At 39.8% G+C, this 72,089-nt stretch overlaps 1 protein-coding gene across 1 annotated transcript; it reads right to left on the bottom strand.

Annotated features, from left to right (window-relative positions):
• Positions 1-28,918: 28,918 nt before the first annotated feature.
• LOC105060973 (COP9 signalosome complex subunit 4) lies at positions 28,919-58,842 on the bottom strand. Its single transcript, XM_010944882.3, has 14 exons — positions 58,556-58,842; positions 58,306-58,457; positions 54,289-54,392; positions 54,133-54,193; positions 53,947-54,039; positions 53,747-53,847; positions 53,025-53,133; positions 48,857-48,901; positions 48,674-48,742; positions 48,483-48,574; positions 48,348-48,390; positions 31,925-31,984; positions 29,930-29,989; positions 28,919-29,197 (listed from the first exon to the last, which is right to left on the bottom strand). Exons 1-14 carry the CDS (start codon positions 58,689-58,691, stop codon positions 29,123-29,125), a joined length of 1,200 nt encoding a protein of 399 aa, XP_010943184.1. The 5' UTR covers positions 58,692-58,842; the 3' UTR covers positions 28,919-29,122.
• Positions 58,843-72,089: the final 13,247 nt, after the last annotated feature.

A 72,089-nucleotide genomic window follows, 5' to 3' on the forward strand; every position in this document is an offset into this window, starting at 1 on the left:
TGCCGAAGTACCTAGGATGGTGGTCGTCGTGGAGCACACGATGGTGGTGCATGCCTCCGACGCCATCGCAGCCTCCGGCGCCATCGCAGCCTCCGGGGTACTTCTGGTTCTTCCCGATGCAGGTCGTCGTCGCTGCCGCCGTCGCTGCCCCTTGAATTCTATCCCCCCCTTTTCCCCCTAGGGTTGGGGTTTCAGTGATGGAGCAGAACGAGGTGGGGGGCGAGAGCCGAGGGGTTTATCACACGCACTGAAAAATGCTGCGGAGAAGGACGGAATCAGAAGGAGAAGTCGAAAGCTTGAAGTGGTCCCTAATGTGTTCCTTCCAAGTCTTGTAGTAATGTTTTTTTTTTTTTCGGCCCTCAGGGTCTTGTAACGTACATCTTGTTAATCGAGAATGAGAAGGAGATTTTGTTACCTTGTCCGCACTTTGCATCAAATCGTCGCCTGCTGAGCTTCTTTCATTCGCTATTGTTATTGTTGTATTCCCCTCCTCTTTTTCTTTTCTTCTTCAGCCTTAAGGGCTCTGTAATGCATATTTAGTAAATAACATGAGAAGGGGATTTTTGCTACCTCTTTTACTCACGTGTTGAATTATCGTTTGCCGATCTTCCTTCGGCTTTTGCCTTGCTCGATATCGATGCCATTTGGAGGTACCCGATCGCTGTCGCATTGACCCGTCTCTCTGTTTGTGGCCGCTGATTTGTCTGGGACCGCTCGAGTTTGATGCCTCCTTTCAGAGTTCGAGCTCGGAGGTCTAAGCTTCTCATCATCCTGAGGAAGCCGTCTTATCCTTGGCCCGTGTTGAGAGCTCTTTTGGAGACCAGAGATTTTGATGAGAACCTCCATCCTCATCGAGATGAGGTTCTCTGTATTTTTAATGTAAATTATTTTTCAATTATCGCTGATGTAGTTCATCGCTTTCCTTTTTAACCCCTCCCCCTTTCTTTTTTTTTTCGAGTGAGGGTTTTCCCCCTGCTCTTAGTTCCCCCTGCTCTTAATGGGGTCGCGAGAGCACGGAGGGGTTGCTGGGAAGGTTCCCTTTTTCCCATCCGATCGTGAATGATCAGACCTTAATTGGTGTCAGGACGAGGTTCTTCCCCTATTTCTGACGTAATCAATTTCAGCTCTGGTTAGGACGAGGTCCTCCTCTTGTCTCTAATAGGGCTATGGGGGCACATATGGGTGTTGTAGGGCCTCTCCCTCCATCCGGTCTAAGTGTAACCGGGCCTTTCACTTTGCTCAAGTTAGGATGAGGTTCTCTTCCTGTCCCTAACGTGGCTGTGGGGGCACATATGGGCGTTGCAGGGCCTCTCCCCCCATCTGGTCTAAATGTAATCGGACCTTCGATTTTACTCAAGTTAGGGCGAGGTTCTCCTCCTATCCCTAACATGGCTGTGGGGGCACATATGGGCATTGCAGGGCCTCTCCCCCCATCCGATCTAAATGTAACCGGGCCTTCGACTTTACTCATGTTAGGACGAGGTTCTCCACCTATTCCTAACATGGCTATGGGGGCACATATGGGCGTTGCAGGACCTCTCCCTCCATCTGGTCTAAATGTAACCGGGCCTTCTACTTTGCTTATGTTAGGACGAGGTTCTCCTCCTGTTCCTAACATGGCTGTGGGGGCACATATGGGTGTTGCAGGGCCTCTCCCCCCATCCGGTCTAAATGTAACCGGGCCTTCGACTTTGCTCATGTTAGAATGAGGTTCTCCTCCTGTTCCTAACATGGCTGTGGGGGCACATATGGGCGTTGCAGGGTCTCTCCCCCCATACGGTCTAAATGTAACCGAGCCTTCGACTTTGCTCATGTTAGGACGAGGTTCTCCTCCTGTTCCTAACATGGCTCTGGGGGCACATATGGGCGTTGCAGGGCCTCTCCCCCCATCCGGTTTAAATGTAACCGGGCCTTCGACTTTGTCAAGGTGAAGTTCTCCTCCTACTCTCGACACGGTTTGTTTCGATCGTCCTGTCGATATAGGCTCGTGCCAAGAGAGAAGACATGTGGATATAAGACTTTTATTTAAAATAAAGTTACCGGTAATATATTCGTCAATATTCTGAGCTCCATGGTTGCGGGAGGTCTGCTCCTCCGAGCTCCTTGAGGTAATAAGTTTCAGACCGGATTACTTCCTTGACTTCGTATGGGCCTTCCCAATTTGGGGCAAGCTTCCCTCGATCCTGAGGTTGCGAGACAGCGGCTCGTCGAAGCACTAGGTCTCCTGCTCTAAAGACTTTATTTTTGACCCAGGAATTGTAATAGCGGGCGACTTTCTGTCTGTAGGCTGCCATCCGAATTTGAGCTACCTCCCGTTTTTCTTCCAGCAAGTCGAGGTTGGCTTTAAGACCTTGCGAATTGTGATGTTCGTCGAATACCACGACTCATGCCGATGGGAGCTTGAGCTCAATTGGGATAACAGCCTCCGTGCCGAAGGCTAGAGCGAAGGGGGTCTCCCCTGTGGGCAGTCTTTGGGTAGTTCGGTATGTCCACAGCACATGGTAAAGTTCGTCTGCCCAAGTTCCCTTCGCCTTTTCGAGCCTTGTCTTGATCCCTTGCAGCAGAGTTCTATTGGTCACTTCAGCTTCGCCGTTTGCCTGAGGATGGGCTACCGATGTGAAGTTGTGGGAGATGTTTAGGTCTTCACAAAATTCGATGAATCTCGCTCCTGCAAATTGCCGTCCGTTATCAGTAATTAGGGTTCTCGGCAGGTCGAACCTGCAAACGATTGACTTCCAGACGAAGTCTTGCACTTTAGCTTCTGTGATTTTCGCCAGCGGCTCAGCTTCGACCCACTTGGTGAAATAGTCAATTGCTACCAGGAGAAACTTTCTCTGCCCCGATGCCACGGAAAAGGGTCCAAGGATATCCATTCCCCATTGCGCAAACGGCCATGGGGCACTCAAGGGTGTAAGCTCAGCGGCGGGCTGTCTCTGGATGTTGGCATACCTCTGACATCGATCACACTTTCTGACATATTCAATGGAGTCACATACATTGTCGACCAGTAATACCCTTGGCGGAGTAACTTGTGGGATAAGGATCTAGCCCCTAGATGGCTTCCACAGATTCCCTCATGCACCTCCCACAAGGCATAGTCAGCTTCCGAAGACCGGAGACATTTTAAAAGGGGCAAAGAGTATGATCTCTTGTACAGCTTGTCCTCATAAAGGATGTACCGGGAGGCTTGATTTCTGAGCTTTCGAGCTTCTTTTACATCATGAGGGAGAACTTCGTCTCTGAGATATGCTACCAGTGGGTCGATCCAACTGGGCACATGATCAATTTCAATCATGGGCCACGATTCTTCTGTACTTGGATACTTTAGAACTTCAAAGAGAACATCCTTGGGCAATTCAGCCGGAGCCAGCGTAGCCAGCTTGGAGAGAAGATCGGCCCTGACATTTTCCATTCTTGGAATCTGCCTGAGGTGGAAGCTACTAAAGGAGGGGACGAGCTCCTTTACCTTTTCAAGATACTTAGCCATGCTGTCCTCCCGTGCTTCATAGTTTTCGTTGACTTGTCCCACTACCAATTGGGAGTCACTGTGAACTTGGAGCCGATCTACTCTCAATTCTTTGGCGATCCTCAATCCTGTGATCAGAGCTTCGTATTCCGCTCCATTGTTAGTTGTGGAGAACTCGAAGCGCAGAGCGTACTCCGCGATGATTCCCTCCGGACTGATCAAGATCAGGCCCGCGCCTGCACCCGACATGTTGGAGGATCCATCCACGTAGAGGGCCCAAAAATAATTGGGGGGACTGCTTCTTCTTCGGAGGAGTTCGGTCGGGGCTCCATGCCATCAATTTTACCCTATTCAGGTTCGGCTTCATCTGAGATAGTGCATTCTGCGATAAAATCTGTCAATATCTGGGCTTTCACTGTCGGTCTGGGTCGATAGTTGATATCAAATTCTGTGAGCTCGATCGCCCATTTCACTATCCTCCCGGAGGCATCTGTCCGGTGCAGGATCACCTTGATCGGCTGGTCGGTGAGCAACATTACGGTGTGTTCTTAAAAGTAGGGTCGGAGCCTCCGGACTGCAATCAACAGGGCATAAGTTAGCATCTCTAATTTAGTATACCTGGTTTCGGCATCTCTCAATGCACGACTGATGTAGTAGATCGGCCGTTGAATTTTTGCTTCTTCCTTGACGAGAACTGCTGCGAGAGCCATAGGGGAGACCACCAGGTATAAGAATAGCTCTTCTCCAAGCTCGGGCTTCACCAACAGTGGAGGTGAGCCGAGGTAGCTCCTTAGTTCTTCGAACGCCTGTTGGCACTCAGTGGTCCAACAGAAGTCCTTCGATCGCTTGAGGATTTAGAAGAAGGGTAAGCACCATTCGGCCAACCTCGCAATGAAGTGATTCAGGGTTGCCACCCTCCCTGTAAGGCGCTGAACCACTTTTATCAACTACGAGGCGGCCATCTCCTGGATGGTACGAATTTTCTCTGGATTGGCCTCAATTCCATGCCACAATACCATGAAGCCCAAGAACTTCCCCGAGGTCACTCCGAAAGCACACTTAGTCGGATTCAGCTTCATCTTATATTTTTGGAGGGCACCGAAGGTCTCCTCGAGGTCGGTGACGTGGTTCATGAAAGATTTGCTTTTCACGAGCATGTCGTCCACGTAGACCTCCATGTTGCGGTCGATCTGCTCCTTGAAGATTTTATTCACCAGCCGCTGATAGGTCGCACCTGCATTTTTGAGGCCGAAAGGCATGACCCTGTAACAGTAAAGACCATGGTTAGTAATGAAAGCAGTCTTTTCTTCATTTTCTAGCGCCATCCTGATTTGATTATAACCGGAGAATCTGTCAATAAAGGTGAGAAGCTTATGGCCCGAGGTTGCATCCACCAGTTGATCAATTTTAGGTAGAAGGTAGCTATCCTTCGGGCAGACTTTATTCAGCTTTTTAAAGTCTATACACATCCTCCACTTGCCGTTTGCCTTTTTGACTAGGACGATATTGAAAATCCAGTCAGGATAATTGACTTCTCAAATGAATCCAGCTTTCAGGAGTTTGTCCACTTCCTCGGCTATCGCTTTCTGCCTCTCCGATGCATGACCTCGAATTTTTTCTTTCATCGGTCGATGCTTTGGATCGACGGCCAGATGGTGTTCCATGACTTCTGCGTCAATCCCTGGCATGTCTGCTGGGACCCAAGCGAAAACATCTACATTCTTTCGTAGGAAATCAATGAGCTGCATCCGCACCTCTTCCCCCAGGTTGGAGCCGATCTTCACCACATGCTCCGTATCCCCATCGTTCAAAGGGATCGAAACCAGGTCTTCGATTAGGCCGCCCTTTTCCTCAGCGAGATCGTCGCGGGCGTCCAATCCATCAACCAGACAGAGGTCAGATTGGTCACTTCTTTGCAAGGCTATGTTGTAGCAGTGTCTGGCCAGGGCCTGGTCTCCCCTGACTTCTTCGACCCCCTGGTTAGTAGAGAATTTCAATTTCAAATGATAGGTTGACACCACGGCCCAGAGAGTGTTGAGATCAGGTCGGCCGAGGATAGCGTTGTAGGCTGACGGCGCCTTCACCACCAGGAAATTCACCAAAGCCCTGGATTGTCTTGGATATCGACCAGCAACCACAGTCAAAGTTATTAACCCCTCCACCGGGACAGCATCGTCGGTAAACCCTACCAAGGGGGAGCTAATCGGCCCCAAATGACCGTCAAGGATGGACATTTTTGAGAAGGCGTCGTAGAACAAAATATTGGCCAAATTTTCATTGTCAACAAGAATACGGCAGACATCGTAATTAGCTATATTTAAAGAAACTACAACTGCATCGTCATGAGGAAATTGAACTCCCCAAGCATCTTCTTCAGTAAAGGTTATGGATTCCCCAATCCTTTGTCGCTTAAGAGGTCCGACCAATACATCGGTTGTTCCCTGCCGGGATTCTCCTGAGATGGTGTTGGCAAAATCTGTCGAAGGTCAATCATCAGACTGCTCCATGTCGATTGCTGTTGCCGGAGGAGGAGGAGCCTGGGAGGCTGGAGATGGGGGTGGGGCTTGCGGAGCTCGCTGAGACCTGGCCGCAGAGGCCGTTGACCGCCCGGAGGATGCCCTTCGGAGAGGCATCAGGTGGAGGCCAGACAAGAAACTGGAGGAGAAGATATCAGGGAAGATGACCGGAGGTGGTCCCGTTGAGCGCTCCTTTAAGAACAAAGGTACTGTGAAGACACAGACCCTTCCTCTAGTACCAATCCTGTTGGTGCAAAAATCCGCCTGCATCGGAGAAGCTGGAGTCGAGAGAGTCGCGGTCACCGTCGGGACCTACAAAAGAAGTCTAAACCGGAGTTGGGGTTGCTCCGGCAAGACCCTCTGATGCTCAAGTCAGTTCTCTGCCTCAACAAGAATGGAGTGCTCGAACGAAAATTTTAGCAGAGTTTTGAGATAGAAATTAGGGCTTAGAGAATAACATATCCGGGACCCCCTTTTTATAGGTGGAGGGAGCAACGGATTGATAGCAATGTTTGTAACCGCCTAGTAGTGGGCCGCTCGGGGCCAGGAGGAGTTTATTATGAAGAGTAATGAATGGGGTGGAGTCATGGCTATCACCATGGCTCACCACGTGGAGTCTGTTGTGGAGAGTGGAGCAGCGTCCGTTGTCGCGACTCGCCGGAGAGTGGTGGAGCCGCGCAGAATCCATCGCAGGAGGTGGAGCAGAATCGTGGCCATTACTGCGGCCTGCCGCGTGGAGCCTGTTACGGGGAGTGGTGGAGCCACACAGAATCCATCGCAGGAGATGGAGCAGAGTCGTTGCCATTACTGTGGCCTGTCAGGGAGTCCAGGCCTGTCGATCGAAGCTCGGTTGAAGTGCCTGGCGGAGAGAGGTGGCTATCCATCTGAAAGGAGCTCGGATGTTGCTGGCGGGCCGTCTACCGTTGGGTGCCTTGAGCGTTAGTACTATAGACGAGGGCCATTTGCTGTAGGAGCCCAGTCAGAGGCTTTCTGTAGATGAAATCCGGCTCCCGTAGGAGTCTGGACGAAGTCTTCCTACAGTCAGAGTCGGGGACGAAGTCTGGCTCCCGTAGGAGTCCGGACGAAATCTTCCTGCAGTCGGAGTCAGGGATGAAGTTCGGCTCCCGTAGGAGTCCGGATGAAGCCTTCCGACAGTCAGAGTCGGGGACGAAGTCCGGCTCCCGTAGGAGTCCGGACGAAGTCTTCCTACAGTCAGAGTCGGGGACGAAGTCCGGCTCCCGTAGGAGTCCGAATGAAGTCTTCCTGCAGTCGGAGTCGGGGACGAAGTCTGGCTCCTGTAGGAGTCCGAACGAAGTCTTCCTGCAGTCAGATTCGGAGACGAACTCCGGCTCCCGTAGGAGTCCGGATGAAGTCTTCCTGCAGTCAGAGTCGGGGATGAAGTCTGGCTCCCGTAGGAGTCCGGACGAAGTCTTCCTGCAGTCAGAATCGGGGATAAAGTCCGGCTCCCGTAGGAGTCCGGACGAAGTCTTTCTGCAGTCGGAGTCGGAGACGAAGTCTGGCTCCCTTAGGAGTCCGGACGAAGTCTTCCTGCAGTCGAAGCCGGAGACGGAGTCCGGCTCCCATAGGAGTCCAGACGAAGTCTACCTGCAATTGAAGTCGGGGATGAAGTCTGGCTCCCGTAGGAGTCCGGACGAAGTCTACCTGCAATTGAAGTCGGGGATGAAGTCCGGCTCCCGTAGGAGTCCGGACGAAGTCTACCTGCAATTGAAGTCAGGGATGAAGTCCGGCTCCTGTAGGAGTCCGGACAAAGTCTACCTGCAATTGAAGTCGGGGATGAAGTTTGGCTCCCGTAGGAGTCCGGACGAAGTCTACCTGCAATTGAAGTCGGAGATGAAGTCCGGCTCCCATAGGAGTCCGGATGAAGTCTACCTGCAATTGAAGTCGGGGATGAAGTCTGGCTCCCGTAGGAGTCCGAACGAAGTCTTCCTGCTATTGAAGTCGAGGATGAAGTCCGGCTCCCGTAGGAGTCCGGACGAAGTCTTCCTACAGTCGGAGTCAGGGACGAAGTCCGGCTCCCGTAGGAGTCTGGACGAAGTCTTCCTGTAGTCGGAGTCGGGGACGAAGTCCGGCTCCCGTAGGAGTCCGGACGAAGTCTTCCTGCAGTCGGAGTCGGGGACGAAGTCCGGCTCCCGTAGGAGTCCGGACGAAGTCTTCCTGCAGTCGGAGTCGGGGACGAAGTCCGGCTCCCATAGGAGTCTGGACGAAGTCTTCCTGCAGTCGGAGCCGGGGATGAAGTCCGGCTCCAATAGGAGTCCGGACGAAGTCTACCTGCAATTGAAGTCGGGGACGAAGTCCGGCTCCCGTAGGAGTCCGGACGAAGTCTACCTGCAATTGAAGTCGGGGACGAAGTCCGGCTCCCGTAGGAGTCCGGACGAAGTCTTCCTGCAATTGAAGTCAGGGACGAAGTCCAGCTCCCGTAGGAGTCCGGACGAAGTCTACCTGCAATTGAAGTCGGGGACGAAGTCCTGCTCCCATAGGAGTCCGGACGAAGTCTACCTGCAATTGAAGTCGGGGATGAAGTCTGGCTCCCGTAGGAGTCCGGACGAAGTCTTCCTGCAGTCGTGAAGAATCTGGTCGACGCTGGTGGGGGTTTATCCATCGGCGAAACTTGGGAATGCTGTGGAGGCTCGGCCGCAGGAGAGATGTCGCCGAAGGTCGGACACCGGTAGAATCCCTAAGTGGTCACTCCTGACACAAACTTCGACTGGGGGGGATTTTATACCCAACACGTTGGTGTTTGATTTTGGATTTAGATGTGCTGAACTAATTTTGATTTAATTAAGAATTTGAATGGAACATTTTTGTCACTTTTATTTATGATGCATCTGTTATTCTATTTATGAAAATAAATGTTGGCTTCATGTTATCTTGGGCTGCAGTCCTTGGTAGTATGATGGTGTTATGTCCTGGATGTGAAGTGTAACATAATGGTATCAAAACTTAGGTTATAATCACAAAGGATTGTAAGTTAAGTGGTATTTGACTATAAAATTATGATCACTAGGGACACAATAGAAGTAGCATTAAGGACCCAAAGTTTGGATTTTGGATCAATAGATATTGTGATAAAATTTATGCATAAGTAGCATATGATTTGTATATTAGAATTGATGAGTTATGTCTTAGATTTCAATAAGTAGGTTTGACTTAAGTACGAGAGATATTGACTCTGGAAAGTTATGTTAAGTATACTTGTTCAATTGTTATTTAGATAATTTTAAAATTTTAAACTTAACATAGGTAAAGATAATAATAACTTTTCTAATTTTGATGTTAATTATTTGATCATTATAATTCTGGATTTATCAAAAGAAAATTGTTTAGGGTATGGCCTACAAAAGAATTTCATTGTATGAGTCAGGAATATTCTTCGAACATCAAATGTCATATATGAAACTCTCATGTAACTGGAACATATGTTTGATTCTATTGGTGGATTTGATTCTATTATGAGGACATAGGATAAATATCTTATGGATTCTTTAGTTATTTAAATTATCACATTTGGATCTGATTACTTGATTTTTTGTATATTTGTTGGTGATTTTGGGGTTATATTGAATTTCAAGTTAAAAGTTTACTTTTCTGAGTAGATCTAAGGTATTTTGCTATTGTTATTAAATTGAATAAAGAAATTGGTTTGAGGTTTTCCTAAGATAAAAAGTTTAATCATTAAATCATGTGAGGGTTCAGAAAAGAAAGAAAGCTATATAGACATGGAGACAATTCGATGCTCAAGTCACCTTCTAAACTATTTAGAGTAAATTGGGCTAAGCATGACTTCTACATGGAGTTAATCAAGAGCAATGCATTTCATGGAATTATGTATGTTAATCTGAGGTTGAGATGTTAGTGTTCATTTGAAAGAGATCGGAATAATTTAATATGATTGAAGATAAAAGGATCAAGTTTTAAAATGCTATCAGAATTATCTAAAGTGCACAATGTCTTTCATGTTTCTCTTGCTGAGGAAGTTTATTCCTGATCTGAATATTATGGTAGAGTATGAGCCATTGCAAGTTCATGAAAACTTAACTTATAAAGAGTTTTCCGTCCAAAATATTGATCGAAAAGAGCAAGTCTTAAGATGATGCATATGTGGAGATTCAGTGAAGCAATCATGAAGAGAGAGAGGCTACTTGGGAGCTTCAAGATGATATGAAGTCGAAATATCCTCACTTATTTGATAATGTTGCCCAGCTATGCAACCCAAGAGGGGGGGTGAATTGAGTTTTTAAAAATTTAAACTTAACTTACTACTATGAAGATTATTTAACAATGAGCAAGATAAGTATGGAGAGTGTAATTTATGCAAGGTGTAGAAGTTGGATGCAAAAATGCAAGAGAAAACAGAAATTTAAAAGGAGAGCAAGTAAGCACAACACAAATAAGAAGATTTATAGTGGTTCGGTGCCAACCTTGCACCTACATCCACTCTCCAAGCTCCTACTTGAGAATTCAAATCTACTAAACCGTATTCAATCTGAATACACTCATCGGAATCTATAACTCTAGCTATCTCAAGCTAGAACACTTATTTTTCGAGTACAAGCCAACCCAATACAATCTGATTCAAGGTTCGGATCAACCTTCCACATTTTAGAACCCTTCCAAAATAAAAATAATAACTCAAAAAAGAGTATTACAGTTAATTGCATAGAAATACAGATGTAGCTCCTTTAATGAGCAAATAAAGCTTTAAATACACTTTACACAATTAGAAGGAAGCTCTTTCTGATTTTCTCAAGGTGGTTGGAGACTTGAATGAGCTCTTGAGGAGTTGGTGAACTTGAATTAAAAGCTTCTTGAACTCTTTAAGTGGGCTCTTGCTTAGGATTGAAAAGAATGCTTGAAGATCCTTTTTCAAATCTCTTTATTTTTTATTTCCTCCTTTAAGTCCCTTTATATAACTTCAAATAATGGTGGAGAGTAATCTGGGCTGAAATAGAGCTGTTAGAGCACATTAAATGAGTATTAAATATAATTGAAACAGGTTAAAAACTAGCCGTTGCAGAAATTTTTCATCACAGGGGTCGACTCATGCTTATGGGTCGACTCATGGGATCGACCTCTGTGAAAAAGAGTAGAAATTGACTGTTCTGTAATTTTGACCTGCAGAGCAGCAGAGGTCGACTCATAGGGTCGACTCATGCTAAGGGGTCGACCCATGGGGTTGACTCACAAAGTGTGCCAGCCAAAATTTTCGCGTGCCATTCAGCCTTTCTAGCCATGAGTCGACTCATGGGGTCGACTCAAAAGATATAAATCTGATTTTCTTATAAAATACACTTCCAAAAATATTGAAATTGCTTCCAATAGATTGCACATCTTTTGTTCTTGCTCTTGAGACTTCCAAATCAGGTCTTGATGAAATTATGATTTTGCCTCTAAAATATAATAAGTCTTTTTTCAAGCCAAAATCATTAGAAACCCCCTCAAATACTTTGTAATCATTAAAATCAATTCAAGGAGCAACAATCTCTCCCTTTTTGACGATGACAAAACACTTGAGCTAAAGCATATATAAAGCATTGAACATGAATTTTAAATTTATGAAGATGCATTACTTAAATATTATAGCCAAGTATTGAAACGAAATGCATCATAAGCAATTTAAAGATAAATTTGAAATTCGCTATAAATTTAAAATTTGCTTATAAGTGCATTTGCCTGGAAAGAAAAGCTGATTTTGATTCTTTGACATATGACACATGTGCCCATTTGCTTAGCAATTTACTTATTGCTCATTCTTGATTTGTTGCTTATTGTTAAATCTTTATTACTCTTATTGCTCAATCTTGATTTTTAAATTTTTGCTTATTGTTCAATCTTTATTGCTCTTATTACTCAATCTCGATTTTGATTCATCTCTACTCCTCCTTTTTGACAGCATCAATTGAGATTTTCTGCTTCCCTTTTTAAAGGACATATTTTCTCTATTCCTTCTTTTTGATGGGATCAATTTTACTTCTTTAGCTTCCTTCTTTGATTGCTTGTTTCTTTATTGCTTATTATTTTACTCCTCCTCAATATAGCAAACGTAAAAGATATACCAATTTGCTCATTTAAAAGATATTGCTATTCAAGTATTTCACAGCACAAATCTCATAATTAAAAGCAATTCAATTTGATTATGTTCAGAGATATTCATTGAAAGTCAAAGTACATATATATATCTAAAAGGTGACTGAATACATAGATATTTCCATACATAAGTGTTAACTTAGAGTACAAAAAACATGGATAGAAACTATCCAAGAGTCAATCAGTCAACATTACATTACATGGCCCACAAGATAGATCCTAGACAAAAACTAAAGAAAGGACAGACTACACTGGATCTAATAGATATCATGGCTGGACGGATCGGAGTCTGATGAATCAGAAATGGGGTGAGGAGATGAAGAATCATGTCCACGAGCTCAACCTCGACCGTGTCTGCCTCTGCCACGAGTAGAGGTGCCAGCACGAGTAGAGGGGTGAGAAGATCCTGAAGGCTGAGAAGCAAAGGACTGAGCTACAAGTGAGAGTCTGATAGTGTCCAGAAGGTTCAAGGCTCTCGAAACATACTGTAGCAGGGCACTGAACTGAGTGAAAGTATATTCACTAGAGCCCCTGATCTCTCTCCTCAGGAAGTCAAAACCACTCTCTAAGACTCCTCGCAGTCTGGCCGCCTCCGCAGATAGGTCTGAGACCTCTGTGATATCCTCATACGGCTGTGGATGGGCTAGAGCTAACACTTGCCCCTGCAAGTCAAGTACTCTGCCAGTCAGTCTCAATATAAAAACCTCAAGCTGTTCAATGCGTACTGACTGATCAGTAATCATCTGGAAGATAGTGGAAATGTGAGGGATCAGTGTCTGATCAGATACATCGTGAGATGTCAATCTCTGTGTAAAAGCTGAAGTACCCAACTGACGAGATAGTATGGAAGCTACACGCTGAGATATCATCTCTATCTGATCATCAGCCAATCTGATCTCTGAAGGATGTACTCTACTGTCCGGCTGCTAAACTGAAGTATGTCTCCTCGTAGACTCTGACGGGCCAGCTTCGTGATCAAAAATAAACTGAATATCTAGTAAAGCTGCTCTGTGATCATGGAGGGGTGAGGATGGTCCTTCCTCCTCTGCTCTGTCCTCAGCTCTCTCTTCCATACCTTTTGTCCAACCACCATTAGTTTTGAAAAATTCTATGCGGTGCATAGTATGGCGGTTGATAGTGTCGGAGTGAGATAGTCTAGCTACTGCCTCCCCCTCAAAGCTAACTTCAAACCTTCTAAATACTAGAGTGAGAGCTATACCAAAAGGCAAGTGTGCCTTGGACCTATTCAAGGTCTCTCTCATAGCCTCAAACATCAATGTCAGGAGGTTCAGGGGGGTTTGAGTAATTACATGATACATAATGCAGATGTCCCGACCAGAGAGAAGATCATGTCTACCACTTTTAGGGAAAAATAACTTAGTTACCATGTGGTGTAGCAGTCTCATCTCAATGGAAAGAATCTTTGCCTCTAATTTGTTCAGACTTCTAATGAAGGTTCTCCCTAGAATAACATTTATTCCTTCCTCTTTACTTGGGAGTTCCATGTTGGTGTACCCCTCACAACGTAAATGAAGTATCTCCCCCAAAAGCACAGGATCTAGGCTAATGTCTACACCCTTCACTGTGGATTTTACTGTTTCATTTTTGTATCCCAAATTTAGGTAAAATTCTCTAACAAGATCCACATAAGTATTTTCTTTTAAGGAGCAGTAGAATTTCCAACCTTGGTCCTTAATTTTTGATCCGAAGTGAACCCTTTCTTTTCAAAAAATTTGAAATCAATATTTTTGCCGGGCTCTACTTTCCTATCAGAGAGGGGAACCTTACTAGGGCTGATTGGTGACCGGGTTATAGCTGGAGCTGAAGCAGGAGCAGGGTTTGAAGCAGAAGTGGTCTCGGTTGCTAGTCTCTTTCGGTGCACATTTTTCTCCAACCCGCGAACTGATTTTCTCCTCTGTGGAAGTTTCATCTTGGGAGCCATTTGCACAGGCGGGACTAGCACGAAATTTAGGAGAGCAAATGTGAGGGATAGATGAAGGGTTTTTAGTGGAAAGATAAGGATTTTGGAGAAGTGATGTGCCGATTTGGAGAAGATGGATAGAGTTTAGGGTAGGCTCGAATCACTCCAAATGAAGAAGGAGAAGGGGAACTTGGTTCCAAGAGGGCGATTTAGAGGGTGAGAGACGGTGGGAGAAGGATCTTGAGAGAAAACTTGGATTTGAGGAAGAAGAGAGGGAGACCTTTGGTTTGGTTGAAGGAAGAAGTCAGAGAGTTGGGTCGGCTCAAAGAGAGATTTCCAACAAAAAGAGAGTGCCCGAAGGATTTAGTCATTATTACAAGTTTACCCTAGGGTCGACCCTGGGGGTCGACTCATGGCACAGAAAAATTTAGAAAAATAATAAAATAATTTCAAAAAAAAAAAATTGAAATATTTGGAGAAGAATGTTTACCCAAAAATTGATTATGAGAATGATAATTTTGAGCTTTTGAGCTCAAAAGAAAAGATGAGAATTAAGCTAAAAGAATTTTTGGTGGTGATACCTTGGAATCAGAGAGACACTTAAGCAGATGGATTAAGGATTCCTAGTTCTCTCCTAATTTCATAAAATCTATCTTCACTTAAGGCCTTGGTAAAGATGTCAGCTAATTATTTTTCAGTACAAACATAGTCAAGAATTATGTCTTTATTTTGGACATATTCTCTTATGAAATGATGCCTGATTTCAATATGTTTTGACCTAAAATGTTGAATTAGATTTTTAGTGAGATTTATAGCACTAGTGTTATCACATCTTATGGGAGTTTCATTAAGTTTGATACCAAAGTCTTTGAGTTGTTGCTTAATCCACAAGATTTGAGCACAACAACTTCCGACTGCAATGTATTCGGCCTCAGCCATAGACAGTGCTACCGAATTTTGTTTCTTGCTAAACCAAGAGATTAGGTTAACTCCAAGAAATTGACAAGTTTTACTAGTACTTTTTCTATCTAATCTACATCCAGCAAAATTGGCATCTGAATATCCTATTAAGTCAATTAATGAGTTCTTAGAATACCATAATCCTAGAGTTTGTGTACCATTTAAATATCTAAGGATTCTTTTAACTGCATTCAAGTGTGATTCTTTTGGATTTGATTGAAAACGAGCACACAGGCAAACACTAAACATAATATCAGGTTTACTAGCAGTTAAATATAATAGAGAACCAATCATGCCTCTATAAAATTTTAAGTCTACACTTTTATCTTCTTCGTCCTTGTCAAGCTTACATGATGGGCTCATGGGTGTGCCAATTGCTTTGGAGTTCTCCATTCTAAATTTTTTGAGTAATTCTCTTGTGTACTTGCTTTGAGTGATGGAGATTCCTTCCTTTGTTTGTTTGATTTGGAGTCCGAGAAAGAATGTATGTTCTCCCATCATGCTCATCTCGAACTCTCCCTGCATGAGCTTTGCAAAATCTTGACAAAGAGTTTCATTAGTAGACCCAAAAATAATGTCATCAACATATATTTGTATAACTAATATATCATCTTGATTTCTTTTAATGAAAAGAATTGTGTCTACATTTCCTCTTGAAAAATCATTATTAAGTAAAAATTTGCTTAGCCTTTCATACCAAGCTCTGGGTGCTTGTTTCAAACCATATAGAGCTTTGTTTAATTTAAAAACATGATTAGGAAAAGCATGATTTTTAAAATCTGAGAGTTGTTCTACATAAACTTCTTCAGCAATATATCTATTTAAAAAAGTACTTTTGATATCCATTTGAAATAATTTAAATTTCATAAAGCAAGCATATGCAAGTAGAAGTCTAATTGCCTCTAATCTAGCAACAGGTGCAAAAGTCTCATCAAAATCAATTTCTTCTTCTTGATTATAACCTTTTACAACCAATCTTGCTTTATTTCTTATTACATTTCTATGTTCATCTAATTTATTCCTATATACCCATTTTGTGTTAATTATTGAATAATTTTTAGATCTTGATACTAAGGTCCATACATTATTTCTTTCAAATTGATTAATTTTTTTTTTGCATTGCATTAATCCAATTATAATCTTTTTCAGCTTCGTCTATAGTTTTAGATACAAGATGAGAGACAAAAGCAAAATGATTGAATGCATCTTTAAGTGAAGAATGAGTTCTTACACTATGTGTAGGATCACCAATGATTAGTTCTTTGGATGATTGTGATCATACCTCCATTCTTTGGGTAGATCATTTATACCTTGAAGTTGTTCTTGTTGTTCTTCACCTTCCTCATCCTGTTTGTCTTCATGTTCTTCATCATCTTAAATGGTTGAATCTTTTAGAGTGATCTCCTTTATTCTTTCTATAAGAGGATCTGCATCATCAAAACCTTCATTCTTCCTTGAAGGAAGATCGTTAGTTTCATCAAAGATAACATGTATTGACTCCTCTACTACTAAGGTTCTTTTGTTGAAAACTCTAAAGGCTTTACTAGAAGAGGAGTAACCAAGAAAAATCACTTCATCAGATTTTGCATCAAATTTTTCTAGTCTTTCTTTACCATTATTTAACACAAAACATCGGCAACCAAAAATATGAAAATATGCAATGTTTGGTTTTCTTCCTTTCCAAAGCTCATAGGGAGTTTTCTTTAAAATTTGTCTAATTAAAGCATGATTTAATATGTAACATGCCATGTTAATTACTTCCATCCAAAAGTATCTTGGAAGGTTGCTTTCACATAGCATGGTACGGGCCATTTCTTCAAGGGTTCTATTTTTCTTTTTTACTACCCCATTTTGTTGGGGTGTCCTAGGTGCCGAAAAGTTATGGCCAATTCCTTTTTCATCACAAAACTTTTCAAAATCTTGATTTTCAAATTCGGTTCCATGATCACTTTGAATATTTTGAATTGAAAAATCTTTCTCATTTGTGACTTTTCGATAAAATTTAGAAAAAATTTGAAAAGTTTCATCCTTGTGTGCTAAAAAAAATCCATATAAAATGAGAAAAATCATCAATAATTATAAAATCATATCATTTTTCTCTTGGACTAGTAGTTCTAGTAGGTCTAAATAAATCCATGTGCAATAGTTCTAATGGCCTAGAAGTTGAAATAATATTTTTAGATTTGAATGAAACTCTTGTTTGTTTACTTAGTTGGCATGCATTACAAATTCTATCCTTTTCAAAGTTCAATTTGGGTAAACCAATAACCAATTCCTTCTTAATGAGTTTTGAAAGTGAATGCATGCTAATATGTGCAAGCCGATGATGCCAAAGCCAACTAGTCTCATTAATTTTGACATTCAAGGATACTAGGCATTGCAAGTTTATTTTGGATAGATCATTCAAATCTACCATAAAAATATTACCATATCTATGCCGAATAAATTTAATGCCTTTATTAATAGGACTAGTTACAATGCAAATAGAAGATTCAAAAATAACTTTGTATCCTTTATCACAAAATTGACTGATGCTTAATAAATTATGTTTTAAACCATCGACTAATAAAATATTTTTAATATACTTGGAGGGAGTGATACCAATGTTATCTATACCGATGATCTTTCCTTTGTCATTGTCTCCAAAGGTGACCATCCCTCCATTTTTAGCATCAAGTGTGATGAATTGAGATTCATCACCAGTCATGTGTCTCGAGCATCCACTATCAAGATATCATTTTCGGTTTGCTCCTTGGGATGCTAGACATATCTGCAAGCAAAAGTCAAGTTTTTACTTTAGGTACCCAAGCTTTCTTGGGTCTTTTTTGGTTAGTCACAATGGTTCCTTTTAGAACCCATATTTTCTTTGCATTAGGATTTATGGATTTGTTAGAGAGACAAGTGTATGACTTGTGACCTATTCTACCACATTTGAAGCAAGTAATATTTGAGAACTTGTTGTTTAAAGAGTTTACATAGATATTTTTTAAAAATTTTTATTTTTTTAAGGGGTTGTAACTAAGACCAGCCTTATCATAAACAGCCTTTTGATTTTCAAGAATCATATTAAGTTTATTAGAACTTAAGGTGAATTTTTCAACGATTGATTTTAGCTTGACAATTTCATTTTTTAAGTTTAGATTTTTTTGAAACAGGATAGATTTTTCATTTGAAATGCTCTCATTTTATTTTAGTAAAGATTGATTCTTTGATTTTAACTCTTTGTTCTTTATCCCTAGCTTCTTTAGTTCATCAATTAAATCATAAAAAGCTTCATGAAGTTCTTCAAAGGTAAAGTCAATAGGAGTTACAGAATTTATCTCATTTTCATGTGCCATAAGGTACAAGTTGGCTTGTTCATTTGAGTCTTCTTCTTCGGAGCTTGACTCATCACTTCCACTCCAAGTAGCCATCATGACCTTCTTCTTATACTTCTTGGGATCATTCTTCAGTTGTGGGCATTCAGACTTAAAGTGTCCCGATTTCTTGCATTCGTAGTAAATAAGGAGTTGGTCTTTATCCTTTTCTTTGCTATGTTCTCCTTTTGTGGATGGCCTCTTCCTCATTCCTTGTTTCTTTTTTCTCAAAAATTTTTTAAATCTTCTAGTAATGAGAGCCATTTCTTCATCCTGCTCTTCATTTTTCATATCGTCAGTTTCTTCATCAAGTTGAGCCATGGATTTGAGGGTGATTGTCCTCTTCTTTTTGACTTCTTCTTCTTGATGTTGTTTCATGCTCAGCTCATATATCATCAGTGATCCTAGAAGCTCTTCCAAGGGTAGGATATTCAGATCTTTGGCTTCTTGGATAGCGGTCACTTTGGCTTCTTAAGTTCTTGGTAAGAACCTAAGAATCTTTCTCACGAGATCACTGTTAGAATAAGACTTACCAAGACTTTTTAGACCATTTATAATATCAGTAAAATGAGTAAATATTTCAGTTATAGATTCATCATGCTTTATTTTAAAAAGTTCATATTTATGCACGAGCATGTTAATTTTGGATTCTTTCACTTGATTAGTTCCTTCATGAGTTACTTCTAATCTATCCCATATTTTCTTAGCAGACATACATGTTGAAATACGATTGAATTTATTAGCATCTAGAGCACAATACAAAATATTCATGGCTTTAGCATTTAGTTGAGCCATTTTCTTATCAACCTCATCCCATTCTTTTTCGAGTTTGGTTGATTCCACACCATTAATTAATTTAGTGGGTGTGTGAGGTCTATTTATTATGATACTCCATATATCATAGTTAAGTGTTTGAATGAAGATTTTCATCCGAGCTTTCCAATAGGTATAGTTTGACCCATTGAAAAGTGAAGGTCGGTTAGTGGACTGCCCCTCGGCTAGAGAAGTGCCAACTTGAGTTGCCATAGATCTTTAGCTCTTTGATGGTTAAATCAAAGTAGGGCTAGAGCACCGAGCTCTGATACCACTTGTTGCCCAGCTATACAACCCAAGAGGAGGGGTGAATTGGGTTTTTAAAAATTTAAACTTAACTTACTACTATGAAGATTATTTAACAATGATCAAGATAAGTATGGAGAGTGTAATTTATGCAAAGTGTAGAAGTTGGATGCAAAAATACAAGAGGATACAGAAATTTAAAAGGAGAGCAAGTAAGCACAACACAAACAAGAAGATTTATAGTGGTTCGGTGCCAACATTGCACCTACATCCACTCCCCAAGCTCCTACTTGAGAATTCAAATCCACTAAATCATATTCAACCTGAATACACTCGTCGGAATCTCTGACTCTAGCTATCCCAAGCTAGAACACTTATTTTTCGGATACAAGCCAACCCAATCCAATCCGATTCAAGGTTCGGATCAACCTTTCCACGTTTTGGAATCCTTTCAAAACAAAAATAATAACTCAAAAAAGAGTATTACAGTTAATTGCACAGAAATACAGATGTAGCTCCTTAATGAGCGAATAAAGCTTTAAATACACTTTACACAATTAGAAGGAAGCTCTTTCTAATTTTCTCAAGGTGGTTGGAGACTTGAATGAGCTCTTGAGGAGTTGGTGAACTTGAATTAAAAGCTTCTTGAACTCTTTAAGTGGGCTCTTGCTTAGGGTTGAAAAGAATGCTTCAAGACCCTTTTTCAAATCTCTTTCTTGTTTTTGATTTATTCCTTTAATGTCCTTTATATAACTTTAAATAATGGTGGAGAGTAATCTGAGCTGAAATAGAGCCATTAGAGCACATTAAATGAGCATTAAATATAATTGAAACGGATTAAAAACTAGCCGTTACGAAAATTTTCTGTCACAGGGGTCGACTCATAAGGTCGATTCATGCTCATGGGTCGACTCATGGGGTCGACCTCTGTGAAAAAGAGAAGAAAATGACTGTTCTGTAATTTTGGCCTGCAGAGTAGTAGAGATCGACTCATAGGGTCGACTCATGCCAAGGGGTCGACCCATGGGGTCGACTCACAGAGTGTGCCAGCCAAAATTTTCGTGTGCCGTTCAGCCCTTCTAGCCATGAGTCGACTCATGAGGTCGACTCAAAAAATATAAACCTAATTTTCTTACAAAATACACTTCCAAAAATATTAAAATTGCCTCCAATAGATTGCACATCTTTTGTTCTTGCTCTTGAGGCTTCCGAATCAGGTCTTGATGAAATTATGATTTTGCTCCTGAAATGCAATAAGTCTTTTTCCAAACCAAAATCATTAGAAACCCCCTCAAATGCTTTGTAATCATCAAAATCAATTCAAGGAGCAATAGATAATGAAGGTATGCCAAATTTCGATGATGAAACTTTTCTTAAGAGAGATAGAATGTAATAATCCAGTCCCATTCGATCAGCCCACCATGAGCTAGCCACACCCTGAAAGCACATGAAAAAGAAAGAAAAATAAAACAAAAAAAAAAGGGAAGAAAGGCCTAAGACGAAGACTCCCAATGGGAGTCTTCTTCTCTCTCATATTCGACAAGAATCAGACTCCTAAGAACTACCAAGAACCCTTAGGAGTCTCCAATAAATCTCTCCCTCCCTCCTCCAAAGCCGTCCACGATGAGCACCGACCTTCCTCTTCTTTTCCTTGGTTTCTCCCATTGAAGCCACAGATACCCTCACCTTGTCCGTCTAAAATCCTCACTAGAGCCCGAGATAAGCCCGACCCATCTTCCTCTCTTTCTTCCCCTTCTTCTCAAGCTATTGCACATGGCCACCGACCGTCAGACTCGCCAAAAAAGCCATCAAAGCAAAAGACCCTATTTGGCCAAGCCTTATTTCCCCTTTTTTTGGCCACTAGCGTTGCCGCTCTTGGTGCCACCCCCATCGGTCATGACCCCTGTCCTCCCTATCACCTTTTTCTGAGGTTATGGCCGTCGGTGATCGGCTAGTGATCAGAAAAATGAAAGAAAATGGGGGTGGTCCCTTATTTTTTTGAGGTTTTTCTTGTTTCTTTGGTTGGCCGGCAACTTACCGTCGACGATCTCTTGCTCCATCACCATTGGCCGCTTGTGTCGCAATCGGACTTCCGGCCATGAGCCATTAGACCCTTGGTTCCTAACTCGGCCAAGACAAGCAGAAGAAAGGAAGAGAAAAAGAAAGAAAAGAAAAAAACGAGAAAGAAAAAAGTTCTCTCTATTGTGTCTCTCTAGGATTTTTTTTTCTCTCTCTCATGTCTCTCTTCTCTTTTCTCTAAAATTTATCTCTCCTATTTTCTCTCTCTAGATGATGATGAGATCTTATATGCTATTTTCTCTCTCTACTTTCTTTCTCTTCGTCCATTTTCTCTCTTTAGAAAGACCTATGGATTCTGTATCGAGTTATATCTTCCTCTTTTAGGGACCCATGTTGACTCTGACAAGATGATCCCAAATGTTTGGTGCTTGGGTGGTCTATCAAAATCGATCACCTGGTCAACAGCCTTCTTTTATTATTATTTAATTTTATTTAATTTATTAAATAAAAATTGATCATGATTTAATATGTTAAATGGGATTACCTGATTCTCTTAATGAAGTCTGAAAATTTAGGATGATCAAGATAAGTAGACCTTATGCTCTTTATTTATTTTTAAATTATCATATTTTTCTTACATATGATTTATTGTTAATAAAATTATATTTTTTATAAAAGAAGAATCAGCATATAAGATATGAGAAAGCACATTTTATTATGATCAATGATTTTATGAATATATTTTATGAAAATAGCATATTTATGAAGCATGAATTTTATTATTTTTTCATCTATGTGTATGTGTATATGTGTTAAAAAAATATATAAAGATTTTAAAAACTCTTAGATAGCTATGAACGAATTTCTATGGAAAGATCGATATCTAGAACTAGCATCTGCAAGAAATATGGCCCTACCAATAGGTATAAAGTTGGCTTACTAAATAAGAACTTTATCGATTAAGAAATATGGTCATATCACATATATAAAGTCATCTTAGCATGAATATCTATAAGCGATATTTTGAAACATGACATGAATATCTGATAAGAATGATCTATAAATCATATTTATGAAATTTCATAATAAATGCATGCATAACTGATTTATGATTTATTTTATTATGTATCCTATGAAATATTTTATTTTATATTATCTATTATTTTTTAAATATTATATTATCATAAAAAAATTTATGCTTGATCTGATAAGAAAGCATAGGTTCTACTTACTGAGCTAGTATAGCTCAATCTTTTTATTTTTTTTATAAAAAAATAAGATTAGGATCAATGAAAGATCCAAACTTGAAATCTACGTGGTAAGCTTGAAAATTTTATAGCTAAATTTAATTTATTTTATGATCATAGATTTATAGTTATTTATTTATGAATTTTGAGACATAGGTTGATATTTGATTTTAGATTTAGATGCTCTGAATCAGTTTTAATTTAATTAAGAACTTAAATGGAACCTTTTATCACTTTTATTTACGATGCATCTATTATTCTATTTAAAAAAATAAATGTTGGCTTCATGTTATTTTGGGTTGTATCCCTTGGTAGCATGACCATGTTATATCTCGGATTTGAGGTGTGACATAAATAATAATGAAATAAAAAGAAAAAAAGAGAAGAGAGAGAATAAGAGAAGAATAAGAGTATATAAAAATTTGTGGTTTGATCTTTTGACCTATGTCCATGGATAGAGACAATGTAAAAACTTCACCATCAAAAATTGGAGATTACAAAGTACAATATTATTTCACAAATTCTAGCCTCTAATCCATCAGATCTATAATATTATTTCAAATTTAGGCCAGTGTCCTAATTCGATATATACTTAAATTGTTATTTAAAATAGACCTTCAGATGATGTAGACTTGCGCTACTAAATATAAAATTCAAGACAAACTCAACATAATATTATTTTCATATTAGTATAATACAATGTAAAATATTATTAATTTATAATTTATATATTTTATTTTCATCTGAATATTATCATAAATAATATGGTAACTATAAAGTTTGAGGATATCCTAAGTACACATAACTTCCCAATGGATTTTAGAAAACACTTCTGAGATAAAGCTCCAAATTGGAGCTTTTGCCAGGTAGAGATTTCTTAACTTCCAGAAGGACTTTCTATGTTTCAAATTTTTTTGCCTAGCATTCATATATGACCTAGAAGCACTTTTTGGGCTTGAGAAAGTACTTTTGGTTTAGCCTCTCCAAAAGCAATCCCAAACAAGTCCTTCAGCATAGTTATAGTACAAAAAAGGAATTTGATAGCTCATGTAACATCTGAGCCCAATGCTTTGCCGAAATTCAAAGATCATAAAGCTGCTTCAATCTCATTATGTCCCATGGCTCACAAACTTGCTGAACGTTGACAGGCAGATGAGCCAGGTGGAGGCAAGTTAGGGAACGAAGAGGTTGGAATCATCAATTGGTCCTTAAAATAATCAAAAGCTCATTTATGATTGCAGTCATTGTCTAATGTTTCACCATTAGAATTTTTAGGAAGGAGATTTGGTTTTGACAAATCTAATGATTGTAGATTTGTGGAAAAATATTGTATGACGTTCTTCATGGAACCAGTTCTGAATGAACCAAAACTCCTACTCCTATTGCAAATCATACTGCCAACAAAAATCCTAGTGGCCCATCTATTATGCCCCAGCTCATATTAGAGCAGTATGTCCAATTGCTATCTATATTAAACATGAAAAAAACTACAACTTTCATCAATATGATAGGTATTTCTTCCAACTCACAATCCGTGATATGGGTAATTAACATAGGTGCATCTGACCATATGGTCTCCAACTAATCTTTTTCTATTGCTCGAACCTTTACCATTTCCTTAATCCATTAAACAACCAACTACAGATATGTTCAAATAACCCAAAAAGGGACTATCAAATTATCTCCTTCTCTTGAGTTAAAAAATGTTCTTTGTATACCTGCTTTTAATTACATTTATTATCCATTAGTAAGTTCACTAAAAGATATAATTGTTCTACAGATATGTTTTCCTGATTTTTGTGTTTTTTAGGACCTATCAACGAAGGAGCATAAGAAAAGGATGGTTTTTACTACAACTCAGTTTCTCCTATTTCTATAATTTATTGTACATAATTGAGTCTTTGGCACAACATTTTGGGTCACCCATCCACTCCAAGAGTAATCCAAGATATTTCTATTCCTCTTTCTACTTTTCAAAGTAAAATGGATTTTTGTACCGTTTATCCTCAGGCTAGATAGACTAGAGTTTCTTTCCTACAAGTATTCATGTTAGTTCCTCAATTTTTGAGCCTATTCATGTGGATATTTGGGAAGATTATTCTATTCCATCTCATACCAGTGCATATTATTTTTTAAAAATTGTGGATGGTTTTTCATGTTGCACGTGGATATTTCTAATGCAATTCAAACATCAAACATTTTATATGCTTAAGAAATTTATTGCTCTCATTAAAAGTCAGCTTTCTTGTAAATTAAAATAGTTTGGAGTGATAATTAGATGGAATTTATAGATCATCAATTATAGACGTACCTAGATTTTTTAGAAATTATTCTCAAACATCTTAGATTGGCATGCCACAGCAAAATGTAGTTAAGCACAAACATAGAAACTTCCTTGAAGTAGCTAAAGCACTATGCTTCAAGCAAGCCTACTAATCCGATTGTAGCACTAGCGTATGTTAAATGCTGCTAAACTTATCAACCAACTTTCTTCCCCTATCTTAGATGGTAAATCTCAAATATTTTTTGATAAAAAACCCTTTTATCACCACTTATGAATATGAAAGTGGATTTTGTTGAGTATACTTATGGTTAAAAAGGATACCGCATGTATAACCTACTTAAGAAAAAAATAATCACAAATAAGCTTGTCATTTTCCATGAATTTTTTTTTTATTTGCCAACACACCATACATTTCATCTTCTTCCCAATCTCCAATGCTTCCTCACATTATTGATAATGGTGATGAACCCATTCTCTTAACCTTCCATCTTCATCTATTCGACCTTCTTTCACTCTTAATCAGGATTCTTATGAAACAACATCCCTCGATCTGAATCCAAAATTCTCCACAAGGATCTGATGTCCTCTCCAATAGCTTTAAGATTTTGATGTTTTCAAGTTTCATCCTTTACTTGCCCACATCAAAATAGTCCTGTGATGGGTACTAAATGTCAAGCTAAAATTATTTTTTCTTTCATAAGTTTGCTCTCACCATGCAGTTCTAGCTTCTATTTCCTCATCTCAAGAATCCAAGTACTTCTCCTCAATAATGAAACATGCTTACTGACATGATGCAATAGTTAATGAAATTAAGGCTTTAGAGTGTAATCACATTTGGATGCCACTTTCATTAGACAAACATGTCATTGGATGCAAATTAGTATCTAAGATCAAGTATAAAACCGATGGTAGTATTGAATGGTATAAAGCAAGACTTGTTGCTAAAGGCTACAATCAAATTAAAGGCCTAGATTATCATGAAATATTCACTCTTGTTGTCAAATTAATCATCATTCGTTGTCTTATTACCATCACAGTTGTCAAATATTAGTCTTTGTATCAGCTTGATGTCCATAATATCTTTCTCCATAATGATTTAAATTAGAAAATTTATACACAATTGCCATCAGATTTTTCTTAAAAGGGGGAGAAAGGATAATAATTAGTTTGTCAACTCAACAAATCCTTATATGATTTTGAACAAGCCTCGCATAATTAGTTTTCAAATTCTCTGCAACATTACTTCAGGCTAATTTCACTCAATTAGTTGTTGATTATTTACTCTTTACCCTTAAATCCAAGGGCAGCATCACTATTGTGCTTGTTTTATGTTGATAATATACTCATTATTGACAGCGACTCTTCTTCCATTGGTTTCACTAAATCCTCCCTTCAAGATCAATTTCGAATCAAAGATCTCAACACATTTAAATACTTTTTGGGCATTATAATTTCATGCTCCAATAAAAGTATCTATCTTTCAATAGAAATATAGGTTAGATATTCTTGAAATGTTGTTCTAGGTGCTAAATTGGCATACATCCTGATAGAGCAAACTTTAAAATTATCACATGATGTTGCAGAATTTTTGCATGATCCTAAACCATACAAACATTTGATAGGCTGTTTGGTTTATCTCATAATTACTTATCTTTACTGTTAATCTCCTTAGTCAATTTATATTGACACTATGTCAACCCCATACAAATGCTGCTTTTGGAATTTTACGGTACCTCAAATCACAACCTGGCTTTGGGATCCTCATGCTTACTTCAAATAACTTTCATCTCGATACTTATTATGATGCTGATTGGATGAGTTACTCTACTAATTATTCTATCATAGGTTATTATAACTCTCTTAGTGATAGTCCTATCTTATGACATACAAAGAAATAAAATACTATCCCTTATTCTAACGCCGACATTGAATATCAATCAATAGCCCCTACCACTTGTGGGTTAATTTGGCTCAGAACTCTACTCTCTGACTTGACTATTCACCACCCTCAACCTATATCTTTTTATTTTGATACTTAAGCGACATTTTTATTGCTGCCAACCCTATATTTTATGAGCAAACTAAACATATTGAAATAGATTATACCTTTTCAGGAAAATCTACAAGCAAGCACATTCCAAACCAATTCATTCAAAGTGACAATCAGCATACTAACATTTTTTCTGAGGCTTTGGGTTGTGATTAATTTTTTTATCTACCAAGCAAGTTAGATATTATGGATCTACAAGCACCAAGTTGAGGGGGAGCATTATAGTTGTCAAAATCCTGCACGATCTTGTCCACTACAGTATGTATGATCTTAGATATTATGAATGCCACATATTACATGTATAATCTTGATGTATCAACTCATAGCAATCCCCAAAACTCATTAGATCCAACTGTCATATTCAAATTTTGTGTATGCATTAGATCATAAGATTCTGCATTTTATTATCCTATATCAGATCCCTAGTATCTTTCCTATAATCATAGGATTTTATACCCGTAATCAAATCTGGTCCCTCAACTTATACATAAAGCATACCAATGTTATAAACATAACAAGCAATTGAAATCTCATTTCTCATACAATTTTTTCATAAGCAGCTAACCTATATCGTTTCAAATCTAAATGGTGTTGGACTACTTACTCTCATCAGTTAGAAGTAGAGGGCAGTTGTCTGAGCCAATTAGGGCTAAAAACAGATATAATACAAACCAATACTGATATATCTATATCCATATTTGATTTATTTAATAAATATAGATCCAAAGATATTAATCAAATATAAAAATTTATATTTATATTTATTTTAAAGAGATATGGATACAAATCATATCTTAGAAGTATGGATATAAATATAAATATTAGTCAGATGATTAAACTTTATAACCACAAAATCAAAGACATGGATGATAAATCAAATTAATAATATGTTAATATGATCATTTATTTTTCTTAAAAATTTATAAATACTATATAAAATTAAATATAATTATAAATAAATTTAAATATGAATTAAATAATTATCTATCCATATTTATTTATCTTTTAACAAATATGAATACAAATACAAATATTAGTTAGATACTCAAATTTCTATGCATAAATCCAACTACGAAAATAGATCCAGATAAACATTATCCGATCTACTTTCATCTCTAAAGCCAACTAAAGCAAGTGATGCTAACAAATCTTCCACCAATCCAATATAAATGGCTCACAGCTCAGCTTGAAATTCTAGAGCCCAAAACATATATGTTCATATGTCGATTCTACATAAAGGTTGGCTAAACAAGCCAACAACCTAAATGCAAGCATGGAGGTCCTGTAGAATAGATCTTGTATAATAGATTATGCGGAAAGATACATCAAACTGATAAGAATAATTATCATTAAACACATTGCCTGAGCAATCAAATAGTACCAAATTCTTGATGATCTCTCACATAATGAAACATTAAATCTTGATACCAAAATACAACCCATCAACATGCAATATTCTAATACAATCAGCTACATTTGAGGATAAATATTATCCGATCCACTTTCATCCCTCGAGCCAACTAAAGCAGGTGATGCTAACAAATCTTCCACCAATCCAATATAAATGGCTCACAGCTCAGCTTGAAATTCTAGAGCCCCAAACATATATGTTCATGTGTCGATTCTACATAAAGGTTGGCTAAACAAGCCAACAACCTAAATGCAAGCATGGAGATCATATAGAATGGATCTTGTATAATAGATTATGCGGAAAGATACATCAAACTGATAAGAATAGTTATCGTTAAACACATTGTCTAACCAATCAAATAGTACCAAATTCTTGATGATCTATCACATAATGAAACATTAAATCTTGATACCAAAATACAACCCATCAACATGCAATATTCCAATACAATCAGCTACATTTGAGGGTCAATGGTGAACAAAAATCCAAACTACCTCTGTACAACTCTGGAAAAGAAAAATCAATAAGCAAAGAACAACCATCTGCTTGACCATGAACATGGTTGATTCCCATGTACAAAATGTTATGGTAGGATACCCAGATTAGGTGCAGCCACATTAACCATTCCTCTAGATATAAAAGAGGCTACCACAAAATGGATGCCTAAATGTACAAATATATCAAGAACATCCATCTAAGCCCACAGATCATTTAATGAAGGCAGACACTCAGATAGGAATTGATATGCCTTTACTCGTCATACCATCGAGAATATCATTAAGTGCTTGACATAGACCCACAATCTGCAAATTATGGAAAATTATATGAGAATAAATGTAAAGGACGATTGATTCTAATATATCAATAGATTGTCCACAATGAATGATCACCAATTCTTTATACAGGTATGGATGTGTACCCTAAGAAAGTAGTTAAGGTAAAGTAACATAAAGTCATGGGGGAAAAGATGGTTCTTGATGAAAGCCCAATGAGGTCATTATTAATACGAATCATACTGCATGTGCAAATGCCCTTGCCCATTACTAATGATTTTAGCTATTCGATAAACTTTAAAATAAAAAAAAAAGATTTCAACATGGGTAGCTAATAAAATTTATGAAACTGTTTAAGGTTTATTTGATACATCACGTCATTAGACTAGATAAACCCAAATCATGCTATGACCAACAGATCATTATGAATTTGAATTTCAGAGATGGGACTCTTATTATGCACGGAACATGGAAATCCTTTCCCACTTTACTCCCCTTATAAAGAGTTCAGCAATGTCAGAATCTATTTTCGTAGACTGTCAGGACAAGTCTAACTAGGGATACTTTGGGGATTGAAAAATTGGGAAATATAGCCACTTTTATATAGTACCTTTAGGATAATTGTCCAAAGGGTTCTTTTCCTCGGCAATCTAAAGGGTGCAAATTTAAGGAATGAAAGAAAGGACGTGTTCTGTTAAATATGCACCACAATATTGCGAAGGCATATTACAGTTGGTAACACCTGCAGTTAACCAGACTCACCTGCTGATCCCACTGTTGTAACTCTTCAGTGTCATCTTCAAAATGTATGACAGCTTCAACCTGAAATAAGTAATATGCAACTAAATATTTGCAAGGTAGAAAAAGAAACATGGAATCACAAAATCTTAGGAAAAAAGAGACTTGATAATATACAGGCCCAGTCAAAATCCATATGAAAACAATAAGATTGTGATGTAAAACACTATTTTGATATGTAAAGATTACATCTTTGCAAGCTCTTGCATCATTTTCAGCCTGGTTCTCTAGACTTCCCTACTCTGTTTACACCATCTGTACCATGACACCATTCCCCAGTACCACCCCTCAACATATCTGCCTTATAGCATATTTAGTGAAGCGATCCCAGTTCAATTTGCCCTCAGGCATTTCACAGGTATTCTTCAGAGTTTCTACTGCATCCATGTTAACCTATATTTACATGGACAACTATAAATGCAAATGCAACTAGTTTATTGCTTAATTATCCCCCTTTTTGTTGTTAAAGACAGATAGCTCCTCATAACACTTGTATTATTTGTCAACAATAATCACAAGACAACTCTAGTGGGTCTTTATTGTCTAATAAAACTCTCCTGAACTGACACATTACCAAAAATTTAAGTTCTGGTCTAAATTGTGGAGTGCCACATTATGCATTACATGCCACATGGTTGCCAGGCACTGGAAGTGCATTTGTGCATCATTTTATTGTTAAAGATAAACAGCTCATCATAAAACTTACAATGAGTATCGTTTTCATGCAAAAATCATAAATGATAGTATCAGGTCCTTTTGTCTAATAAAACTCTCCTGTGCTGTAATTGACCACATATGACTAAGATTTAAGTTCATTTCTAAATTGTAGTGCCATATGATGCATACTATGCCACATGGTTGTCATACACCATTGGAAGTGAGTGTGCCCATGCGCATGCACAACCGGAAAAAAAAAAAAGGTGGGGGCATGGCCAAAAAGGAAAGTCAAAAAAATTAACCTCTAGAAAGCTTTAGCATCCATAAGATATGGCGTTGCTTGGAATCCCAACAAAATCATATACTCAAGGAATGTGAAACTCAAGCTGATCTAATTGGTAATTCACACTGCCCCACTAAAACTAGTTAAGCATCCATCTGCAGAATTTTTCATCATGCAAATCCTTCAGGTTTTTATGTGGTTTCCCCAGAATCACCAGAAATGAATAGACAACTGAATTAAATCAGAAATGCAAGAGCAGCAAAACCAATTACAGAGTGACTTAAGATCCAGAAATATAAGTAAATATTTGATAAACACACTATCTTACAAAAGCAGCAAACTTTAAAATAATTGCTTGCTTTGAAAAATGACAAAGTTGCATTTATCACTATCAGTAAGTAGATTGCTGTTTGCAGTTCTAATTAATAACGAATTTCAGAATGCCTGGAGTTTAACAAGTATTAAGTAAATATTTAATAAGCGGACCCGAGAATGGCGTTGAAGGACCTAAAGACAAAATCTTAAGAGTGCTACAATTTTGAAATAATTACTATATAAAATGATAGAGGTGCATTCTTCACAATTCTTAAATAGATTGTTGTTCAAAATGATGATTTTAACCAATATCCAAGCAAGTAGTTAACTTATTTTTTAAGTAATGGCACCTTTCATGGGTGTGCCAGCAATAGCTCCTTGCTGTTTTGTACTGCTTACAGCATGTTGTATGGTTTACCAGTTGGTCACTGGTTTATCATTGCCGGACCAGTACTGCTAGCTACTGCTGTTTGTGTCCATATGACTAGCTTGTGCTTACTAGTCTATTGGAATCAAGAAACTTCTTGTAGCTGCTGAGTCGTTGACTCTGTTTTTCTTCATATATTGCTCCTTTATGCTATTATATTTTTATATTTGAATAAGGAAGCAACCAAAAAGGTTGACTGAACTCCAGATCTTGGGTACTCATGGCAAAGTTGCTGCATTTCATGTCAAATGACAGAAACATGAACAAAGAATTATACCTGATCAATTGATCCCCTCATTCTATCCTCATAGATCATCCGTGAGGCTATTTTTTCAGCCTGCCAAAATCATGAAGCTAAAGTATGTCACAAGAGATATTTAAAAATATTAATATATGTTCTAAACGGGTCTATAATACAATGAGAGAGATGGAGATAATTGAAATTTCAGAATATACAAAGGATCACAGGAGAAGCAGAGAAGCATCAGAAAATGAAATTACATATCAAAATGGCATTAAATATGCTCATTATACAATGTCAAGCAGAAAGATTCAGCATCAAAAAATTAAGCAAAAATTTCTACAGAATTACATAAAACAATAACAGACCTTTTTCCAAATCAACAATGTCAAAAGAAACATTTGGTTTCACAGAATTTAAAAGACCGTCCATTTGCCCACTCACATGGATGTGTGTAGAAAAGAGACCATATCTATTTGGCCACTCATTTCTAGCTTCCTCTAGCCTTTTTGCACATGCACAAGCGAGCACCAGCTTTATCTAGCCTTTTCCAGCTTTCCTTGCTTCTAGCTTAACAGTAAGGTGAGGCTGAAATTTACTTTTCATTCACCACCTCATTCATAGTTACATCTATAAGAAAAGAACAACGAACCTTATTACAGGAAACAGCTTCAAATACTAGTTTCTTAACAAAAACTATCTGTGGCTGCTGTAGAGGTACAAACTCTGAAATCAACTCATCAACCTAAACTTCCAAGCAGATGGAAGATTGTGAGCCAAATAAATTTAGCCACAGAAAACAACTTCATTTATTATGATTTTCGGGCTACAGTTTAATCTGATTGAAAAATAACAAAACCCGTAGTCTGCGAACTCAGTAAAGGAGTCAGTGAGATATCTTTCTCCTTAGACTTCCATCAAAGGATTCTTTTCCGCAGATGCATTTTTCCTAGTACATCTAAGGCAGTAGTACTCCGATGCCCTTAAGTACATAATTAGACACATTCCAGAATTCAGCCATTTTTGGGAATTTAAAGTCACTCTTTTCGCATTTATATAACAGAATCCATATAATAAATAAATAGATGTTTTAACTTTCGATTCAATAAAAAGAAGCATCAAAAGTCATTATTCTCCAATTACCGCATGCTCGAACTGAACAGCAATCAGAATAATAACGAGCTTATTTCCCTGGCAACTTCAGAAGGATGAGACATTCAAGATCCAACTGTAAAAAGTTGGGCCTTTCCCTCTGAGTAAACCACCAAAGGACCACCATGTTGAACAATTTTCCTTGGACAAGGAAAACAAAACTATTTTTTTAAGCTACATCTGATTTTAAATTTGAGGAATGCTGTCTAGAACCAGTATCATTTCTCTATGCAAAAAGTGAGTCTTTCTGAATTTGTCATGGCCTTTAATAAGAAGATCATCATACATACAAGAGAATCATCTCTTGTTTCCTGAAGATTAGAGAGGCAGACGAAGACTGACATCGTGAGTTCCACATTAGGGGTGAAGAATGTTGTTTGCTTTTTCTTTTGCTGCTTATTGAGTAAATCAGAAATAAAATTAGTGGATACACCTCTGGTCCAATCTGCCTTTAACTGAGAAAGCTTTTCTAGCACTATACACAGAATTCTGTGCTCATTCATGCTCTAGCCAATTGATGATTTTATGATAAACCATAAATCAGATTGATCAAACCATTTCCTCTCGCAGAAGAGTTAGAGAATGAACAGGAAATGGCATGCATCCAATGGCGTAGGATAATGCCTCTACACCTGAAAAAAAGAACTGCATGGTATGGCTAAAACCTCTCTAGGAAGCCCTTATGAAGGAAAAAATATCAGACTTGTGAAAGTAGCAGTACGTTAGCTACTATAGCAAGACAGATGAAGCAGCAGTAAAGTAGCTCGGGCATTGTTAGAAAACCTAGGATTTTTTCCTTTGGAAGCAGAAAAGGCATTCTTCAAATGCATGATTCGTTCCACTATAAGGGATATGTTTTCTCCCAATTCACTCCCTGTGAAAAAGTTGGGCAAACTTCTTAGTTTTTCTGAGAAAATAGTGGTTACACCATTAGCAAAATAATTGTTCTGCCCGCAAAAAATTTAAAATAAAATAAAATAAAAAAAGATGGAGAGGGTCAAGCAAATTCCAACAGCGTAAATGTTGGATCAACTATTGCAGGACAAAATGCCAGTCCTTCCCAAAGCCAAACTTCTCATGTGGAAGGTACTTCAGAGAAAATAATCTGGTAGATATATTCACAAATACAGTGAACCAAAATGATTCCACTAATGGTTCAAAGACGCATGCTGTTGGGCCATAAGTCCTTCTAGCTAACTCATACTGATCATCTATCAAGTCAATTCAACTTACTACCCTGATGTGCACTGAATTCAGCATTTGGGATTGTTTCCCTAGTTTTCTGATCAAAAAGAGGGATACCAAGCGATTTCGCGACGAGAAGAGATTATGCGCCGTGTGCCACCTGCGCAAGGCCAGAAACTCGAAGAGGATAAGATTGGTTTTGAAATGCCTTGAAACTACAAGAACTTTTGAATTAACAGAACTAGCACCTACTACAAATCTACTATGAAGCTAATGCAAAAGATAAAGAAAAGGATAAAGTAGTGCTTTCATTGAGCTCCCTTTTTACGTCACAGTTACATCAGCCCTTAAATATCATTAAACCACGGTTACATCCACTTGCCCACTCATTCATAACAGTCTAACCACTTTTAACCAACCTTAATCGATTCCCCCCAATTATGAATTTGGCGCATTATTCACATACTTTGATCCTGACCAGCCCATGGGCCTACGCGTGCAAATACATGGTGTAAACAATGCCCCCCACATCTTGTTATCCAATAGGTGGAAGGGTGATAAGATGTAACAAATAATTCATCCATAATAAAGCTGTAACAAGATTGGAAACAGATTTCCGTCGACCTAGTTTAAATAGAGAGAAGATTCACCTTATTGCACTTCATCTTGGGACTACATGATAAGCATTAAGTTCTCCATTATATCTTCACTAACTTCAAAATCTTGTGCCACATGCCATATCTTCTTTTTGGGTATTCCCTTCGAAATGAATTTTGCACGATACGCCATATCCCAAATAAATCTCGCTTTTGTCCTTGTAAGCTTGGCCATCCGCTTTGGTCTTCTTGAAAAATCCTCGCTCTTCATTGCTTCCAAACTCCCATCACCATGAAATCTTCTGCTCCATCTCTGGCTGAACAATTCGAGAATCGCAAGAAATTAGAAACGTCTAGGGTTCTTACTTCTATAAATCTCTAGGTATTCATTTTTGATTCTTCTAATGCATATCTTGGGAACCATCTTCGAGCTTGATATTCCTCCATCTTTTTCCTCGATTTTTTTCATTTCATTTTGAAGAAACCTTTCTACCTTAGCGGTCAAGCTTTAGGACCACTGTTTGAAAAAATACTAATCCTCATAAACCTTGGCACACTGTCTCATCCTCATGGGACCATTGGGTCCAACATATTTCGACCCTTAAAGGTCTTAGTTAGGAAAGAACGGATTTCATAATATCATGAATTTCCAATGACTAAGATCATCCATTACCGTTGACTGCTTTGTGCTTCTGGTCTCCAACATTTTTCACTTTAATTATGGCATGTCAACCCCAACCTTACTTGATTTAGGATTTCTTTTGGACCTACAAACTTTAGGTGAAAACTTCTCAACCATACATGAGATTTTTATTCCCACCAATAATTTTAGCCTCTATTTAGGCAAAACTGCCAGCTATATTTCTAACACTGATACTCATGGAAATCGTAAGGGGCCCATTATCCATCAAGAATTAGTTGCCTTTTATCTTGTTTGGATTTACAAATTCTTTTTCTGAGAATTGGTAAAAGTGGTTACGGCCCATTTTAGACTTGTTGTCACATTGGCCGAAGATCGGCCAATTTATCTTGCTCCTCGCCTTTCGAATTCTCTCAAGATCCGCAGAACCGGTATCGAAATCTATGCCGACTAGTCGACAGTACGAATCCATACCAGACCGAACCAACACAAACCGACACAAAAGAGAAGGAACCGAAGAGAAAAAGAGAGATGGAAGGAAGAGGAGGGGAGAAGCGGAGAGGGAGAGGGTGGCCGAAGGAGACACCAGCAACGGCCACAAGCGAGCCGCCAGCACTATTGAAGGGCCATCAAGACTTCCGCTTCCTTCACCAAATCACAGTCGAGAGAGAGAGGGGAAGAAAAAGAGCAGGAGGGAGAGGAAGCCGACGGAGAGGCCATCGAAGGGCCTCTAACTGGCTGTCATGGCCATCGGACAACCAAATCGCAGCCCACGGCTCTGTAGACATGAAATACGGACGATCGTCCCTATTTCATGAATTTTTTTTAAAAATCCTGATCACAGTGAAGCCGACAAACCCATTATCAGTTTCACTATTCATCATCATTTAAAAAAAAATGCGATGAACAGGGACAGTCACTCTTGTTCCACGATTGTGGCTCCGTCTGTACCTTTTGCGCTGCCTGATGGCCATGACAGCCATCCGATGTCCTTCGATGGCCATGATAGCCATTCGACGCCCTCTGATGGCCTCTCCATCGACTGCACCTCCCTCCAATACCCTTACTCCTCTCTATCTCTATCGATTAAACGCCCTATCAGATGACACAAAGCCATAGAGCCCTCTGTGGCCCTCCGACGACCTTGGCAGGCCATCGCCAGCCCTCCGACAGCATCGTCCCATCTTTTCCTCCCCTCCTCTCTTTTTCTCTCTCGTCCAGTGTTCCGATTGAAAAAATCAAACCATCCCGATTGACGGTCAGTACTGCTAGAAACATCCTGAACCGTCTGATTCGAGACAGTTTGTTGAACCATGGATCCTCTATTTCGAGGGCTCAAAGAATTTTATGCTCGGTCCACTAGTTGTGATGGGCCTCTCTGGATCTTACAAATTTAGCTATATACTTAATTTTCAGATTCCGACTAATACATCTTTCCTCTTCTACACCTATCAGTATTTACAAATTTTATGAAAGGTCATCTCAAAGAAACAATATATTTTTCCCCATTTCTTCACGTTCCTAATCCTTCTTGGCTTAGTATCCCTTCCTCCAACATGTCTGAGCTGAGGTCGAAGCTACTGATCCATTATGAAAATCTTTCTTGCTTCCTCGTGATTTACATGTAGGTTCCATCATAGAATTATCCGGGAGTAATAGATGTTCGGTCGAACATTATTCCCCAAGTTTGGTTGCCCGCTAATTTGGCCATGCCCGAGCATACCTTGTCATTTCCTTCTCTTTAAATTATGACTTATTTGGCCGAATATCTATTACTGAACCCACTTTGATTGAATTGGTCATTTACATCTATGATCAGCTTCCAGCTGATTTTTACTTTCTTCCCTTTGACCCCAAATCGAAGACCGTATAAGAATTCCTGTCTTGATGGAATTCACATATGACGAAAATCTGATACGAACCTGTCATAGTCATCCTCACATGGATCACTCAAGGCAAAACTACTTCAACAACACCATCTAAGACTCGGCTTTCTTTGCAAGGTGCAGGCGGAGCATTATCAGCCTTCCCAACTGATAAAGGTACTATTTCAGAGCATTGCAAATCTATTAGAAAGTACAAAAAGTTTTATGGCATCAAGCATGCTAGATGAAGGATCATACCAACATCCTCTATAAAAAGAAGCAGAGGACCGAATGCTTGAAGATTTCCGGCATAAATTTGAACTCTGATATGGCAAGGTAGTTAGAAATATCCTAGGTTGATGCTTGGACTGAACAATTTGTTATAGGCAATTCTATGGGTGGCTAGACAAGCATCGACCTCCTGAACCTTCTACCAAATTTGGCTTAGTCGACTTTATCGCACCTATAGAATCCACTGTGGGCAGAAAGGTTACTTGATCGGGATAGTTCTACTCAAATATAGAATGGCACGCCTTCCAAAGGGTAGTCTCCATCAATCCCTTTTAAGTAAGATTAACATAAATTTTTGTCTTGTATTTTATCCTTCCTAATCTATTATTTGCTTAGGGATTTCCAAAGTTCTTCTTGTCAAAGAGTCAGAAAGTACTTCAGCCTCAACTGTGCCCAAAAAACACAGCACTAGCCCATCATTTTCTTCTAGGGTCTGCTATTGGTTGAAGTACTATCTTTTTTAAAATTTGCCACAATATTCAGAAGAATGATAGAAATAGGCCATTAAGTTGTGCAAGTTTAAGGCCGATAGGTGAAGAAGAGAAAGAGGAAAGGTGTATCGGTCGGCATTATAGAAAGTAAGCATACATCCAAATTTGTAAGATCCAAAGAGGTGCACCATAACTAGTGGAACCAACAACAAAGTCTTTGAGCCCTCAAACAGATAACCCAAAAGGAGGGGAGCAAGACAAATCGACTAGTCTTCGGCTAGCATGGCAGCAAGTCTAAGATGGGCCTTAACCACTTTTATCGATTTTCTAATTAAAAAAAATTGCAAATCCAAACAAGATAAAAAGAAACTAATTCTTGATGGATAATGGAGCCCTAATGATTTCCATGAATATCTATATAAAAAGTATAGCTGCCAGTTTTGCACAAATAGAGACCGAAATTATCGGGGAAAATAAAAATCTCAGACATAGCTGCGAAGTTTTCATTTAAAGGTCATAAGTCCAAAAGAAACCCTAAATCAAGCATGGTTGGACATGTCATGATTAAAGTGAAAGGTGTTGTTAGGAGACCAAAAACACAACGGCCAATAGTAATAGATGATTCTCAGTTGTTGGAAAGTTGAAAATTTTATGATTTTGTAAAATCCATTCGTTTCCCAATTATGATCTTTAAGGGTTGAAATATGCTGAACCTAGCAGTCCCATGAGGATGAGACAGTTGACCAAAGCCTATGAGGATTAGTACCTTCCCAAACAGTGATCCTAAAGCTTGACCGCTAATATAGAAAGGATAGAAAGGTTTCTTAAAAATGAAATGGAAAAATCAAGGAAAAAGATAGGGGAATATCGAGCTCAGAGATGGGTCCTAGGATAAGCAAATTAGATGAATGAGGAATGAATACCTAGAGATTTGCAAAAGCAACAGCCCTAGAAGTTTCTAATTCCTTCTTGTGATTCTCGAACTATTCAGCCAGAGACGAAGCAAAAGATTTCATAGTGATGGGAGTTTGGAAGCAATGAAAAGCAAGGGTGTTGTAAGAAGATCGAAGCGAATGGCCGAGCTTAAGAGGATAAAAGCAAGATTTAATTGGGATGCGGCGTATTGTGCAAGATTCATTCCAAAGGAAATACCCAAAGAAGATATAATACATGGCACAAGATTTCGAAGTCAGTGAAGATATAATGGAGAACTTAATGCTTATCAAGTAGTCTTAAGATGGAGTGAAATAAGATGAACCTTATCTCTATTTAAACCAGGCCGACAGAGATCTATTTCCAATCTTATTATGGCCAAGGTTTTATGTCCTAGCGGGACAAGGGGCATCCCGACCATCCCGATCCCGTTTTCTCCTCCAATCTTGTTATAGCCAAGATTTTATGTTCCAATAGGACGAAGAGCATCCCGGCCATCCCATCCCATTTCAGTGAGAAAATAAGACCAGAACGGGATCGAGACTCCAAAATCCATCCATATAGGGAGAGAAGAAGAAAGAAGAAAAAAAGGAAGGAAGATGAAGAAGGGGAAAAGTTGAAAGGAAAGAAAAAAAAAAATGAAAGAAAGAATGGGAGGAAGAAAGAAAGGAAGGAAAGAAGGAAGAAAGGAAAGAGAAAAAAGAAAAAAAAAGTGAAAAGAAAAATGAAAGAAAAATGAAAGGAAAGGAAGGTAGAAGAAAAGAAGGAAAGAAAAGAAAAGAAAGGAGAGAGAGAGATAGAGGATATCTACTGAGACAATTGTCGAGATGGTACGGGATGCAGAGTGTCCCATATCATAGAGATACCATGACATCTCTATTAAGGATGAATTATCTGTTACATCTTGTCACCCTCTCACTCGTCGGATAACAAGATGTTGGGAACATTATTTGCATGCATAGGCCCATGGGCCGATCAAGTTCAAAGTATGTGGATAATGTGCCAAATCCATCATTGGGGGGACCAATTAAGACTAGTTAAAAGTGGCTAGATGGTTATGAGTGGGCAAGTGGATGTAACTGTGAAGCAGGAGCAGGTCTCAATGAAAACACTATTTTATCCTTTTTCTTTGTCTTATCTTTTGGATTAGCCTTATTGTAAATTTGTAGTAGATAGTAGTTTTGTTAATCCAAAAATCCTTAGAACGCATTGGTTCGCTAGGGAATCAGAATCGGAATCAAAATGGATCAGAATGGGAATTGAAATGACCATATCCCCCCAAGCATTTGGTTCGTATCCGAAATCGGAATCAAAATAGATGATTCTCATTATTGCTGTTTGATTCATTTAAGATAACAATCGAAATCAACCCAAATTTCCATTTATATCCTTGAACTAAAAATCTCCAAAAATATGACTATTTTCATCTATTTTAAATATATTTATCTTACTTGAAATTAAAAATACATGTTGAACTATTCAAATGCTACAACTAGTAAAAAAGATCTCAAGACAACATGGCCTCTTCATGTTAAAGCAAATATTGAATATATTGTTTGTTTTAAACACCTTCACTCTTTGCTTTCAAAACTCTTTTGATCTTTGCATGCCACACGGGAACATGTTGCATGACAACATATTCTGTATCATTTCAAGTAAACTACACCCAAAAAGTTTCATTAGTAAAACACAATAGTCCACCAGATAACTAATTCAAATCAATTACTCTTTCAACAATTTTATCACAAGAATCTTTCCAATGACAAATTTCCATGAATAGTCAGGCAGTTTCCTGTTTGCTTCTCTCAGGTGCCAGTCACTTGGCAGCCAAAGTAGGTCAGACTATGTCTTTCAATAGGTTGGGTATCAGACAAGGAATGTAGAGATATTTAGCATGCAAATAACCAGTTTACAATCATTACTTTCTTCTCCATTAAAATCCAAGCAGGTAATCATTTACAATTATAAGTTTCACTAATGCTCTGCATTCAACAAATATCCAACAAATTACCAACAGATTTGTTTTCATGACATCTCAAACTTCAATAGGTAGGTCAGTTTGGTCTCAAGGTAGGCTGCTTCTGCTTGCAGTAAACTAAAAATTAGCGCATAAGCCAAGTCTTACCTCTCTAAATGAGCTCAAATATTTCAACAAACTTTAAAAAGTCCAACAATTTCTCAAGATATTATAAATATCAACCTGCAACCAAAGCCATCACATAAAAGATACCTGCAATTACATCACCATTAAATCCTACGCAGACACCCACATACAAAACATTATACGTCAACAGAAGACCAACTTTGGGGTTGGGGGACAGTTGTCTCCACCTTCCGGCTCGAATGACCAAGCACCAGACAAGAAATCACTTGAAATTCAACGTACAATTCTGTTTTGAGAGTTTCAAGAACATGGAAACGGGGAAACAAAGTCCGTTGCAGATCTGGAAGGCTCCAACCATGGTCACCCGCTTATGATGAGAGAAGCTCGAATAGGGGAATGGGAAAGGCGAGAGAGAGAGAGTAGAATACCAGCAAGTGATGAAAAAGAGGGCGCAGGCACGGGACCTGCCATGGAGGGAGCGGCTGCAGCAGAAGCCAGGGATAAGGTAGCAACAAGGGACTACTGCTCCACCACGACCGTGTATGCAGCAGAGATGCATTGCAAGCGGAGGGAGGTGGCGGAGCAAGGGGAGGGGAGGGGAGAAGGGGTGATCCACAGTCTAAGTCGAGAATGGTTTTTTTTGCATGGGATGAGTGAGATAAGGAAGGGCATTTTTGGAATATAATTTTTAAATGGTGGAATGAGATTTGAATCCATGCAGGAGCTCGGATTGGGTTTTGAGGAAATTGGGCCACTCTCATTTCTCCCTAAAATCAGAATCGAAATAGGATTTCTCCCAACCAAACAACTGGAATGGGAGTCATCTATTCCCATTCCCATGCCAGACCCAAACTCCCCCGAACCAAACAACCCCTTAAAGTTTCAAGATAGCTTGAACTCAATTTTATCTTCTTCGAGTTTCCAACCTACACCAGTGGCACACCACACATAATCTCTTCACATTGTCAAATTGCTTGGTCTCTCTGTCTTCGGTCAGAAAACTAAGAAAACAGCTACATTAGCATTTAACATGAACAATTTACTGTCAGCCTTTACTACTTCAACTTCATCATCATCCTCTTTTGCATCCAAATTCCATAATATCAATTGTTGGTGAACAGAAGGTATTCAAAAGTTTGCATGAATCCAATCTCAATGAAATAAAGCATTATAAGTGGTAAAAGCATCAATAACCAAAAATGCAGTCATAGATCTCCATGAACCTACTTGTAAGTGTACCTGCAGAACTCCTTTGGGCTTACATGACCCTCACACAAAATTGGTGACCACAACATCAGCAGTAACCAATTTATCCTCTTTCCTTCCAAGCTTTCTCAAAATTGTTGTTGGCATAATGTTCAGTATCACCATTATCGACTAATATCTACCACATAGACTTACCAAACATATATGCGTCAATATATAAAGGCTTTATGTACCTTCCCATTTCTTTTGTTGGTTTCTGGAACAATGCTGCAATTGTACATTTGTTGGGTGTGCAATTTGATGAGTCTTGTCCCGTTTTTAGCATATCATCTACATCCTGCTCAACACAAAATCTCTGGACATTCACATGCTTCATTACATCACCTTCTATTTGAACAAGCTGATCTGACTTTGCTTGGAACGCATAAGGTAAAGTGAATACCATATTCACATCCACTTTACAAGGTAGTGATTCGAACTGGATATTTGACTATACTTCCTCAGAAATTTCCCCTACTCCCAACTCTTAATTTCTGCTTTGCTTGGTTTGCCTTTTCTTATCCACTGTCATTGTTGATTAGGGACTTTTTGTATTTCTAGTATCCAATTCCTTTCCATTGCTCTCATTCTTTGGCTGGCCGAAGGTGTCTTGTATCTTTCGACTATATCTCGTACCATTCTCCAATGGGTGTTATAAAAGATTTTACTGACTTAAGCCTTATTCTATCACTATTAGTTTCACTCAAACTCCCAATTTGCAATATCACCTTCATCTCTAATCTATTGGGCTGACCGACGGGTTGAACCACTTGCTTGGTAGAAAGTTTGCATATCGTTTCCTTCATCTACCAACTTAATTCTGTGCTTTCAACCTCATTCAAACATTTCGCTTCACTAAATGAATTTCATTCCATCAATGCTTTCCCTTCATCTCTAGCAAAGACTGGCAACTCAACATGCACCTTTCTTTCCACCGATCGTTCAGCCGACTCTTATTTTTTGGATTACTTCTCTCCCACCATTAAACGGAAGATATTGCGGTCAATTCCTTCAATGTCTTTCCTAATGGTCTACCACTCTTTCGGGTGTGGTGTCGAACCACGACACTCGATTACAAAAGTGACATGGAACTTCCAAATGCAACAAATTTCTATGGTGCAACTCTTTAGACAGTCTTCTCCAATGTCGAGGCTTTTCTGCTACCTTTCTATCCCCCATGTATTCGGTTCCTTTCCGTATACCACATTTGTGGTTATCTGATCCCATCATTGCTAAATCTACACCTGTCATATTCACAGCCATTTTAGGAAAAGGATCACCATCAATCAACATGACCCCTTTATCTTTATCTGAAAATTTCAGCCTTCCATGATAGATTTATGTATAGCAATTCGGAAAACCAAGCAATTGTTGGTGCTGAATTCATCAGTTATGCCACTAACAATATTTCTTCCCTTTTAACTCTTCCGCAGCAAGAATTTTGTTTCCTTCTAGTAGCTTGATTTGTTTGTCTTTGAGCAAATGGTCAAATATTTGGTCCACCTTGGTGATGTCAAATGCATATTTAATCTCTTCCTTCGGTTTCCAGTTGCTATCAATCGAACTGGTGGCTTCGGCCTGCTAAGGATTTCTACAACATCAATTTTTGCTCCCAAATCCTCACTCATTTCTTCTGAATCAGCATCAATTTTCGATATCTCATAATTAAAATCTCTATGAGAAGTTCCTTTGGTTACGTTCCTTTGCGCTTCTTCTCTAAGTATAGTTTCATAATTAACAGCTTGAGACATTAATGGGAACAAATCGAGAAACTCTTGACCAGCAAATTTCTTGGTTCTAGATTAAGGCTGTTTTGAGTAATTTTAACATATTTCGCCTCTCTTAATGACGTATAGCATCTATTGCGTGCCTTCTTGAATCAACTCATGTATTTCCCAACCAATTCCCCAGATTGTTCCATCAACCTAGCCAAATTGGCAATTGAGACTTCTAGTTCGGTTCTATAAAATTGAGCATAAAATTGACTTTCTAACTCTTGCCAAGTAAATATAAAATTTGGGAGAAGGTTTACATGCCATGAAAAAGAAAACCCCACAAGAGAATTTGCAAATAACCTTAGCTTGAGGAAATCATTGGTGCCTGCTTCTCCACATTGAACTGAAAATCTCCCAACTTGCCCCACAATTGACACCCCATCATCTCCCGAAAAACGAGAGGATTCAGGAACTTTGTATCCCCTTGGGAACTCATAAGCTTAATCACATCATTTTGGATACGGCTTCCTATAAATCAGCCTATTAACTGACCAAAATGGGAAACCAAGTTGCTTCCTGACCAATTCTGCTATATGAGCAAGCTTTGGCATTGGCCGGGCCTGATCTTCTTGAGTTTGATGCATCACACCCTCCTGCAGGGCCCTCACTTGAGGCTAACACAAGGGATTCCAATGCACTGCATAGAAGTCGTCTCATTGGCATTAACCTCGCTTACTGTTGTTGGGATAAAAGCAGAACCAACCCCTAGAGTCTCATGTTACAATTGTGGGGATGTTGGGCAATTGAATTGCCCCCAGCATTTCTTGTATCAAATCCTCCCGAATTTGGTTGCCCCACAGCATTAACTGCCACTTCAGCCACAGGTCTTATTTGATTCTCCCCTTGACCACTGCTGTTCCCGATAGGTATATTCAGCCTACAACCAGCCGAAGTTCCTATAGGAAATAGTCCGGTGGCATCACCTACAATCACATTCGGCCTATAATCAACCGAAATAATTGTTTGAGATGGGACTAGTGGCCTAATTGGTGCTCCTATATTCAACAAATACGGTTTTGTTCCAGAGGGCTCTCCAACAAAATATTTGGTCTTCCCTTTGTCATAGGACATTAGTTTCTATAAGTCAGGTTGCTCTAAAATTCTCATATTTCCATATTGCAGATCTTGTGCTGGCGAACTTCGTATCACTGATAGATTATTCTCTAAATTTTGCAGATTTGGAAATGCATTACAAGACACCTGTGAAGAGTGATTTTGATTGGTCAATGCATTATAGTGGAGGTTTGAACCTCAACCTTCTTGTTTGGCAGCATTCCGTATTTGTTCCACCAGACATGCCAAAAACTAGTTTCTCTAGTTTTTTGACCGAAAATAAGAATACCAAGCAATTTGACAACGTGAAGAGATTATGCGCAGCGTGCCACCAACGTAGGGCTGGAAACTCAAAGAGGATAAGATTGAGTTCAAAATGCCTTGAAACTTCAAGGACTTTTGAATTAACAGAACTACCGCCTGCTACAAATCTACTATCAAGCTAATGCAAAAGATAAAGAATATGATAAACTAGTATTTTCATTGAGCTCCCCTTTTGCTTCATAGTTACATCAACCCTTAAATACCATTAAATCACGGTTACAACCACTTGCCCACTCGCTCATAACCGTCTAACAACCTTTAACTAGCCTTAATCAGTTCCCCCCAATTATGAATTTGGCACATTATTCACATACTTTGAACCTGACCAGCCCATGGGCCTATGCATGAAAAATACATGGTGTAAATAGGGACTAACCTGACAGTTAGCCAATGTATCACTTGGTCAAGTCCAGATTTTGTTCCATTCTTCATGGATGACTAGCCTTTGCATATTTTATGCTATATATGGTGACTTGATACCGATGATTTATTAATGTTGCTCAATTTCATAAACTGGACAAATTTGTCCACACGCATCCTTTATACAAGACAGATTGCTTGGATTTCTAAACATTTTTCATAGAAAACTGGGAAGAATGGGGGCATATTTGAGAATTAGGACAGTGATAAACTTCTCTTTCTATCACAAAAATGATAATAATTTTTCTTGGTATAAAACCTAAAGAAAAAAAGTGTGGAGAAACAGAAAGAAGTAATCAAAGGCATTTTATTAACAATTCCACATACAACTGTGAAAGGATATCAGAAAATACAAAAATTTGTCTTATGTGATTTTTTTATTAAAAATGCCCATTTGGAATTTAAATACGTATGCCCGTTTTTGTTCACATAAATAACATGGCAACAAATCATAAGTTGCTCGCTAAGCATATACTTGAATTATGTGTCATCATGATCACAAAGAAAAAAACCCCTTGTCAAATCAATGTGATTGAGCTTTCCCCCATCCGATCTACCTTTTCTTATTCAATACTTGGTTCCTTGATGATTACCACCTACATGGATGATTCAAATCAAACCGTGGTTTGTCCTCCTTTTGTGGGAATTGCTTCATCATGTAAACAACATTACTCATATCTTGATGATCAAATATCAGCCCCCATTGTACAATGCTTTGTGCACACAACAGGAATTACTTCAACTGTGAATGGAAGACTGGGGACCATGGAATTAGGATTCAAACCTCAACGTGAAAAGCACAAAACTTATTTCACTTGTGCCAACAATATGTTTTTAGTTTATATGTTACTATTTTTGAATTTTCAATTCGTACTTTCTTAACAGAAAGTAGGAAGAGAAGCATTCCCTGATACCCCCGTTCATGCATCATGAATTACATATTGTAATATCATATCTATTACATTTTGTCTGTTTTCCATGTTTTCATATTAATAAACTTGCATGCATGGTCAAGTCAATAGTTTAACATATCCAATAACAAAATTAGCATTTATCTGGTCAAATATCTCAAATGCCGGCCAAATGGAGGATAAAAAGGATAAATCTCATCTTAGTTTGAATTACATGATTTACAATATGTTTAGGGATTGATAAATTTTCCTGATGTAGGGATCAAGAGTCAACACTTTATGACTTATTTTGTTCGCTGCAGGAGAACGAACTAGGCAAAAGCAGGGTTTTTTTTTCTTTTTTGAAGCAAAATGGTGGAATAGGCAAGAGAAAGTTGAAACTACAAATTAGAGGTGACTCATTTAGACCAGAAGAAATAAGGCAACTTTTGGAATGAATATAAAGACCTAAATAGTTCAGTCAATAACACATTTTCTTTGCCACTAGTACTTTTGAAACAGCAACAGAGGTTAGCACAAGAACAATGAGACCAGTTTATAGAAGCAATATGCATTGTTGCCCAAAAACATATTATGAATTAAACATGAACAAAATCTCTAAGGGTTTGAAGAGGGCAACATAAAAAATCCACCTTTTAAAAAGATGGCAAACATGCTGATCAAACTTGTCAGAGTGCTGTCATGATCATGAACAATTGCAGAAATCTAAGCGATATGAGTCAGGCTTTCCTCCATGATGAATTAGTCCCTTTAGCTACAAAAGCATGATTTTCAGGTGATTCTACAATAGCTATTAGGCTCGTTACACATCCAGAAAAAAGCATGAAATTGCCTGCAAAATTCTTTGCAGTATACTGGAGTAATTAGTTCACAGACCATGATTCAGTTATAGTTTCTCAAGTTTTCAGGTGCAAAATCAGGCTGTTGATGGTTGTAGAAAGAGAGAACCTCAGATGACAACTGATCTGAAGAGCATATAACATCCAAGACCAGTTAGGTTCGACCAGACCAGAGTACTAATCTCTTGCAGAACCACTTCACCAACTTGGTAAACTAGGTGTATGTACAATGAGAATACCTTTTTATAGGACTTCAGCCCCACTAGTCTCTTGGGCAACTAAAAAATATAGAAGACTGTGGGTTATGCTGTATCATATATTATATGACTTCAGCCCCACCAATCTCTTGAACAACTGAAAAAAATATAAAAGATCCACTGCTTATGCTGTATCATATTTAGACAGGTTTGGAACTATTTTAACATCAAACAAATACACAGCAATTAAAAGACAAATTATTTACAAAAGAAGAGTAATAACAAAAACAGAAAAGAATGACATATATTGCAAAATGCATGAATAATGGTGTATAATTATATGCAAAATGGCTCATATGAAAAACTATTATGTAGTCATGGTACAGATGAGAATAATCTAAAATACAAAGATGAACATTTAGTCAATCAACAGCTCTTCAATACCCCTACTCTGCATGGCAAGTCGTGTAATCAGGATTAAATCAATCAAGGGGGTACCTTTTGAGGAGGAATACCCAATAAGGTTCCTAGTTCTTCAAAACTGTTTCAGTGCAAAAAAAAATCAAATTAATTATGAATTATAACTGGTGTAGTAGAAGGGACATCCGAAGAAATTTTATGTTTTCCCCCAACCTTATGTTTGTATAGAGTTTGCTTGCACTCAGGAGATTATGCTCAATCATTGCACGATCCAGCACAGTGAAATTATCTGGCAAAAGAGCTTTCTGTTTGAAACAAATGGATAAAAGTGTATATGGATTAGACTATCAAGGATATGGCAGAGAGTAAAAAGTGAAAAATCAAGAAAAGGCAGACAAGGTTACCTGGTGTGGTTTCAATTCCTCAGCAAATGCATCAATCTCTGGTTTTCTCAAAATTCTTTCAAGATAGACCTGAAAGCATTCGTATGATCAAACCTTGTCCAAGAAAATGAGGAATAGCAAAAATGTAAGTCATCTTGCCACATGGAAGGCCTCAAATCTGAAAAAAGGGGTTAAAATGAATACCTTCTGCAATATCGGGTAAATCTTCAACTTTGAGCACCTTTCATCCTAATAATGAATGATAAACACAACATCAATTTTCAGCAATCCGAATATTTTGAAAATAGAGTAAGTAAATGCATGTCGAAAACTTCATAAATGCATGTCGGAAGCTTACAAATAATATATGCTTGTTCATGACAGAACTTTCACAAGGTAAGCAGTTTCAGGCACAGCATAAATACATATACATAGATTGGAGTTCAGCATTTAAAATTCACAGGGAAGAATCAATATAAAAGGCTACTGAATGACTTTTGTATATAAATATTATTTTATGGGTTCCTAACATGCTCCAAACTTCAAAATGCATTTCGTCAGCCATGTACCTGATGAGGCTATCTTTGTTTATCATTTACTATAGTGTTAGATCATGTAGATTGTATTCTTTTTTCCATAAATATTTAATCAGTTTAACATGCTCATACAAGAAATGAACACTGCTAAAACAGGTGTTTCCTGGGCCCAAATAAGAAAGCTGAAAGTTGATGGCCAGGATTGAAATGTAACACCAGTGAAAATGAATCACTCTGAGGAAAAAGAAAAAAGTCAATTGGAAACTTTCTGTCAGCTTCAGCTTCAGCTTCAGCAAGACTATACGAGATTCCGTTTTGGCAGGATGTTCAGGACAAAAATTATTTAAAAAAATCAAAAGTTTCAAGTACAAGTATGAATAAAATTAAAAAGTGAAGAAAAATAAATCAATCAAGATAGCAAATGACACAGCATGTCAAAAAGCATCATCTTGCTTATAGTCTGTCGATGATTTTTTTTTCCTTACTTTTATGTTGAAAAGACATTTTTTAAAAACAAAATAATCAAAAGCATGTTCATAGTATGTTACATCATTAGCATTCTAACATATGACAATAGAAACCTCTGTGATATTTGAGTTGTTGGATCCCCAACCCTGTTAAGACTCTTTGGAGTGTAACATGGTGCCAACAAATGTACTAAAAACTTGCAACAAAAAATGCATTTAACTGAAAGAAATGCTCCCCAAAATTTAAACATATGAAGAAATGATGCAAGAAGATAAAATAAACAACCTATATGACATAATATGTGGCCTGTAAGTTACTTTCAGCCCAAATCCCAAAACACCCACCCTGTCTTTGGATTGGGTTCCAGCTAAGACTGGAAGATTTATTTCAGCTTGAAGTTCTGAGAACCTCAATCATGATTCATAACCTAAATATAAAGAATATAACATGTCAAATGATATTATAGTCATTCAACATGTCAATAACTCATGAAGAATGTTATCAGCCCACATACCAAGACCGCATGAAATGATCAAGAATAGTAACAGATCAGAATTAGTCTAAGCAAAAGTATGTGATTCCTTGAGCTCAGCTACAAACTTGCCAAAGGAAAGTAAATGTCAAACAAAGGCAGCTTCAGTTTCATAACAAAACATTAACCCATCTGAATTTTCATATGGTGGCCTTGACATAAAATGCATTCAAAAAGAAGACTCCTCAAACCTCCAAAAGAGAATGACATCAACATTTGTCTCCATAACTAAAACCCTAGACAAACATCAAGATTAGCTATTGCCAGTTCTCATACCCACTGGCAAGTTATGGACCCCATTAGGATGCTTAACCAGTTAACATTCAGTAATTCACCCACATCCCAATAGTGGAGGATATGTAAACTAAAGAAAGGAAGCTTCCAGATTCTGTTGATCTCTGCAGAAACAATCAACAGTGAACTGAGAAAAATTTTTCCATGATGAAGAGTGGAAGTCTTCCATGCTGTCCAACTTTTAGATGAATCAAAAGAATACCAACCCAAATTCTATCATAAAATTCCTGTTGGTGCCGTTCCCTCATCACAACAACAACAAAAAATTCAAAAAACCAAAGAGAAAGGAGGAAATGGTCAAACCAAGTCACCCATGAGCACCTGTTAAGACAAGTTCAAACATGATGGCACCATGTAGTGAGAAGATCTAAGCAAACTTAGAGGCTACATATAGGTACCATGCCCGTGCAAGGATGTTCTTCTGACTGGTATTTCAATCAGATATTGGTTCATCTGACTACCTAGAATTGGTGACAACAGCAAGCAATTGAGTCCATGGAAATACAAAAAGGATAATCAAGAGAAGAAAACAGAACGAGGAAATGAAGAGAGAGAAAGGAAATAAGAACTAGGAGACGAGAGACAAAATAAATTAAATAAGCAGGGACAGGAGTACTGCCTAACTCGGCCACTTTTTGTTCTCTTTTCTATGAAAGAAACCACCATATTTTCCCTACTACAAGCAGTTATTCCCCTTTAATGAGTAAGAGGTCATGGTCCTGCCAAAAGTTTGAGTCCTTTTAGGACTTTTCTTAAGGAAAAGAAAAGAAAAAAAATTTAATATTTGCAACAATCAATAATTGCAACATTGTGAAAGAAAAAAACAGTATATCCTTGGTTTGTTCATTGGTTCTCCTAAAATCTATCAATTGAAATGAAAAAGAAAAAGAAAACTTTTTCAATATTCACGAAATATATATCTCATGACCAGAGTTTGCCAAACCATCCCGAACCGGACAGTTCCGGGCATTCCGAGCCGAACCGGCAGCAAACCAAGATGGTTCGGCCAGACAAATCGGAAAACCGAAGGAAGAGAGAGAGGGAAAGAGAGGAAGAGATAGAGAGAAGAGCGAAGGGAAAGAGGGGACAACACTGCCAGAGGTCGATGATGGCCCACTGAGGCCGACGATGGCCCATTAAGGCCGTCGAAGCTTAGTATCACCCAATAGGACATTTAATCGAGAGAGAAAAAGAGAAAGAGAGAGCGACGATACCAAAGAGAGATACAGTTGATGGAGAGGCTGTTGGAGGGCATCGGGTGACCACCATGGCCATCGGACGATGGAAAATGCATGGGCGGAGCCACAATCACGAAACAAAGGCGACCACCCCTATTCACTCATCACTTTTTTTACAAACAATGATGAATAGTGAAGCCAGCAATAGACTTCATTGTGGTTGAAATTTTTTTAAAAAATCCTATGAAACAGAAGCAATCGTCCATGTTTCACACCCACTACGCCGCAGGCCGCGATTGCGCCATTCGATAGCCACAACGGCCAGCCAGAGGCCCTTTGACGACTTCCCCTCCCTTCTTTTCTTTTCCTCCCCCATCTCTCTATCTCTCTCTTGGCCAAGAATTGGCGAAGGAAGCAGAGGCCTTGGTGGCCCTCCAAATATGCCTACAGCACACTTATGGCCATCGCCAGCAGCTCCTCCAGCCAACCTCTTCCTCCCCCTCCCCTCTTTCTCTCTTTTCCTCCTCAATTCCCTTCTCCTATGTGTTGGTTTGCGCCGGTCCTGACCGGTACAGATCCGTACTGACTCGTACCACCAACCGGCCGGTACAAGTCCCAGTTTCAATTCCACCTTCCTTGATCATGACAGCATTGAATGGCTCATTATTTATCTTTAGAGGCCTTTTCCTCAAGCCCCACAAGACCAAACTAAAGGCTCCTATCCGAAGGCCAACCTCTTTCACTACATTTCATATGCTTTCCTACAGATATTGCCATACATTGTATCATTATTCTTCCACAATATACATACATATACATATATATATATACACACACATATATATATACATATACATATATATATATATATATGTGTGTGTGTGTGTGTCTGTATATGTGTGTATATATGTGTATATATATGTATATGTGTGTATATATGTGTATATATGTATATATACATATATATATATGTATACATATATATATATATACACATATTTATACATATATATCTATACACACACACACATATATATATACATACATATATATATATCCCCAATGGCCTTCCTTTGATTTTATTTGCATGAAAGCTTAAAAACTTTGGCCGATAAGCCGCACAACCACATATAATAACTGCATATAGGAAACGCAACACGGTCAGGGGACTGCATTGGAATACCACATTTGGGCATACTGAAATTTGATGTGATTTGTTATACAAATAAAGAATCTGTAGAAGTAATGTTTTAAATTCAAACAAACGGTTTAGTCACTAAAAGTAGATTGATTTGCCACTAGTAAGATTTTTAAACTGAATTTGTAAAGGTCATTCTAGTTCCACATAAAGGTAGCATTAATACCTTGTACAAGGTAGCAAGAACACGAGAGCGTTGGGGACCAGCAGCAGCCAATATTGTGCAGGTCACAGCAGCACTGAGAGCTTGTTCCAGTGCATCCTCATCAATTTCCCTGAGATTCAACAATTTGGCATACAAATGCATAAGCGTTCATGAAATGATTTCCCAATGAGGTTAAAACGCAGAGATGCTTGAAGATATATGAACAGAAGCATCAAAGTTACCAACAGTGAACTCTAGTATACGTGAATGATCAAAATATAGGGTTAATGATATTTATCTGGTACAGCCTTGTTCAAACAACAATTTGTCAAGCCTTAATAAAATTTAAAACTTATTGATGCAAGTTTATATCAAGAAGTCCATGGATATAAAACTCAAACATCTGTGCAAATGTGCCATGAACTTTGCATGTGATCTTCACAGCTTAAGAAGGTTTCACAAAATTTTCTGGAGATAGACGGGAAGTATCAGAGACCTGAGAAACTATAAAAGTGTGATAGATCAAGAGAATAGAAGCACACAAATAAGATAGTGATGGTAGCTGAAATCAAAATTTTTTAGAAATAAATTGTAACAAATATTTTGAAAATATAAAATAAATAATCATTAAATCATTACATTTAGGAAAGGGAAGTTGAATTTTTTTATGAATAAAATGAAAAAATTTCACATTAATACCAGTATTTAATGGGTTATCTACAGGCAAAATTTAATACACTTACTCATCACCAATTTGACGCTTTTCAATCTGAGATATCTGATAATAACGCAGTGCAGCTTCCAGAAACTTTCTCTTTAAATCTAATATCCTTGCATAGCAAACCTTTTAAAACATGACAAAATATAGACATCAAAAACTGCACGTATAATCTGCCATTTCACATAAACGAACCCTAGCCGCTCTCAGCACAAATGTTTTCACCTTGTATTGTAAATTTAGGACCTCATGCTTACTACTGCTAACCAAAAAAGAAGCTTTGTTGATAAAAGCCTCTGCATTTACAGCATCATCATCCTGACAAATGAAAGAAAAATATACTGGTAATCCAAAATTGTATTCTATGGCAATATTCATTTAAAATTATGCACAAACATGTAAAAGACAAACCTCAAGATAAAGACGAGCAATTTGGACACACTTGGACAGCTTGTATGTATCATCAACCATTCTGAGAGAATAATCTCAATTAAATGAACTTTCTTAAAACAAATCCCATGTCCATATGTTACACAGGCAATATAAGTGAATAAGCAAAATACCCACCTCATTCCTGAATCTAGATCAATTCCACTAAGCATTTGTGCTGCTTTTGACCATTGTTGTTCGGATTCATACAATTCAGCTAGTTTTTCTCTGATGACTACCACCTGAGATTATTTCCAGTACATAAGTTTTTGCAATTTAAGACATGTGAGCAAGATTATCATAAGACATATATTGACTCCATTAATTGCATTCTCCATCACATGTTCAAGCTATTTTAATTTCAATGCTATCCAGAAGGCTAGACTGTATAAAAACCTCATAATGTTTTGGGATTAAAAAAGATGCAGGATTTAAGTGTCGATAACCATAAAGATTAACTTTATGCAAGAGAATAGTAATCCAAAGTTTATACAACCCACTAAAACCATGTTTAAACTAAATGTTGTGGGACATTCTCCATAATTTGGTACTTCATCCATAGCAAAATGTCATCATTTTTCCAAAGCAGCTTTTGACTTATCATTTCAATCAAATTTAAAAGATTGTCATCTTTCAGAGTTGTTAAATACTTAAAAGATCAAGAATAATGATTAAAGCTGGTATTAAAACCACTCTAGACATCTCATAAATTCAGACAATGTTACATGGACACATGACAGTAGTGTCAAGTGTTAGCATCCTCAAGAATCCAACACAGGAAAATTTAATCAAGCTGACACAGACATATACATATCTTACATATGCACATTAACGTATGTTAGGGTCTCTGCATATAATGAATAATTAGGCAAACCAATTGCTCTTAATTCTGTAAAATAGACAATCTTTGTTAAATATTATGTTTGAATCAGCTATATCATTGGACAAGTCAAACATACACATAATGAAAACAACATCATGATTTGATGAGTTGGAGTAACACATAATGCTCCAAGCAACCATGTTTTCAGGTAACTGATTTCACAACTTATTTCAACATTTATTTATAAAAATAAAAGTAATGCACTTCTAAATTATGTTTTCCATCCTATCTGCATAATTTCCTTTTAAGAGATGAACCTCGGATCCATCATTGGCTCTGCTAATGGAAGATCATATCTTGCATATTGGTTCTCCCATCCCTACAAATCATACGTAGATTGGCCTGCATGATTGAAAGTACACCTACCAGGCATAAATGGCTGTCTTTAGCCCTACCTAAGCATAAAATTTTGATTGTCAAAGAGTTTTCAGAAGTAGCTAATGCCCATGGTGACGGCAGAATGGTCTGATATCTTTTGGAAAAGGGCAACCTATTTCAATTTATCGCCAACTAATTCAATTGACAACTGCAAGGTGTATAATACAGTGATGCCTCTACAAGTGAGTTCTTGTACAAGTCATTTCTCATAGATAGGGGTGGCAATGCTTAACTTGTTTAGCTTGATTCAACCTATTGTAGGTTAGCTTGGATTACTGTTTAATGAAATAGTCGAGTTCAAATCTAGATTTTTAACCCATTTAATAAACAAGTTAGGTTCAGATTGATAGATTCTTGACTTATCCAATATCCAACCTGACCTCTATCTGGCCTAACCCGACCTGATTGCCACCTCTATTTGTAGAGGCTAGACAAGAGAATGAGGCATCAAAAGAGAATAAGCATGTGGAGCTTGGACACATAACAAACTTGATGGAGACATGTATAATGTTCTTTCCTTAGATATGCCAATACTTGGGCTTGGGAGGATAGCAGTAGTTGAGGTGTCAGTTTTGGATGCGATTGAGGTGCAAGGTCAGAACAATTGACAATTTGGGGTTGACATTTCATGGAATGGAACAACAAAAGATTATTAATTGAGTTATGTTTGTAATAGATAGCCTAAATTTTATTCAAGTTAGGCTTGACCCAAGTGCATGACTCATTACTTGTGCTGGTTCAAATGTCCTCCGACCAAAAACTAAATGTCAACATATAAATTTCAGTCATGCATCCTCACTTAGTAGAGATTAACTACATAATTAGCTCATTTATTTGAAGTTACTTAGCAATTTTATTGTATCCCAACACACGTCAGCCACATATCACACTTAAAAGAGGAGGAAATATTCTGCAGCATAGCACACCTAAAGAACTATCATAGTCAAGAAGTTAATACATGAAATTCAATTTAATTTACACTTGAAATGTGTTCACCATTCCAATTTGCTTCTTTTCTGTTCTTCTTCCCCTCTTTCTTCTCATTTTTCTCACAATCTCAAGAAAAAACAATCAGAGCATTGATCAAAGCAAAGTTAAGTGTTTCTTATTGGTTTTAAGGATTAAGCACTTGATTCTGAATCATTTCTTTATTTTCTTCTCATGACACATGGTCTATATTTGTCAGCATGGCTATTTTGAATACCTTATTTTCCCCTCGAGTAGGAGGATTCGAGCTGGATTAGGAGTTCAATATAGCACTCGAATATTTAGGCTGTTCTTGGGCACTTATTAGGCCAAGGCTTTTACTCAAGCTTGTGCCAATTGCGAACAAGGCAAGCCTGACATGGACCCACATTGGCCCAACTCATTGCCACCTCTACTGACAACCATGAAATATTCTCAGCTATGTCACTTAACCAATTCAAACCTACTGGGGTGAATATTGATCATTTCCCATATGACTAAAATAAGCTCAAATATTGAATTAATATAGTTTCAATTGAAGCAATTGTCAATAGGAATAGAAAAGATGACCTGGGAAAGCCCAGGAAAAGAGAAGAAAAGGGCATCTTGAAATCCCATTCAACAATTAAGTACCCTAAATGCAATATCAACAAAATAAGCATTTGGATGAGCAGATAGTTAATAATAAGAATTATACTTTGATATGAGAGGAATGACGTTGAGCAACAGCCCTCTTAAGCCAAGAGTGAAAAAAGATACAGAAAAATAGAATAAATAATTAAGTCAGAAAAGTATGATCAAGAAACATGTATTCTAAAGAAATGACAAAATATAAATGGATAGAGAGGAGAATGAGGGTGGGAGAAATTCTAAACTATATCTTAACAAATAGTCATCTCTTAATCTTTCTACATTATAAAGGAAATGTTATATCATAGAGCCATACTTGCCAGAATAGCAAGTGGGTGCAAATGCAGGCACTGAATCACATACATAAAAATAGAAGCAGAAATAAGAACATGAAATCAGAGAATGGTTGGGAAGTGGGTGCAGGTTCGAGTTCCAAAAGCAGGTATATATGAATATTGAAACTATTAATAAAAACAGGCCCAATTATCATATTATTCCATGAACCCACAAATAAACAAACTAGGAACCCAATTAAATTTCTTGCTATAAGTTCCTAACCAGTCCCACAATTTTGAAACCCCTAGAGTGAAAAAAGAAAAGCAATTAAAAAAAAAAAGACCCCTAAAATCTAAGACCTTTAAATTTGTGCTACGATGTCATTTGAGACCCTTCAAATAGGTCTCTCTCCTTTTCTTTGATAGGAGGCAACCATACCTAATAATCATATTCCTTAGGATCATAGATGCAGATAAAGGAGCCTAATACAAGAAGGGCAAGGGTTGGACATTCCTACAGAGCTGTTCAAAAGAGTTGCTTTGATGGATCAGATTTATGCTTTTTTCTTCCAAAGCAATACCCTTAGATGGCTTCTCATGGACTCAGCCGTACATTTGAAAATCTGATCCAACATCAAACCTTACAAATATACTAATAAGATTGAGTTACACCACCAAGGGCCACAATGCAGTTCATGTTCAAGGTTTCACCATTTATAAACTTCATACTGAATATGTGCGTATCTCTCATCCGCTTGCACGCACGAATAGAGAAACTTCACCGCTAAAATGCTGACATAAAACTTTAAATGGAAGTTCCGCCGGGAGGGGCGGGGGCCGCGGGTATGGGAACCCATGTTTCACGAGAATTCCAGCATGATACCTAATTACCACACACGAGGTTACCAATCTCAATTTAATCACGACTTTTTACCCCTTCCAGAGTGCCCCATTCTAGCTTTAAAGAGCCCGGAGTTAACGAAAAATATCAGGGAAAAGAATAACGACATTAAAGGGAAAGACCTGTTCTTCGAAAGATACAGCCCTGGGCTGGATCTGAGCTAGGGCATAGTGGGCAATCTCCTTCTGGGTGTCGGGCTCCAGCTTTCCCAGCTCCTGCGCGAATGTCTGAAGCAACTGCCTCGAGACCACCAAAGGAACGGCGTCCGAGATCACTACCACGCAACAAATAGGGAAGAAACAGATCAAAACCACATAGAAGAAGAAAAGGAGAACAAAACGCTAATCTAGGAGGATTGAGAGGGGAAAATACTGTGATCGATGAAGCGCTTGGCCTGAGAGACGTCGGTGGGAGCGGAAGAGAGGACGGAGGCGAGAATGAGCTTGTACTGTTCGATCTTTTGCTTCTGATCCGCGATAGAGGCGGCACTCACGAGGGCGCTATCCATGACCGCTATCTTCGTCGAAACCCTAGCTCCGGTTGCCCACCGCTGCTGTGGAGGACGGGCGGGGAGCTTGTCGAGACCCGGTTTCGTGGCCTCCGAGTTTCCGGCCGCGCGATTTTAGTGACCAACATGTGCATGGAGGAGCGATTTTGGCGACCCAGATATCGGTGATGTCAGCAGGGAGCTGAAACAGAGAGAAACCGAGACCTCGGACGACACTGTTGTTTGGTTAGGCCTGCAAATGGGTCACGTCATGGACCGAGTTGGTTAGGTTCGGTCTGATTATTTTTCTCGAAAAGGGGCACAACGGCTTAACCTTAACCTTGAACAAAAGTAGAAGGAGAAGAAGGAGAATGCCTTTGGTAGTCAGTATGATAATCTGAATTATTATATTTAATATATTTTTTGAATGATGGTTGAGATTATCTTTATAATCTAAATTATTTTATGAGAGATAATCTGAATTATCTTAAAAAAATAGTTATTTAGATTATTATTTTTTTTGATAATATTATAATAAAAATTTTAGATAAAATTATCTCTTAAAAAAATCACACAAAATTTATTGTCCAACCCTCCTCTCCACTCCTCTCCACATGCACCCTTGGCCCGTGGCTTCTCTGCCCTTGCCCCCCACCACCACCCATAGCTCCTCCACACCCGTCCCCATTACCCTCATAGCTCCACACAAGCCCACCCCCTCTCCACTTTCCAGTGCCCGCAGTTCCCCACACTCTTAGATCCATCATTTCTCCGTACCATCACTACACCCACATCACTCCCATTACTTCTCATCAAGAAAAAAAGACCATTAGGGCAAAATTATTAAGGATATTTTGAAATTTTGATTTCATATTATCGATAATCTGATTGTCATATCAAGCATGTTAATCAAAATTTTTAAAAATTTATTGCAACATTATCTGTGTATACCAAACACAGTAATCAAAATTATTGATAATCTAATGGTGGCAATCTATCCTAAAGTCAATCTACATTATCTTCCAAAATTACCTAGCGATGCACCAAACGCAATCTAAAAGAATAATTCTTTATGCACCGAATACGATGCAATAAAATTAACATGAAGCACACCATCAAATCATATTAGAGCACATAGTATAATTAATGGAGGAATAGACATTTCATGCCGCTCAGCTTTTTTTCTTTAATTTTCAATGACAAAAATATCTTTCTCTCTGTAAATAAAGAAATAATAATATTATTACTTCCTGTATAACTTCCTATAAATATATATGATATTCTAAACAATATATATGACTTTCTGATGCCTTATATAACTTTCTGTGAATATATATGACTTCTTAATATCTTGTATGATTTCTTGTGAATATGTATGACATCTCGAACAATATATATGAATATATATAACATCCTAAACAATATATATGGCTTCATAATATCTTATATGACTTTATGTGAATATATATGACATCATAAATAATATATATGATATTCTGAACAATATGTATCCTCCCTAATATCTTGTATGACTTTCTATGAATATATATGATATCTTAAACAATATATATAGCTTTCTAATACCTTATATGACTTTCAGTGAATATATATGATATCATGAACAATATATATACCTTTCTGATGTCTTATATGACTTCTTGTTGATTATAATAACTAACAGTATATCATATAAAGATGCAAAAAATCATATATATTGTTAATGATGTCATATACATTCACAAAAAGTCATATATATTATTTACGATATCATATATATTGACAGAAAATTATATAAGGCATTAGAAAGCCATATATATTGTTCACGATATCATATACATTTATAGGAAGTTATATATATTATTTAGGATATCATATATATTCATAGGAAGTCATATAAGATATTAGAAAGTCATATAAGGTATTAGAAAGTCATGTATATTATTCAGAATGTCATATATATTCATCGAACGTCATATAAATTATTCATAATATCATATATATTTACAAAAAATTATACAAGCATCAGAAAGTCATATATATTATTCAAGATGTCATAAAAATACAGAAAATCATATATATTGTTCAAAATATTATATATATTTATAAAAAATTATATATATTATTCAGAATATCATAAAGATATAGAAAGTCATATATATTATTTAAGACGTCATATATATTCACAGAAAGTCATACAAGACATCAGAAAGTAATGATACTATTTTTTTTTTTTGTTCTATGGAGGAAGGAGCAGTTTCATCATTGAAAATTAGAGAAAGAAAAAGTTGAGCAGTGTTGGTGCAAAAATCTACTTGCGCCGGAGAAGCTGGAGTCGGGGAAGTCGCGGTCGCCGTCGGGACCTGCAAAGAAAGTCTAAACCGGAGGTGGGGTTGCTCCGGCAAGACCCTCCGACGCTCAAGTCAGTTCTCTGCCTCAACAAGAATGGAGTGCTCGAACGGAGAATTTAGCAGAGTTTTGAAATAAGAAATGAGCTTATCGAATAACGTATCTGGATCCCCCTTTTATAGGCGGAGGAAGCAACGGATTGATGGCGACGTTTGTAACCATCTGGCAGTGGACTGCCCAGGGTCAGACGGAGTTTGCTGCGAAGTATAGTGGAACGGACCCGTGGCTATCGCTGGGGCGTGCCACGTGGAGTCTGCCGCGTGAAGTGGGGCGGCGTTTGTCGTCGTGACTTGCCAGTGGATGGGAGAATCGCGCAGTATCCGTTGCAGGAGGTGGAGCAGGATCGTGGCCGTTTATCATGGCTGGTCAGGTAGTAATGGAGCCGCGTGGGATCCGTCATAGGGAGTGGAGCAGTGCTGCGATCGTTACTGCGGCCTGTCAGGGAGTGGTGGAGCTGCGCGGAATCCGCCGCAGGAAATGTAGCAGAATCATGGCCGTGTCTGTGGCCTGGGAGTGCTGATCTGTCGGCTGAAGTTCGGCAGTGGTCGGAGTCCGACCACCGTAGAGGTCCGGACGAAGACTGTCTGCAGCCGTTGGAATCGAGGACGGAGCCCGGCTCCCACAGGAGTCCGGGCGAAGTCTTCCTGCAATCAAGGTTAAAGACGAAGTCCGGCTCCCGTCGGAGTCCGGACAAGGCTTACCAGCAGTTAACGTTGAGGACGGAGCCCGACTCCCGTGGAAGTCCGGGCGAAGTCTGCTCGCTGCTGAAGTTATCGGCGGAGTCCGACTCCCGTAGGAGTCCGTCCGGCTCCCGTAGGAGTCCGGATGCAGTCTGTCTTGCAGCCGTTGGAGTCGAGGATGAAGCTCGGCTCCCGTAGGAGTCCGGACGAAGTTTTCCTGCAGTCAAGGTTAAAGGCGAAGTCCGGCTCCCGTAGGAGTCCGGACGGGGCTTACCAGCAGTTGACGCTGAGGATGGAGCCCGGCTCCCGTAGGAGTCCGAGCGGAGCTGTCCTGTAGTCGATGTCGGCGGCGGAGCCCGGCTCCCATAGGAGTCCGGACGGAGTCTGCTTGCGGCTAAAGTTGTTGGCGTCGAGGATGAAGCCCGGCTCCCATAAGAGTCCGGGCGGAGTCTCCCTGCAATTAAAGTCAGAGGGGAGGTCCGGCTCCCGTAGGAGTCCGGACAAGGCCTACCGGCGGTTGATGCTGAGGACGGAGCCCGGCTCCCGTAGGAGTCCGGACGGAGCTGTCCTGTAGTCGATGTCGGCGACGGAGCCCGACTCCCGTAGGAGTCTGGACGAAGTCTGCTTGCGGCTGAAGTTGTTGGCGTCGAGGATGAAGCCCGGCTCCCATAAGAGTCCGGGCGAAGTTTTCCTGCAATCAAGGTTAAAGGAGAAGTCCGGCTCCCATAGGGGTCCGGACGGGGCTTACCAGCAGTTGACGCTGAGGACGGAGCCCGGCTCCCGTAGGAGTCCGGGCGGAGCTGTCCTGTAGTCGATGTCGGCGGCGGAGCCCGGCTCCCGTAGGAGTCCGGGCGGAGTCTGCTTGCGGCTGAAGTTGTTGGCGTCGAGGATGAAGCCCGGCTCCCATAAGAGTCCAGACGAAGTCTCCCTGTAATTAAAGTCAGAGGGGAGGTCCGGCTCCCGTAGGAGTCCGGACGAGGCCTACCAGCGGTTGATGCTGAGGACGGAGCCCGGCTCCTGTAGGAGTCCGGGCGAAACTGTCCTGTAGTCGATGTCGGTGGTGGAGCCCGGCTCCCGTAGGAGTCTGGACGAAGTCTGCTCGCGGCTGAAGTTGTTGGCGTCGAGGATGAAGCCCGGCTCCCATAAAAGTTCGGGCGAAGTCTCCCTGTAATTAAAGTCAGAGGGGAGGTCCGGCTCCCGTAGGAGTCCGGACGAGGCCTACTAGCGGTTGATGCTGAGGACGGAGCCCGGCTCCCGTAGGAGTCCGGGCGGAGCTGTCCTGTAGTCGATGTCGGCGGCGGAGCCCGGCTCCCGTAGGAGTCCGGACGAAGTCTGCTCGTAGCTGTTGGAGTTGTCGGTGACGGAGCCCGGCTCCCGTAGGAGTCCGGGCGGAGTTGTCATGTAGTCGATTCCACTGAGGACTTCGACTGTGGGTATTTTATACCCAACACCAGTCCCCCTACTTCCGAGTTTGAATTTCAAACGAAGAAAGTACAGAGAGAGAGATGGGCACAGCCGAAACCGTCTCTTCGAATCCTGCACACTGCCGCCTCCAGATATTTTGGCATTAAATGTGCGCGTGCCGGAGTCTTTTCGAATTGGAGCGATACGAGGGGACGCTTCGAAATTCCCGCAGGTACACTGGCCTAAGTACGGTGCAATTATGATCCTGCCAACCGTCAGCCGCTTTTAGCCGTCTGTCAGGGGGAGTGGGACACGTGTCGGATGCGGACTGGCCTGGGAGATTCGCGATCATTATGGCGTCGGATCCCAGGGTCTATTTAAACCCGTCCTCCCACCTTTAGGCATCCTACTCCGTTCCTGAGTTCTCACTAGTGTCTGTCTTCTCTTCGAGAGCCCTGCTTCAGTGAGCGTCTTCTCGAGCCGTAGGCGCCTCCCGCTTTTCGTCCCTCAGAGTAATATAGGTTAGTGCCAACCTTCCTCTCACCGCCTAGGGGCTTCTTTTCTCGTCATTACTTTTGTGCATCCCTCCGAGTTAGTCTTCGGCCTCTCGTTCCCCTTTCGGTCCATCTTTTTAGGGTCCTTTAGATCTCCCCTTCGAAACTACTCAAAATATCCTCTGGCTCTTCTGCTCCCAGCAGTTCTGAGAGTTCTTCTGCTTCAAACCCCCAGGTCCCTATCTCTGTGGACGAACCCGCGTCTGGGGCTGGGCTTCGCCCGGTTTTCGCACCGAGCGTTATTCTATGTTTCTTGACTTCGGAGGAACTCCTTCTGATAAGGGTTCAGTATGGAGTTCCTCCGGAGTACGACCTGGAGCTACCAGGCCCCTCTGATCGGGCCAGCACTCCCCCTTCCGGTCGTTTTTGTTTGTACCAGGAAGCGTTTCGTGCCGGACTCCGGCTTCCGCTTCCTTCCTTTGTCGCTGCCCTCTTCCATTTCTTGGACATCTCCCTCACTTCCGTGGCCCCGAATTCCTTTTAGTTTTTGATAGAGTTTCTCTCCCTCTGCCACGTAGTCAAGGTTCAGCCGTCTCTCTCCTTGTTTAGGCATTTTTATACCTTCAAACGTCATCCTTCGGCGAAGAACTGATGGTACTTCTCCCCCCAGTTCGGTAAGAAGGGGTTGCTGAAAGGCGCCCCTTCTTCGATCCACAATTGGAAGGAAAAATACCTCTTCGTCCACTGCCCGACCCTGGAACTGGGCCTGCCCCCTTGGGGCTCTCTGAGGGATTCTGTCCGCCGGGCTCCCAGCCTGGGGGAGGACGACCTCTAGGCCGCCCAGAAGCTTCTAACTTATCCCGCTCCTTCCCTTCCTAATCTTCTGAGGGAGCAGCTTCTTTTCAACATCGGTCTGAGCCCCCAGGATCCAGCGAGTATTCATCTTATCTTATCTTTTCTTGCCTTTCTCCTCTTCTTCTCTTTACCTCTTTTTCCTTCCCCTTCTCTTCTTTTTCTTTCTTTTTTCCTTGCAATGAGTCGTTCCCTGATGCTTTTGCCTTCCGATGGCAGTGCCCTGCAGAAGCACTCCCCTTGCCCCTGGGGGTCCCGCTGAAATCGACAATCCAGCGGTTGAAAAAGGAGGTCCTTCACCTGACGAAGAAGTTGAAGAAGATGGAAGGTGAGCTCCGCAAATCGAGAGAAGGCCATTCTGAAGCCGCCGTTGAGGCCGCCCACTTTCGGAGTCTCCATGTGAAGGCGATCATGGATTACAGCCGGAGGAAGGCGAACTTCGCAAAGGAACTCGAGGAGTGCAAGAAGAGCACCAGCGACCGTATTTGGGCTCAAAAAGCCAGGATCAGCACCCTTAAGGTGGAACTGTCAGCTGTGAAGAGGAAGATCGGCCAGCTGGAAGAAAATTCATCCCGGCTCTTGGCCCGGGTCGATGATGAACAGAAGTGGTCGCAGAAGGTCTCCGACCTTCAGAAGCAGCTTCAAGACGCCGAGATGAGCCACGACGTGCAGCGGGCTAGCTGGCGCTGGCAGGTGGAAGAGTATAAAGGGAGATTCTGGATGGCAGTCGATGAAGTCGTTCGTCTCCAGAGGCAGCTGGCTAACAAGGTGCAGCTTACTTCCGCCCAAGATTCTGAAGAGCTCCAAGCCCTGAGAGGCACTGTTGAAGGGATTTCTGTCTCCCTCGGGGAGAAGACAGCCGAGCTGCAATAAGTGAAAATCCAACTGGCACTTGAGCGGCGGGCCGTCGTAGACGCGGAGGCGGAGTCTGAAGTTTTGAGGAAGAGGCGTCGAGAAGTGGAGGCCGAGAGCCAGCAACTTCGTCGGGCGCTCCAGGACGCGCTGCGGAAGAGGGAAGAGCTAGAAGAAGAAATAGAGAATCTGAGGCAGTCCTGGTTGAGGGATGGAATAGATAACTCTAGGTCGGAGGGAGCAGGGCCTCCTTAGAGCTCTTTTTGTCTTTCTGTCTTATCATGTAGTTACTTCCTTTTTGTCGTTTTGCCCTTCTTTCCTTGGCCTTCCTAGCTTTGTAGTGTGTATATCAAAAATTGAACAAAAAGAGCATTTTGCGTTACCTCGTCCGCGCACTGCACTAATATCGCTGTCTGCCGAACCTTTCTTGCCATCTGACTTGCCTGATGTTGACATCATTGGGAGGGGGCTTTTTCCTTTCATCTGATCTTGTAGCCGGCCAGGTTTCGCCACCATTAACCCTTGCTGCAGAAGTCGTGGATGGAGCCTGACTCTCGTAGGAGTTCGGCTGAAGTCTTCCTTGTAGGCGGAACCCGGCTCCCGTAGGAGTCCGGGTGAAGTCTTCCTTGCGGGCGGAACCCGGCTCCCGTAGGAGTCCGGGTGAAGTCTTCCTTGTGGGCGGAACCCGGCTCCCGTAGGAGTCCGGGGGAAGTCTTCCTTGTAGGCGGAACCCGGCTCCCGTAGGAGTCCGGGCGAAGTCTTCCTTGTGGGCGGAACCCGGCTCCCGTAGGAGTCCGGGTGAAGTCTTCCTTGCGGGCGGAACCCGGCTCCCGTAGGAGTCCGGGCGAAGTCTTCCTTGTGGGCGGAACCCGACTCCCGTAGGAGTCCGGGTGAAGTCTTCCTTGCGGGCGGAACCCGGCGCCCGTAGGAGTCCGGGTGAAGTCTTCCTTGCGGGGGGAACCCGGCTTCCGTAGGAGTCCGGGTGAAGTCTTCCTTGCGGACGGAACCCGGCTCCCGTAGGAGTCCGGGCGAAGTCTTCCTTGCGGGCGGAACCCGGCTCCCGTAGGAGTCCGGGCGAAGTCTTCCTTGCGGGCGGAACCCGGCTCCCGTAGGAGTCCGGGTGAAGTCTTCCTTGTAGGCGAAACCCGGCTCCCGTAGGAGTCCGGGCGAAGTCTTCCTTGTAGGCGGAATCCGGCTCCCGTAGGAGTCCGGGTGAAGTCTTCCTTGTAGGCGGAATCCGACTCCCGTAGGAGTCCGGGTGAAGTCTTCCTTGTAGGCGGAACCCGGCTCCCGTAGGAGTCCGGACGAAGTCTTCCTTGTGGGCGGAACCCGGCTCCCGTAGGAGTCCGGGTGAAGTCTTCCTTGTAGGCAAAATCTGGCTCCCGTAGGAGTCCGGGCGAAGTCTTTCTTGCGGGCGGAACCCGGCTCCCATAGGAGTCCGGGTGAAGTCTTCCTTGCGGGCGGAACCCGGCTCCCGTAGGAGTCCGGGTGAAGTCTTCCTTGCGGACGGAACCCGGCTCCCGTAGGAGTCCGGGTGAAGTCTTCCTTGTAGGCGGAACCCGGCTCCCGTAGGAGTCCGGGTGAAGTCTTCCTTGTTGTGCTCAAATCTTGTGGATTAAGCAACAACTCGAAGACTTTGGAATTAAACTTAATGAAACACCAATAAGATGTGACAACACAAGTGCCATAAATCTATCTAAAAATCCTATTCAACACTCAAGATCCAAACATATTGAAATAAGACATCACTTCATAAGAGAACATGTTCAAAACAAAAATATAATTCTTGAATATGTTTGCACTGAAAATCAATTAGCTGATATCTTTACAAAGGCCCTTAGTGAGGATAGATTCTATGAAATTAGGAGAAATCTAGGAATTCTTGATCCATTTGCCTGAATTAATTTTCAAATTCCAATGATTTATGGTCAAAATTTCCTAAGAGCTCAATTTCCAACACCTTTCTTGGTCCCAAAAGCTCAAGTTTTTTATTCTAAAAACTCATCTTAGAGCTAAACTCCTTCTCCCCAAATTTCAAATTTTTCTGGAATTTATTCATATTTTTCCTGATTTTCTGAACTTCATGAGTCGACTCATGAGTCGACTCAATGGCAAACTTGTAATTCCTAGCAACTTCCAACGGGCTGAAGGGTTTATATTTTGAATTGCTGTTCGTGAGCCGACCCTCACACTCATCTTCCTCCTTCCGAAATCCATTCTCCCTTCTCCCATTTGCTCCATTTCCAAGGTTTGAGCTAGTGGAACTCCTCCCGCCTCCTCTCCACCGCAAATCGCCACTCGGGGAAAGGTTCTTTTGTGACCTCTTCCCTTGTTCTTCACGGTTGGAGCGTGCCCTAGCACTCCACCGTCCCTCTCAAATCCACTCATTCTCTCCTCCAAAACCTCAAATCACTCTCTTGTGATCCTTCCTCCACTCTCTCACTTGCTCCTCAAGTCTCCTCGCCTGGTATTGAAGAGGTTATGGCACCAAAAATGAAACTTCTCCAAAGGAGAAAGTCAGTCCGGGAACTTGAAGAAAGTGTCAGAAGGAAAAGGCAAGCGGCACAGTCCTCCTCTGCTCCCGTTCCAGCTTCAGTTCAAGGTCCTTCACAGTCTTCTCAAACCCCCAGTAAGAACCCTCTCTCAGATAGAAAAGTAGAAACCGGGAAAAACATTGACTTCCGGTTCTTTGAAAGTGAGGGATTTTCTTTAGCAAGTAAGATCAAAAATCAGGGATGGAGCTTTTACTGTTCACTCAAAGAAGTCACCTTTGTTGACCTTGTTAGGGAGTTTTATCAGAATCTTATTTATGGAAATGGGTCAGTGACTTCAACTGTGAAAGGGATTGATATATGTGTGGATCCTGTCATTTTAGGGGAGATTTTACACCTACCTAGTGAAGGTTATGCATACATGGAACTCCCCGTGAAAGAAGAAGGTATAAGTGTTATACTTGGAGGAACCTACCAAGGGAATTTGAATAAACTAGAGGCCAAGATTTTACCTATAGAAATGAGAATCTTACATCAAATGGTCACAAAACTTTTCTTCCCTAGGAGTGGTAGGCACGATCTTCTGTCAGGCAGGGACATAAGCATTATGTTTCACATTATCACAGAAACCCCCCTAAACCTCCCAGCACTTATGATAGAGGCCATGAGAGAGACTCTGAACAGATCTAAGGCACATTTGCCTTATGGTATGGCCCTGACTAGAGTTTTCAGGAGGTTTGAAGTTAGTTGTGAGGGGGAGGCTCCCACCAAACTGTCTCATGTTGATACCTTCAACCTACACACCTTGCATCGAATGGGGTTCACAAAAAGTGGTGGTGGTTGGATCAAGGGAGCTGAGGAAAGAACAGAAGAAAGAGCAGAAGAGAGAGCAGAAGAAAGAGCTGAGGATACAGCAGGAGTCAGAGCTGAAGAAGAAGAAGGTCCATCATCTCCTGTTCATGACTTCAGGGCAGCTTCACCAGATATACAGTTCTTTCCGGATCCAGAGGCTGGCCCTTCTGAGTTTACCAGGATACCCACACCTGAGCATCAGCCAGAGAGCAGAGCACCTCCGCCAGAGTTCACACTGTCCGATTATCAGATTGAGCGGATTGCACAGCATATGGTCTCTTTGATGTCGAGTCAGATGAGCAGTACTTCATTTGTACCAGGGGCTACTTCTACTGATCAGACTTTGACTCCCCACATCTCCACAGTATATCAGATGATGGCAGATCAGTCCATGAGGATTCAGCAGCTTGAGGACACTGTACTGAGACTGACTGGCAGAGTTCTCGAGTTACAGGGGCAGGTCTTCGATTTGGCACACCCTCAGCCTCAGGAGTCTACGATTGAGGTCACTGATCTCACTGCAGAGGCCGGCAGACTCAGAGGAGCTCTTGAGGGCGGCTATGAGTTACTGAGGAAGGAGATCAGAGGATCAAGTGAGCAAGCTACTACTCAGTTCACTGCACTTCTCCAGGCTGTCTCCAGGGCACTGACTGTACTTGACTCCATCAGACTTACCCTTTCAGTTCAGTCCCTAGCTTCTCAGCGTTCTCAGCCACCCAGTTCCTCCCGTTCGCCTGCTCGTGCCAGTTCTTCCTCTCGTGCCAGAGGCAGACGGGGTCGAGGACGCATCTCAGATCCAGATCCATCTGCTCCTTATCACATTTCTGATGATTCTGATCATTGATCATTTCTAGATCCTAGGTCTTAGTGTTTAGTCCTCTCTAGGATCTGTATTTTTGGGGCCATGTATTGACATGAGCTAGTTGACTTTGTATGATACTTTTTATGTTACAATCTATGTACTGAAACAATTATGGCTTTACCTTTGGAATAATGATTATCTTACTTTGGTTATATATTCTCTTTTGTGAAATATTGTCTTCTCTTTATGGTATTATCATTTTATGATTGCTGTTAATAGTTGCTTCATTAAGGGGGAGCAAACCCTACAAGAGGAGAAATTAAAGAATGCTTCAGAAAAAGGACTTAACCTTGTTTGATGATGTCAAAAAGGGGGAGAAATTAAACACAAAGAAATCCATCAAAAGCAAACACTACAAATTATGAGAAATTAATACATTGACAATTTTAAGTACAAATACTAAATATACTGCAAATAAGTACTTTTAAAATTACTCATACTCTGATTTGCTGTAAACCATTGAATATGCTTTGATAGGCTTTCAAATTCCAAACCCACTCTGATATATTGAATACATTGCTCTAATACTTTGACAATTTTTTTTTACTACTCCGATACATTACTCAATTTTACTCTGATACATTGAAAAACTATTTTTATTACTCTGATACTTTGCAAAATTTTTCTCTGATACTTTGTAAAATTATTTTCCCTACACTGATACATTGCAGGATTTTCATTTCTCTTGCTCTGATACATCTTAAACTTAAATGATCTAATACTCTTTCCAAATCAACTATTAAATATGCTTTGGCACACATGACTAGTTTTGAGAATTGAGAAAATTTTTTCTTTGCTCCGATAATAAAATCAAATTTTCTGCTCTAACACCAAAACAATAATCCAATGAGCATATCTTCCAATCTTTAAGCAAATGGACAAACCATTTATGCATACAACCATTTGTATCACATGCCAAAAGAATCATACTCTTTTCAAGCATATGCACCTAAAATACAATCTGTTGAAATTCATGATTCAGAAAAATGCTTTTGTTCAAATGTTTTGTCATCATCAAAAAGGGGGAGATTGTTGCTCCTAGATTGATTTTGATGACTACAAAACAGTTTGAAGGGATACAAATATTTTTATTTGAAAAAGACCTTATGCTCTACAGGGGCAAAATCATAATTTCATCAAAACTCTGATTTGATAGCATCATCGTGTAGAACAAATGATATGTAATCTATTGGTGAAAGTTTCATGGTTTTTGGACTTATATTTTTGGAGTTATGAAGGTTTGAAGTTCATGAGTCGACTCATGAGTCAACTCATGAAACTATGAGCTGATTGGCACGCAAAGATTAGCCATGGCACGCTGGTTTTCTGGCTTGGCACGACCTGTGAGTCGACTCATGAGTCGACCCACAAGGCATGAGTCGACTCATGAGTCGACTTCTGCTGTTTTGGGCCAAAAAATCCAGAAACCAAATCTCTGGACTTTGCAACAGAGGTCGACTCATGAGTCGACCCCTGAGGCATGAGTCGACTCATGAGTCGACTCATATGACGGGATTTGCCTGTAACGGCTAGTTTTTGGCCAGATTTGGTTGCTTTTTAATGCTGCTTTTTGTGCTCTAACGGCTCTTTTTCTGCCTAGTTTGTTTTCCTTTGTCTCTTAAGGCTATAAAAGGTTTCAAAAGGTGGAAAACAAAATAGAGAGATCCAAATATCCAAGAGGCATTCAAGTGATTTGAAAAGAGAAAATCAAGAGCATTCAAGAGGGCATTCAAGTGCATTCAAGAGAAGGTTTTTCAAGCCAACTACTCAACATCATACAAGAGCTCATTTAAAAGCCTTCAAGAAGCCATCAATCAAGCTCACCAACTCCTCAAGCATTTACTTCATCTCTCATCCACTTTGAGGAAATCCAAGAGGGGCTTCTTCATTTGAGTAAAGCGTATTTATTGTTATATTCGCTCACTTAAGGAGCTATTCTTGTACTTATTTGTGCTCTAAACTGATTTTATCTTGTGAGTAATTATTTTTGTTTTGGAGGGTTTCCAAAACAAGGAAAGGTTGATCCGAACCTGAAATCGGAGTGTATTGGGTCGGCTTGTACCCGGGAAACAAGTGGACTAGCTTGGGATAGCTAGTGTCGGAGTTTCCGACGGTTGTATTCGGGTTGAATACAAAGTATAGTGGATTGGAATTCCCAAGTAGGAGCTTGGGAGTGGATGTAGGTGCAAGGTTGGCACCGAACCACTATAAATCATTGTGTTTGTGGCATGCTTTATTGTTTCTCTTTAATTCTCCATTATATCCTTGCATTCTTGTTTTAAGTAATTAATCTCAAACTAAAGTCTCTCTCCTCATTCATCAAGCTTTTGATATATAATTTTTACAAGTAATTAGTTAAGCCTAAAATTTTTAAAACCCAATTCACCCCCCCTCTTGGGTTGCATAGCTGGGCAACAAGTGGTATCAGAGCCCGGTGCTCTAGCCCTTCTTTGATCTAACAATCAAAGAGCCAAAGATCTATGGCAACCCACGTCGGCACTTCTCTAGCCGAGGGGCAATCTACC

This window comes from Elaeis guineensis, chromosome 13, assembly GCF_000442705.2.
Source record: "Elaeis guineensis isolate ETL-2024a chromosome 13, EG11, whole genome shotgun sequence".
Classification (NCBI taxonomy): domain Eukaryota; kingdom Viridiplantae; phylum Streptophyta; class Magnoliopsida; order Arecales; family Arecaceae; genus Elaeis; species Elaeis guineensis.

Coding starts and splice junctions, on each gene's coding strand:
- LOC105060973 (XM_010944882.3), bottom strand. CDS start 58,691: ATGGATAGCGCCCTCGTGAGTGCCGCCTCTATCGCGGATCAGAAGCAA. Junction 58,458..58,555: donor CAAGCGCTTCATCGATCACA/GTATTTTCCCCT, acceptor GTTGCGTGGTAG/TGATCTCGGACGCCGTTCCT. Junction 29,198..29,929: donor TACAACAGTGGGATCAGCAG/GTGAGTCTGGTT, acceptor CATAATTTGCAG/ATTGTGGGTCTATGTCAAGC.